The sequence below is a fragment of the Oreochromis niloticus genome, linkage group LG22 (genome assembly GCF_001858045.2).
Source record: "Oreochromis niloticus isolate F11D_XX linkage group LG22, O_niloticus_UMD_NMBU, whole genome shotgun sequence".
Classification (NCBI taxonomy): domain Eukaryota; kingdom Metazoa; phylum Chordata; class Actinopteri; order Cichliformes; family Cichlidae; genus Oreochromis; species Oreochromis niloticus.
Genome location: NC_031985.2, coordinates 29,927,051 through 29,987,191, shown reverse-complemented (window position 1 = coordinate 29,987,191; position 60,141 = coordinate 29,927,051). Strand labels below are relative to the sequence as shown.

Genomic DNA, 60,141 nt, shown 5'->3' with positions numbered 1-60,141 from the left:
TAATTACACCGAGGAGTGTGTTCACGTACACCGAGGTGTGTTAAAGTTTTATAGCGTGAGGTCAGTGATGAGGTGGACTCAGATATGATGGGATGAGGCCTAATAGGGTGTTTTATAGGTACCATGTGTGCGGTTTTGTCTTGTGCGTGTGATGTCTTTGTGAGTGTTTGTGAATAGATATTTCCTATAGATGCCCGCTCGGTGTGTGAGTTTGCCTGCGTCTTCAGCAGTACAGCGGGTTTTTTTTCTCTTCTCTGGCATGCCGTCATGCTTATCAGCTGCCTTCAGATCTCTGCAATTCACTTAAATGTTATGGATGGGAGCCGAGTCCCTGGATCGCACCCTGTCTTTCTGAGGATACAACTCGCATGCACTCTCACACGTACAAACCTCCTGACCCTGCCTGATATGAAGGTTTACCAGGCTCTCTCTCTCAGGTGGAACTCTGAATTCCTGTTACACTCTTTGCTTGATAAGCTTGTGCTTCTTTTACTAGACATCCATCAAGTGCTGTAAAACCCTAACCCCGACATAATCTCTTGTTTTTCACTTCAGTTTGCTTCCAAGGACAGCAGCCAGAGAAGGAAATGTTGTAGCCGTGGCAATAGAGACAGGTACCTCTTCCTGCAGTGAATGTTCAAACAGTGACTTGTCTATCAGACTCTTTTGCTTTGTCGAGTCCACCAATAATCAGTGTAGCAGTATGGAAAAGTGGGTAAAAGAAGCAGAGAAAGTGAGCAATGTTTCCACAGGAGACACTGAACATTCCTTGTGAAAGTAAAACGGAATGCATGTTAAATTAACTGCAAGGGTTTTTTTTCTTCCTAAATGTATATGCTGTGCAACGCACTTGTGTGTAGAGTTGTGGTTTAAAAGCAGGTCTAAGGGGAATGAAATTCCAGCCGGTGAGCTTCATCCCAGGGCTAAATTACACAAGCCAGCCATGATTTCATGCTTCGCTACATTACTTCTCCCTTTTTCGCTGCACTCTCCCCTCCTCGCTCTGTCTCATTTACCTCTGCTTTAACCCCGCATGGATCTTATCTGGTTAAAGAGCAAAAAGAGGTGAACCACACAGCCGTGCGGCATGAATATTTCATCTGTGTTTGGATTACCATTTTCTCCAAAGATTCATTGTTCTATGTATAATACATGGCGCGTCGCACCTCAGCTCCTAGATCATAACCCCTGCCTTTCTAATCACAGGCGAGGCATGCCCTCACCTAGCCAGCCATGCCAACATGTGTGTGTGTGTGTGTGTGTTTGCATCAACATGTCCATGTGTGAATCAGGAGGGTGGTTTATGTGTAGGTGGATAACAGTGCATATACCGACAGGCCTGTATTTTATATATGGACACATTTGTTTTTGTGTGTGTGTGGATGTGAGGAGAGGGGTTACAGCAGGGCTAAGACCGGCTCATCTTTCACACACACGCACACACACACAAACACGCACACTCCTCCACCCTCTGGCTGGATTAGATGATGAGGTGGGAGAGTAAGTGAGATTGGAAGGGAAAGAAAAAGAATGTGTTTGGTAGGAGGGAGAAAAAGAGTGAGTAACAGATTAAGAGTGAATTTGAGTCTTTTGGCTCCTGGCTCGGCTCCAGCTTTAAGTTGCGGCTGTAATATTCTTTCAAATGATCTACCTCCTGTTAGATATGCTGTAGTGTGTGTGATCTTGCCAGCCCACACCATTTGGCTGTCTGACGGCTCGCTTCTCCCTTCATCTCCTCCCATCTTTCCATTGCTAAATGAGCACTGAATAGAGCGGTGGGCGAGGCTGTATAGATTTGAATGGTTCACTCGGTGGGTGTTTGATGGAGAAAATGGGTGCGCGAGCCATTCTGACCTAAAGTGCCCGTATCTCTTCAGAGCCTCAGAAATGGGCTCTTTTAAATGTATAGTTTCTCCAAAATTACCATACAAATAATTCAAAACAGTGAAGCAGTGAATATTTCAAGAATGTGTGACCTAGATATATCTGTAAAATTTAAGAGCATTTAACTTTAGCACATATGCACACATGCATGTGTGCGTGGCAAAAGTGGCGTAATCTCACTCGCTCTGAAAAGTTTGCATGCTAATCAAGAAGACAGTTAATCCTACTTACTTTATAATCGGTTGTCTAAGGTTATTTTGATTTAAATCTAACCTAAATATGACCTCACCCTAACCTCAAACCAAGTCTTTATACTGAAATTTAATGAATCCTGAATCAGACTCTAAGGATTTTACTCTTTGTCCCCTTCAGGAAGTCGTGTCCCCAAGATATGATCATGTAACCAGGTGTAGGTCCCCACAATATCAGTAATACAAGTGCACATACACACACACACAGTATACACTCTCAAAGTGCGATGAGAGTTGTGATCTTGCCATCGCATTTCTACAAACTCTGCAAACATTCAAAAAGCTGCTTACATGATTCCACCTCCTAGTCACACATATGGATTTAATTTGATGTGTTTTATTTGTTTTCATTCATCCAGATATGAATTAAAGCCTCAGAGAGATCATATTTTAACGTATCAAGCAGAACTGTTGTTGATTCATATGTTTAAGCAGCACATTTAAATTTGGAGTTTTTCACCATCCTCAATTAGCACAATTTGTCTATTACATCAACAGACAAAAAACGGATCTGGGAAAAGAAAACTTTCATTATTACTCTGAAAACCAAAGCATTTACCTTTTTGCCCATCAAATGCTGATGAAGGCTCCAGAAGATGAAAGCTAGTGTCGTGGACTACTTTGAATTAGACTCTGTCTTTGAGCTGACTGTTGTTTGTTTGTGATGGCGAAAAGCTCGTAGCATTTGTAATCAAACCCCCCGGGACCACCTGTCTTGGTGTGGCTCTTCAAGCTGCTGTATGCAAAGTATGTGTTTTATACTTTGCTCTTCTTGTTCTTTCCTTTGTGCGTATCGTGAAGAATGGTGGGCTGAGCTTTGACTGCCGTGTTCAGTATCTCTCGGCACGGAGTGGTAGTTTTAGAAACCTGCGACGCACTGAAAGCTGTTATTGTGCAGTTGAAACTAAGTCATAAAAGACAAACAATCCACCTGGGAAATATCCATTTAAAGCTGTAGAATTGTGGCCCTCCAGTGGCCTTGAGCACACCTTCAAGTTTGTTGATCTTCATCTCCCTTTGCTGCAGTCATCTCAAATGTCAGCACAGCAAAATCAATAAAAAAAAGACCGCCATTTAGGAAGGAATATATCCTTTGTTTTGATTGTTCAAAGGATGATTATTTTTAGCCAGATCATACAAAGCTGGTTTTGTAGTACTGGTAATGGCAGTAAAGGAACCGTTAGATTCACTGTGACCGATTGCAGAGACTGGTATCTCATTCTGCCAACTCTTATCCTTCTTCATCATGCCCCTCTTCCTGTCAGACTTTAATGATCCTGTGTTTCCAGGATCATTGAAGTCAAACACATGGAGCCCAAGGCTCTACAGTATATTTTAGAGCATGACCTCATATGTGTCTTCTTCTTTTCTTTTGCTTTCTGGGTGAAAGTCTCACTGTCCTCTTTGTTTAGTCAGTCACAAGTAGAACAGGAACTGAACCATCCATTCTAAGCAGTAGGTGAATTTTCATGAACTACAGTATCCCAGTTATGATTGGGGTTTTGAAGGATCCCATGTTTAGTTTTGCTCATATTACAGTTGGGCAATCTTAATGTTACCCTGTGAGATCCCCAGTAATGACATCATTAGCGCTGGGAGTAAGGTGTGGACATGCCCTCATTGAGGTAGCATTTATTTATTTAACCTCCATAACGCATTCTTTACATAAGATGCGAGGGCATCTCTTTGACATCATTCTTTCCCTAGACTCTCAGCCTAAACTTAACTATAACCTAACTGTAATCGTGACACTAAAAGCACATTTTGAGCATCAAAAGTGCCTTCAACAGGGCATTTTTTCCCCATAAGTGACTGTTGGTCCCCACAAGTATAGTAGCATGCCAATTTTCTGTCCTCACAAAGAAGTCTAAACATGTACACACACAACAACAAACCACACACTAATATTTCTGATGCTGGAGACAGAGATAGAGAGATACTTGGGACTTTTTTTCCAACTTTTGCCATTAAGAGAAAAAACATAGGCTATACCAATGGGAGACACTTGTTCACATACAACAGGTGCAACAGATGAGGAGCTAAAGCAGTATCAAGTCACAAATCACATTTGCCTTCGTCTTTCTCACTTCTTTTGTCATATTTTTTGTTTGCTTTAGGCCTATAGTTCTACTACTTACTCATTCAATCTTTAGTTGTGTGTGTAAAGGGGCCATCCACCTCTCCTCCAATCTACACCAACAAATGCACATATCTTGTGACTAGCAATGTCAGGTAGGAGACAAGCATTTCTGCAAATGTACAGTTTTCATTCTAATCTAAAACCAAACCCTGAGACAGAAAAACTCTCCTGCTGTTTTCCCTTGTTTTGAAATAATGACAAGTCCAAGATTGCAAATGTTATATGCAGTGACGACGACAAGAAACTAAAAGGTTCATTTTATTATCAATCTGATAACAATCTTTATTTACAGAATTAAAGAGTATAAAGTTTTAACTCTTCATCATTCCCAGAGTTGTCCATCAGTACAGACCTGGCATGTACACATTTTATCCTGAGTTCTTTGTTCTGGTTCTCACTGTGGACGTCTATTAAGGCAAGTTTTCAGCATCAGTTTTGTGTCACTTCAATGTTTTGTGGAGCTTTTTGTGTTACTGGATGTCTGATTAAATTGCCAGTTTTTGTTGCAAATAACGTTGGAACCTGTGCTAACAGCACAAAGCAACCAGTAACCACAAAAACTATTATTTGTACAGACACATGAATAACCAGATTTCTCTGTGCTTGATTCAGATGCCTTATTTCAAACATGATCCAAACTGGGATCAACTTCATAACTGGGATAATGCTGCATATCTAAACAGAGATACTATAGATTTTAAAGTTGATGGTTTAAAACCTCCATCCATCCATCCATTCGCTTCCGCTTATCCTTTTCAGGGTTGCGGGGGATGCTGGAGCCTATCCCAGCTGTCATAGGGCGAGAGGCGGGGTACACCCTGGACAGGTCGCCAGTCTGTCGCAGGGCCAACACACAGGGACAGACAACCATTCACACTCACATTCACTCGCACATTCACACCTAGTGACAATTTCGATTATCCAGTTAACCTATCCCCACAAGCTGCATGTCTTTGGACGGTGGGAGGAAGCCGGAGTACCCGGAGGGAACCCACGCAAACACGGGGAGAACATGCAAACTCCACACAGAAAGACCCCGGCCTGATGGTGGAATTGAACTCAGGACCTTCTTGCTGTGCGGCAACAGTGCTAACCACCGTGCCACCAGCAGGTTTTAAACCTGCTGGTGGCAGGTTTTAAAGCAGGTTTTAAACCTGCTGGTGTTATATTTCTAATTCACTCTGTAAAGGGAATTTTTCCAGTCGGTTGCTCTTTTTTTCCCCCCACATAGCAGATACTGGTCTTGCTGATGGGTTAACGATTTTCTACGGCCCTGTTCAGCTCTCCTAGAGTAACTGCCTGTCTCCAGGAATCTCCTCCATGCTCTGGGAGACACTGTTTCATTGCTGTCCCTCTAGTGCACCTGTTTTTAATTTCATTAACACAAAAGCTGTTGAAACCGATTAACAACCTCCTCTGCTACTTACAGCTAGGGTATATCCCAGAAGTTTAATTGACTTGATGCTACATTCTGATTAAAAAGTGTTTCCTTTTTTCCTTTTTTGTTTTATGCAGTGTATTTGGCAGCGTGACTTCTGTTCTGGGACTGCACGCCCCTCCAAGATGCATAGTAGCAACAAGAACCCCAGTGCAGAACAGAGCAGGGATCAAATCACAAGAAACCTTGGAACAACTGCTTCTTTGTTTCATATAACAGTCTATACAAACCATGTGACAGTGGGCCTTGGTTACTTAGATAAGTAATTTTGTTTGCTTTTGTTCTGAGTGTGAGTACGGGCATTTGCAAAATGCCCAATAAAAACTATGAACATTTGTTTTTCTCTTTCTTAGATTTAATATTTACTTCAGTCATAATCTGTCAAAAGAGCTGGCCCAAATCAAGTTCCCTTCTTTGATTGGAAGTGAAGTGAATACACTCAGAACCTGGCATTAATCTCCTAAAGAGAGACACAGAAGCAGAAAATGACTATTAAGCAAGCAGCACCATCGAGGTTGGGTAGAACGAAGCCAACAAATGCAATTATCCCAGTGGCCACTTGAGACTGGCTCCAGAAGCAACTCCCATCTTCAGATGCTAAAATTCAACCATGAAAAGAAGAAGTTTGCATCCGATGTACCAGCTACCAGCTATTGTTTTGCATTTGCATAGCTGACTCAATTATTTGAATTTTATTAAGGGTTAAATTTAGTGATTCAGCTTTTTTGGCCGAGGTGTGCAGGCAGCTGTTGTTCTCTGTGTCTTTTGAACATGCCTTGCTGCAAGGAAAAGCTTGTATGAACTTTGTTTTCCCAGTTTTTGTGACTTAAACTGTATATTGCTAGTCTGCTACGTAATACTGATCAGCAGATATGTGTGTCACTCATCACCCTACCCTTTTGAACGCAGTTTATTAATCAAGCTGATCACACTCCACCCTGTCTTCCAAATATCATCACCTTTAGCTCTAAAAAACCTAGCAACTAAAATATAATATTGACAGTTCAGAATGTGCATGTATGCTGGAGATATACTGCAGTAGTATTAATTTAACCCCCAGAGAGAAACTGAAGACATTTGTTTGCATTTTCATTTAAATACAATAAGACCGACAGGTGATATAGAGTTGGGGTTGAATCAATTCAAGACGTTTGTCGTATCAGAAGGCAGTAATAATCTAGTTAACTCTAAGGTGCAATATCAATTTCACTTTTCACACTTTACAATGTTTGCTTTGAATTAATTAGTTGCTGGATATTTCCAGTTTTAGTCGGCTTTAATGTCACTTTTAGTTAAAAGCATGAGCTCCAGTGTTCATTAAACTAATCTGTCAGTAAATTGTCTTATTCCTATAAATACATTTCAAATTAAAGACTGCAGCTTAAGGGTAACATAAGGGCCTTTCGGATGGGGTTTTACTTTAAGCCTAGCAGGTACTGGAAGATAACTTGAACAAAAATTACTCTCCTTTACAGATGGTCACATATCCATTTATATAATTAGACACATGGAAGGCTTAGCCTCTAATTGCAATTTTATATGCACACCTCCTTCTGTATTTGAACGGTACGTGCTGCATTACATTCATCATAACACGAGCTTACGTCATAAAGTGATTTACCTTTCTGATAATAGTTGTAATATACGTCGGCCCACAACTACGCATATACACACTCACAGCTTTCCCCATTCAATACTTCACCCTGTCAGCCACGACTTGTGTGGCTGCTCTATCAATCAGTGTAAGCTGACAACTATGGCTAATGCTCCCCTTTTATTTAACCATGCTTCATAATTTACCATTAGATTACTGGGTTTAGATCGCATACAGCATGTTGTGCTGTTTGTAGTGGTCTTTAACTGTGACGCATATTTTAAGGCGCCAAATACTCATCATTTTATGACATTCTGAGGCATTTATTAACTACACATACCTTCAGTGCTTTGCATATTTGACATAAACAGTGTCAACATAACACGCTGAACCATGAAAATGCGCTATACGCAATCTAATTATATTGCTGTTTTTAAGAGCGTAACGCTCAATGTTACCTTAGAAGACAAATTTAATACACATGCAGATTCACTCAATATCATTCATTATATATATAATATAACCATTTGCCACAACATCTGTGAAAAGGCATGTTAACAACTTTGACAGTCACACTCCATAATTGGCAGGCCGGGGCTTGCTTAGTTATTCAGTGATAATGAGAATATCTCTTTCCCCCTCTGCATCGCTCGCTCTCTCGCTCTCAGACACACAAAGACACACATACAGTCGTGTTTTCAATGGTTTAGAGGACAAAACAGTGGCTTACATTAGTTTGTTTATTATGCTTGTGCCTATTGTCTTTCAAACATATACAGTTAAAGTGGATTTTGATAGTAAACGGTGTGTTCTTAAGTTGCGGTGCGTTTGACCTTTCAGGGCCACTGTAGAAGGCATTAAAACAGCTTCTTTCACACAGTGAGTGAATTGAGGGGCTGCACAAAAGCCCGGGTTATTTTGAACTATGAATCATGCAAAGCTACTCTCTATAATTATTTACATTATTGAGACCTGCTTTTTGTCCCCGAGGGAAGTTGCTACCCCAAAATGTCACGGTGCTAACAGATTTACTGTGTGTTCACATAACACGAGTAATACACATTCATATAAAATCATGACCTGCAGATGTTAAACAACAGCGGTGACAGTTCTGCCCAATGCGCCGGCTGGATCGTTCCCAGTGTCCGGGTGAGACTTTACCAAACGCCCGTCGAATTGTGTTCATCTTCTGCAGCAGAGTGTGTGACTTGAGGGGAAAGCACATCGCCAGTTTAACTCCAGAGCTGTGAACTTTAAGCGACCTTTCAGCAGGCTCGGATCTATCATCTTAACTGAGGCGATCTGGAGATGACAGCCCTGCACATCCATCATGAGAACTGCTCAGGCCTGACACACACAAAGGCAGAAACAGCACAGAGTCGGACCCAATAGAACAGAAAATAAGTTAAAATCCGAGTCCCACTGTTTCCCATATGACTTTGCTTTGACTTTCACAATCATACAAAACGCATGGAAATATGCCGTCCCTTTGCGGCGCCCTCTGTTAAACTTCACTTTGCATTTTAATACTTCTCTCCATTCTAGCAGGTCTATTTCTTTGTCAAATCCCCTCTGTTCTGGCTGCCGTCTCCCTCTATATAGAAAGGTTAAACACACCTAAGCAGAGGCAGTGTGACTGATGCTGGGGCTGTTTCTAAATGTTAATGACACCCTCCGGGCAGAGCGCCGTACACCGCAGTATCCTACTGTAGAGTTATAGTGTGGCGGTTATGCTATAGTGGCTCCATCTGTGCATGCACACATCAAAATGTGTGTGCGAGTGCAGACACAGACGCACACACACACGCCGGGGACGGACCCATTGTACCGCTGGCACGAAGCCAGGAGTCCTTCCACTGAGTGGTCAGGGAGAGAAATCAATCAAACATGGCTTGTCAGGCCCCTGAATCCATTATGGTAGAGAGAGTGGTGAGGCTTGAGTAAACAGGGATGACAAGAAGAGACAATTAGCAAGAATTCAGGCCGCTGTTAGAGGCAAGCTTGGGGATTTGGTAGTCTTGCATGGCCGTTTGGCCCACCTAGGCTCAGTGCTGACAACAGGCAAGGCTTCACAGCTTTATTGCTGGTAATTCACTAGCTCTCAGTGTTTTATGCCCTCTCTCTTTACAGCCTAAGCAAGCCAAATCCATTTAAATAAACACCGGTGCTGCAGAATGATGGCTGAGGTGTTTAAAAGCACCAATGCAAGACTAGCACATACAGCTGGGGTCATTACACCGTTTCACTCCAACCCAGAGCCCCAAGTATTCAGACACTGGATATTTAACCAAAACTGAGAGCCTCTTTGAATTTATACATTGTGTAGTTGTAGGTTGTACATAACAGCACCATGTCTACTGTTTAACAGTCACCAGTCTCACACCAGATGTTGACTCAAAATGATTAACCTCCAAAATCAGCCACAAGACTTGCCAGAAGATTCAGAAGAAACCTCCATAGAAACGGCGAGCGGATGGCTCACTGTGTCAGAAAGTGTGCGGCCATTACTCATACATAAACTCATTACATTGGTCTAATAGCTCTGTCTCATGACTCTGCCTGCCTATACGAGGAGGACATTAGTGCAGCCTGTGTATGGAACAGAACACTGGAGTTCATTCATTCTTCTCAATGGTATGGATCAGGCAGATAATTAACTGCAGAGACGTGAAGTCATTGTTCAGTTAGAGATATGGACCTGGTCTAATAAGAGCTTGTGCTGTGGAGTTCCAGGGAGAGAAAGGGGTGAGATAAAAGGGAGACCTGCACAGCGGTGCAGTCAAATCTAGGGGCCCCTATTCTTTTGGAATCATTATTTAATATAAGGTCAACCTCTATTTAAAAAAACGCAGCAGGCGGCCGCTCCTCCCTGATCCTGGTTCTACTGGAGGTTTCTTTCTGTCAAAAGGGAGTTTTTCCTCCCTACCGTCGCCAAGTGATCGTACACTTGTATTGTAGATTTCTCTTATTGTAGAGTCTCTACCTCACAATACAAAGCAACTTGAGGTGACTGTTGTTGTGATTTGGCGCATTATAAATGAAACTGAAATTGAATTAAAAATGGTTTTTCTTCATGGTTTCTTCAGTTGGACTGCTTGACAACCATTGTGTCAGCTGTGTATGTGCAAAACTCACTGTGCAATTAATGACGTTTGTGTGCTAAAAGAGAAAAGCTATCAGTTAAATGTAAGATATGTTATACGTCTTTGAGCATGATTTTCATGATCATCACATTTTTTATACATTTTGTAAAAAGTGTGACTGGTGGGGGGAGTTTTCATGTAAACAAACAAACACTTTGCTCGCTGTTTCTCACACAAACGTATCTCTGAGTAGCCTAACAAATATTCTAAATGCATCCTTGATTGTTTACATGTGTTTCCTAGCCTGAGGACTTTTTTTCCTTATACATTTGTTTGTGCATTGATGAGCTTCCTGGCATCAATTGTTTATAAGTGGAATAACATGAATATAATGCAGGAACGCTTCTGTGGCAGAACACTACACATAAATTAATACTTATATTAGCAGATGCATGTATTGAGATATTTTATGACAGAGAAGCAGACTCAGTAATAGCCTTAATGATTTTAATACCACACAAGTGTTACGCTTATTCACGGTCCTGCGTTCGTGTCCATCTTCAGGTACTCAGAAAGAGGGATTATGGGAATTTAACCACCACAGGGACTAGGGGTGCAGTCCTCTAAAAAGTCAGCAGCCTGACACACTATGCTAAGCAAAGTCTTTGTGATTCCAACAGAAAAAAAGTTAATCTAGTTAAGTTGTGGCATCAGAAGCTTGTTGTTATGATGTGTCAGCCAGCTGTTATCACGACTGTGCCAAAGATGATGTAGCATGGAAACAAAACAGCAGCAGCCACAGCCCAAATCCATGCCATGTTACCTCTGTGAGGTCTGCATTCACTGAAGTCGACGTCCTACTCCAGTTATTAGATTGCACAACAAGGATATGAGACTGTTGAAATCTCAGAGTGTGCAGGAGCCTTAAAACAGCAAGTGAAACACAGCAAGTGAAACCCAAAGGATGTAATCATGTTGGGCCTTAAATTTACATTTTAGTTAGTTGTGTTTTTTTCTGTTTGGGTTTTTTTTTTTGGTTTTTGGGGGGGTTTTTTTGCTTTTTTTAGGCCTGTGCAAGTTCTTGCCATAAAGTCACATTTACATCTCCTCCTCAGAATTTGTCTGGATCTCACAAACAAGGCTGGTCTGTGTTTGGTCCAGCCCATAAATCCTGACTTTTTGAATCTTTGAATAGATCTCTGTGCCAGACTTGGGAGCCCCATGTCTGAGGGTCTGTGTAGGGAGGCCCCCAAACTGGAGAACACATCAGGAAAACAACTGTGAAATTTATCACGTCATTCCAAGGGCTGCGGGGGATCCCTCAGACTGCAGGTCACAGAGAGCGGCATCTAATTTTATTTACTATTTAAGGGTATGCACGATGGCACAGGAACTCCATGCTTCAGAGGGCATGGCTACTACAAGCTAATGCATTGTATCAATCTATATATGCATACTGTGTGTGCATGTGGATGCTAGATTATTAATCAAAGGATGCACACCCTAAAAGCCTAACATAAACATAAATGTGCACACTTTGTTCTGCAGACCAAACAGAAGACAGAGGCAGAGCCAGTTGAATGATTATTCAGAATAGCACATAGCTCTCTGTGGGAACTGTGGGTAAAGTGAGTGACAATATCAGAACAAATCATGATGAAATGATTGCATCACCCTTTCTGATAGCCATCTCTATAGCTGGTATCATCGCTTCTCACATGTATGATTCATATAGGAGCGTGGAGGGTTTCTTCAAAGCGCTCACATGTTTATGAGTCCATAACATCTGACGCAGTCATGTTTACGCTCCCAAGCCACATTTGACATTTTCTGGATATGATGAATCATTAATGATGACCTCAATAGGCTTTCACATCTTTGGCCCACAGATCAATAAAGTGGTTAGGGGAGTAGGTCAGAGGCTCTCCAGAGGTGTCTGTCAGTGTGTGAGTCTATGTACGCGTGTGTGTGTCTTTGAGCGCGCCTTCAAGCAGTCGCACCCACCGAGCGGCGGTAAAATGCCGGTGCTAATTGGCGGCCGAGCGAAGGCCCCATCTCCGATGCGGCGCTCCGGGGCTGGCAGAATTGCGGATGGTTTTCCAAGTTTTTTCCAAGCAATCCCTGCCTGTCAGGCTGTGGGAGTTCCATCCATTATTGATCACATCCAAGGATGAAAGGCAGAAACGCTCAGTGGGGACTGAGCATCTTTGGCCCCACGCAGGAAAAAGAAAAAAAAACGGGGGAAAGAAACACAGCCTGGACTGCCAACTCTGTGTGAAAGGAGACGGGGAAACATCTTTTTTAAGTCGTATTGAACTGTGACTGAAAACCAGACAGTCTGAAAAGTAAATACAGTGTTACATCAATAAAATGTGTCGCACGGTGTGAGTCCTCACTCACCCCTAACACTCAGCAGCTCAGTCCTCTCTGAGATTTTTTTTCATTCCCAGATGATGACATCGTGCTATGCGCCGCTTTGCCAGCCTTGGACGCGGCTCAGCTCAGTGCTGTTCAGTGATTCAGCTGTGTAGAACTGACCTCCACCTCACCTTGGCAATACCGTCTAACCAAATGGACGTTTGGCAGCCAGAGCACACACTGGATATACAAGCATGCATGCGCGCCAGTGACAACACACACACACACATGCATACACACATGACGTCTAGAAATAGACACACACACACACTCTCTGGGAAAGGTTACAATGCTGATTGAAACAAAGGGGCAGATGGTTTACAATGATGCAGTGCCAGCGCTGGCAAGGTGGCTAAAATATGCATTTCAGTTTGTGTGTGCGTGCTGAAATATGTCCACATACATCTCTCTGAGGTAGTTTTTACTGGGTTGGTGTCCACCCCCCACCCCAGCCCACCCCCCACACCAACATCAGTCTAAGCGTCTGCCAACAGAATGCAGATCTGTGTGCATTTGTCTTGGCCTGCCAGCGTGTCTCTTCAGTCTTGCGGGAGAGCAAAATGTTTTGCCAGAAGTTGCTGCGAGATACTTTGAAATTTTACAGCGCGCCATAAACTCTACCGCAGTTGGTACTGAATCATCATTTAAGTAGATGGCTGCTATTTTTCAGATGTGAAGGAGTTCTGGGGAAAAAACACAAAGGCACATAAAATGCATAAAAGTGAGATACTCCCTTGTGCTTCCCTCTAATTACATCCCAACGAGTTGTTCACGGAGTGTTTGGGATACAAATATTCATGTTATAACCGATGTGATTTAAGTCTTCCGTGATTTGTCAGTGTCTGTGTTGGCTTTAATACTACAGGCTTAATACTGCAGCATTACTATATAAAACAGTCCTTCAGAGGCTGCTTCTGTAAAGAAATTACAGCAGGAGAAAAACTTCTTTGCCCGTCTACAGAGCAGCCATGGAAATTCAGAGGGTTTTAATAGAGAAACAAGTTAATAATTGCACACAGCATAAGTTACACAACACCCTGCAGCAGCTCTGCAAATGCATTGCATCTCTTGCTCTTAAATAAAGTGACTGTGTGTGTGTGTGTGTGTGTGTGTGTGTGTGTGTGTTTACAGTTCCAGCAGTAGGAAATAATGGTTTAGGGTTAGCAGTAATATAATACAGCTGTGAACTGTGTGTGATTAAACAGCAAACAGTGAAGCTGATAGCACTGATAAAAATGACACTAACTGGGGAACTGTGTGTGTGTGTGTGTGTGTGTGTGTGTGTGTGCTATACTCTCCTAGTTCTTGCTAAAGCTTTCGCAAATAGATGGATTCCTCAAAAAAATATTGCCATGAAAAGTTTTTATGAATAAAGTAACAGCAAGTTCAGAAAACAGAAAAAAACCCCAAATCAAATCAATGTTATATGTGAGCAACTTTTGCTTTTCAAACAGAACAAATTCACTTGGTTGGTTTTCTGTTCCAAGCATCTGCAGGAGTCCTGCTGCTGATGCGTCTCTAACGGTGTCCTCCATCTCTTCATGCAATCCTAGTCTGACTCCATGTCAGTCCAGTTTTCCACCAGCGCATTAGCACATCTGATTACTGATCCAGCTCTGATACAACACTTACTGTCCGCAAATATCAAGCACTGTAACAAATATTACATTAACAGGCTCTGAGGGAAAAGCTAAGAATCTTTTTTTTATGTGCAAGCATAGCAGTTTTATTTGCCATGGTTCCCTTCAGTCTGCATATCCCACCTGTGCCTGTCTCTCCTCTCTCTGTGTGAATAAGTGTGTCAGTGAAGTTAACCACTGTTTTTCAGGAGTGGGCGTGGTCCAATCACTCGAGCACCCAAACCCTGCTCTCACCATCCCCTCTTGCTAGATTGTAGTGGTGTTTCTCGGGCCAGTTACAATTCAGTTCCATGATCTCCTTCCCTGATAGCTTCTGTAAACCACTATTTTTACTTACCTGTTTGTCTCCTCCTCTTCCTCCTGTTGGATCCTGTTTGGTGGGCCTGCTGGACTATCTCCACTTTCCACACCCTCTCTGGAAAATGAACCTCCTTTGAACCACCTAAAGAAAAGAGGACAAAACTGGTGCATGGGGAAAAAAAGACAAACAAAATAACAAGCATTCACCTGAGACACCTGAGATTTTACTTATCGTGGACCGCTAAGAGACATTTTGACAAGACTTGCTTTAGTGACTTACCTGTGTTGAGTATTCAGCTGCTGAAGTATTTTCTGAAGCTTTATCTCTCTGGTGTGAGTCAACCTGCTTTTAGTTGGATCGACTGTGGTTGCAAATATTCATGAGCTCTGATCTAGTGCATATTGTGCTTGAGTCCTGTCAGTGAACCAAACCAAACATCCAAAAATATGAACGTGCTGTTTTTTTCTATTAGTCAAATAACTGACAGTGAGTGAGATAAATAAAAGTGCACCTGCTCACACAGATCGCACGTGGAGAGGTGCTGAAAAGAGACAGGTGAAGTGAAATGATATCAGACTGACAACAGCGTGTTACGTTACTACAAGCGCAGTAACAGCTCGCCAACAAGTGTTACAGCAAAAATAACAGAAGTGAGCGAGCAGGAGAGAAGGTCAGGAAAACCATCGTTGTTGGAACTTCTAAGTCATTTCAGAAGGAATTTGACTTTGTCCATGTGGGCAGCTACAAATTTCAGTCGAGCTTGAAGATGCTGTTTTTAGAGCAGCGGCTTCTTTCTTGGGCATCACCCTTTCAATCCATGGTTGTATAAAACTCCCTGTTGACAGTGACGCCGGTGTTCCAGCAGTTTCCAGTTATGACAGGTTTGAGCCTTGGTGGTTGCTGGGTCGTTCCTGATCATCCTAACCAATTTCCTGCCATCTGAGTGCGACAGTTTGGGTCTTCTTCCAAAGTGGTGACACATCAGGATAACCTGATTTCTGGCAGTTGTTCAGAAATGGCTCCAACAGACATTCCCAACTTGTGTAAATCTACAGTTTTGCTTCTTAGACTTTCCTGCTGTTCTGAGTATTGGTCAGTCCAATGAGAGTCAAACAAATGCTTTTTATACTTCCAAAGAGAAAATCCCAATTGGAGTCAATCATGATCACTAACAAGAAATTAATAGGCCTTTTCTTTGCCAAGTTAAAAGACGCTGTAACCTTAACCTTGTATATTTGAGCTTATATGTATACTTGTGACCACGTGTGGATTGTGTAGAGAAAAACTGTGTGGAGAAAAGTAAATTCAAACTTTTGCACCCAATCCTTTTTTTTCAAACTTCAAAGAAATCATTAAAAGCCCCAAACTACCGTGGAATTCATACCGATGCATGTAAACTGACGACAACTGTATATCCGTGACCTCTTCCAGAACTCACTGGAGATTGTTCTTCAAAAATAGTATTGCATAATTAATAAACCTTTAAAAATCTAGAATACTATAAACACGTGCATAATTGTTTTCTTGCAAATACAGTTTCCCATGTAACACAACTTATTCAGATATAAAGCAGTTTGTATGTTAGAGTGCCACCTTATTTACAAACAGAAACACTGCTTCATATGCTGCATCAGGAAGCAAATCAATTTGTACATGCAATGGCAGAATCCACCACTTCTGCTGAATGTAATCAAATTCAGTTAATGGTTACTGAAATAAGAAGTATGAACAGCAGTGTTTAAAGCTGATGGCAATCTTAAGGGTTGCACTTGCAGATTTGACTGGCTCAGAGCAAAGCCCTCTTCACTCGTCTCCTCTCCCGACTCCTTTCCTCCTTTACACCAATGAGTCCGTCCACTCCATGTCACATTCAATGGCCATCCAGACTAATCCATCCCAGGTCGTTAGCCCTGTCTGCAGGGCTAATCATCATCTCCTCTAGCTCAAGTTAGCCAAAAAGCGAGCATCACCAGAATGAGACAGTTAAATATTCATGCCCCACCGCAGTGTAATATCCTCCTCAATGATGTTTGAACCTTTTGACCCGAGGTAATCAGCAGTAATCACGCGGTCACACCGAACAGCGAGACATTTGATGTGTAGATGGTTGAGTCTGATGAGCTTCTGACACTGCTGAGTGCCTGCATCAGGCAGAAGCTCAAACTTGTGATCGCCACAAGCGCGAGGCGCACAAGTGACACGCGGCGGCGTTCCCAGTGACAGACACTTCATTTCACCCCCAGGCATACCGGTATGACATCACTCGATTAATAATGGAGCAATTAATTATGACCTATTAGACTGATGAATTAGATTAGATAGAAAGGAGGAATGTAGCTGTGTGATAATATTACACTGGGATACATTAATGACTTCTTGGAGAGCGAGGTGTGTTGGGAGGGGCTGAAGGGAAGAATTTATATATGCCAGTTTGGAATGACACGCAGTCAGCGATCTAATTATATCGGTGATAAATGGTGTTATTGATATGATAATGATTCCTTACCCCAACATGCTAACACTCCGCTCTGGAAACACGTGGATCTATACTGCAAGACTTTAATGTCTCGTAGTATGACAGCAGTCACTGTCCTCAATGAAAGCTCCATATTGATGTCACACTTAGCGCCACAGAAGCCACCGGTGAATTCAGGGTACCTTTGAAGCAGCTGTATGGAGGCTATTTAATGACTGAAAATGTTATGCGGCTTTTAAATATGGATGCAATTCTTCCATCAAACCAGCAACACAGAAATAGAGAAATAACAATAAAGACTGAACTTTGCTGTCACACTGATAGAGATTAAAGCTACTCTCGTGTATTTGACCTTTTAACTATTACTTCTTAAACCTTTTCATGAATAATACAGATATAATATGAGGGTGACTTGTTAGTGTGTGTGTAGGGGGGTAGGTGTGATGCAAACACAATTTCGACTAATTAGGAAAGTGTTAAAACATTCACTTCGCATTTTTTTCCCCTACATAAGCTCACTGAAATTACTGCTGCACTCAAAGTCCTAAGTGGAGCATCTGCATAGGATGAGCACATGATATGGTTTTAAATATGTAAGCTGTTATTGCACAGTGTGTGATGAAAGAAAAAAAAACAAAGGAACTTGCACTGATGAACTCATTTGAAGCCCTGAGCTGCATTCCACTGACATCTAGTGTCAGATTCAGGAAGTGAGATATCGTCCTGTGCCCGTGTCTGACCCCGTGCAGGTGTGTGTTTGTGTGTGTCCTGTTGTCCACTTCCCAATACATCAGTGTAGTCCTATTGATCTGTTTGATATGACCTTGAACGATCAGACAAGTGGAAGAGCCGTGTTGGAATGAAACTCATCCATTCCCTCTGTCTGCTATCTGCCGCTGCTGTAATGACTTGAGGGAAGACGGGGAGGCGAAGAAGCCCATTGAGAACGACTCCTGAACCAGTCAGCTCTGCAGCAGCCTTATGTCGTGGCCAGCCTCGCCTCCAGGCACAGTCTGCTTTCTGGGTAACAGGAAGAGAAGTGGGTCAGTCTGTCTGAGGCACGAGTGATGATATGTGGGCTGGTTAATGCTATATATCAAATCATAAAGATAGACAAGGTAGATGGGTAGATAGAGCTCAACCCTTGGAAGGGTTATGTAAGTGGATTTGTTCCCAGGATACAGGATAGCTTTACATATGAATATGGAATACAGTGTATTAAAATGATAATCAGTAGATGAATGATGAAATTTATCCTCATGGGGCAAAAGATGAGGAGAAGCCATGCTTTAGGGCCTTATGGTGGATGGTTTAAGCTGAGCGTGTTTCATCCTCTAACATGTAGAATCTAAGAGTATATGTAAAACATTTCCCCTGCAGCTGAAGCATGATGAAAATTGAATAATCATCATTTTGCCCCAATTTCAAATCACTTACATGACTACAGAAATCAGTTTGTGAAGAGGGAAAAAAATCGCCCAGTGCCCGTTTCCTTCTTTTTTTTTCTTTTTTGCTGGTAGTTAGCTGCGATATAAAGATCTTAAGAGTAACTGAGAATCACTAATATGATAGCAAGTGATGAAATGTACCTGAATGCATTAAATTAAGTGCTGGAGCCTTGAATGGATACAGTGGCCCTGAAGGGTAAAACAGACTGCAACTTAAGAAAAAACCAGCAAATAGAAAAATGCAGAAGACAGAAATGTCGTTGGGGAGACAATAATGTGACGGAACAGCTGCGAAAGTGACAAGCTAACAGTAAACAGCTAATAGCAAACATGTAGCTACAGTATTATGTGAATCATGCAATTAAAACAAACATTACTTGCATCTTTTTCTCCCTCCGTATCATCCTCCATGACTATGGTATGGAACAGATGTGGGCGTGTCCTCATCTCCCAGAGGTGTTGTCAACAAGCAAACCTACATGCACTAAAATCATTTGAAAATGATTTAATAACTTTATGATCTCTGTGAAAATTATTTCCACATCATTTACTGTATATATCTACGGAAGCGTAGAGCTGCCACCCGGGCAAAAGAAAAATAGAAGTATATCACGTTATAACGTGAAAACTTTATTGTTCTAACAAGATACTTTTCATGTTTGTACAATATACTATCATGTTTGTACAATATACTTTTCACGTTTGAACAACATAATATCACGTTATTACAATATACATAATTATCACGTTCGTACAATATAAATATTATATTGTACGAACGTGATAAAGTTTTCACGTTATAACATATCTTTTATTGTTCGAGCATGATATATTGCCATAAAACATAGTGAAGTGGTGACAGTACAGATCAGAGTGCGAGAAAATGGCACGTTTATTGGAATTAATTAAGTTCTATTTTATGCTTGGATTGAGGCATGGGGAGATTTTGCTGTTATTGAGCAGTTTGGACAGTATTGTGATAAGCATGCGGACACTTAGAAGAAACCTAAAACGCATGGGACTGTACAGGAGAAAGAACGAGTCCGATCCGATTGAGGTGGCAGGATTTCTTATTGATCAACTGGAGGGACACGGGAGGCTCCATGGATACAAACTACACCACCTGAACTGCATTCAGGCAGGTTATGTTGTCACGCAGAGTACTGTGAGACATTTACTGAAATATCTTGACCCTTACGGTGTTGAGCAACGACGCAGAAATCGCCTAATGCGACGCACGTATGTAAATCCTGGACCAAATTTCATGTGGCATGTTGACTCCTATGACAAACTCAAGCCTTTTGGAATCTGTATAAATGGAGCTATTGATGGCTTTTCGAGAGTTATGATTTGGCTTCATGCCTATTCAACAAACAATGATCCCAAAGTCATTGCTGGATATTTCATAGCAGAAGTTGAAAAGAGGATGGGAACACCTGCTAGGATTCGCTCTGATTTGGGAACAGAAAATGTCATAATGGCCGAGATGCAACGATTCTTGCGATGGACTATGGATCCGAACGTCAGAAACTGTTTTATTACTGGATCCAGCAATCACAATCAGCGTATTGAAGGCTGGTGGGCCTTTCTGAGACGACATCATGCTCAGCACTGGATAAATCGTCTCCAGGAACTAAAAGACCATGACTGCTTTTCTGGATGTTTTTTGGACAAGCAGCTCATATTGTTTACGTGCCTGAACGTCATCGAGGTATGTAACCATGTTTATATTCTTTTAATGAGTCATTGTGTGTGTGTGTGTGTGTGTGTGTGTGTGTGTGTGTGTGTTAGAGAGAAAGAGAGACACGGAGAGAGAATAAAAAGTTTGCTTTAACACCCATAATGCACCATCCCTATTATCACTGTGTTCAGGATATGAAAAAATGCATATTTCACTGACCAGAAACATAAAATCACACTGTCTAAAACAATTCACGTTTAATAACTTTAAATTTTCCACAGTATCACGTGTCTATCACTGTTATTCTTGTTGAGTATTTTTGATAAACTCTGTTTTTCTGACTGTCACTGTGTGGTGCTTTTGGGTAACATGTTGAGCCAAGAGAAATGTGTTCTTTTACTGATATGAGATTTTTTAATTTTTAATATTTAATAGGAAGAGCTGCAGCAAGTTGCACATATGTGGAACACCCACATAATACGCAGAAGCAGAAATGCAGCTGCTCCAAGTGGACGTCCGATTCTCATGTACACCATCCCTCATCTCTTTGGAGGACAGGATCATCTGAAAGAGGTTTCTCGGGAGGCAGTGGATGCTTGTAAGCAAGAATGCCAACAGAGAGGACCTTATACCTGTGATGAAACCGTTTTCAGCTTGTGTTGCCTTATAATGTCAGAGAACTTCTTACTTCCACCAAGCACAGCAGATGAATCCATTGAACTGTATCTCTTCCTGAGAGCCTATATACTGAAGGACTTATAAACCTTAATATAATTGGGTTTGGGACTTTTTACGCACATATTTTTTGGTACAATGTTTTATTTGTGCAATAAACAATAGAAAAGACAATCATTATTATTTTGTTTGGATTTTTGGTTCAAGATAGTAGCAAGCAAGCATGTCTAAATATATTTAACCAAATCTGTGTACTCCAGTGAAGAATCAAAATTAAAGCAGGTCCTTGTATTAGTATTGCATTTCTTTTTTTAATATTTTGACTGAGACATTTATGCAAAAAACAGGTGTTTGCTTCCCATCTAAAGAAAACATTTGACACCTGTTTATTAATGAGAACATTGAAGTAAATGCTTGAATACGCAAAATGTTTTAAAAATAAATCAGCAGAAAGACGTGCATTGAATAATCTCAACCTTTTGGCATTTCCAATTATTTTTTAACTGAATTTCTATTATATCTGATTTCTGTTTTAAGACTGTTGAAAAAACATTTTTTAAACTGCTGATCCTATACATTCTCATTCATGAAATATTGTTTTCAATTTTACTGAAAACATTGTGCAACTGTTATTCACCCATGAACAGTTTCTTGTAAACTGGCAAATATAAAAATTCTGCATTATGTAATAATTACCAAACACTGTTAGATGTTAACCTCCCTTTTATTTGTGTTCAAGGAGAAGAAAACACGGACTCTTGATAAACACTACAAAACTTAACTTATGTGCCAATTTTCTGTCTTTTATCCCAGTCAACTATTGCATCAAACACACTGCCTTCCAAAGTTATTCCCTTAAAATATGTTCTAAACAAATGACTGGTGGAAAGGTAAAAAAAAAAAAGATACTTGAAAATAATTAATATTAAATCTTTTGAATTATTACTAAACAAAACATCCCCTCTAGCAGACATCTTGTATCCTACAAAACTGTACCACAGACCTGTGGAAAAGGACCTTGACACATGATAAGAACTAATAATAAGCATAGTTCACCTCTTGCTGGTAACCATATGAACTTATTAAACATAATTAGTTAACATTTAAACTAGTAAAACTTTTAAGTATGAAAACTTAAACTGAAATTTACATTTTTCATGGTGGAAACCAATTGATGTTATCCACAATTTTTGAAAATAAATTCAAATATGAAAAAAAAAAGTTTTTTGGGGGGTTACTAATAAAACACTTCCCTGAAATCTAAGCACTTCCCTGAAATCTAAGCTCTTTTTTTTATACAGCTATAAAGTTTGGTTAAACCCACAAACAGGGAACACCCCTGTTTGTGGGTTTAACCAAACTTTATAGCTTCATAGCCCCTCATTGTTATTGCAAACCTTTCATTATTTGGTTTAAACATGATGGACTTTAATCAAGCTATGCTGAACTCATAAGAGCTTTTAGCAGCCAAAACATTGTCCAGTTCATTTCGTAGTTCTGGGTAGGACGTGTATGTCCATGGTAGTTCCAGAAGAGGGCCGCATGTGTGTGCCACAGGTCGTCGTGCCAGTCCATCCACAGGCGTGAACAGTACCTCAACCTTGTCAACACAGATGACATCTGACCCAGTAAGAAACCTGAACATCCTTCTCAGTCCTGTATCGTCAAGTCCTCTGATGTACTGGTGCAGAAATCTGAAGCTCTGCTTCTCTGCTTGAGTGGTGGGAGAGGCAGTAAGCAACTTCAAAAGCTTTCTCGTTGTTGGCTTTTTATCTTCATACATTTGTAGGACATCTTGTGGGCTTTGAAAAGCTTCTTTTAGGAAGTGGCTTGCAACTAAGGACATTTTCTCTGCGGCATATGCTGGTTTTTGGATTAATTGTTTGTGTGCGACTTTCAGAAGAAGGCCTTTTAAGTTCTCTTTGGTTGGAAGCACTGATACATCCAGGCGATCCATGAGATCCAGCACTTCATCCCTGTCTTCATCTGAAAGATCTTCTTTTAGAGCCCTTGTTATCAGATCCCTATCTGATTGACTTAGGTAAAAGAGAAGACTTTCAAACAGCAGATCATCTGATACTTGATTCTCACCGAAGATGAGTGCCACTGTGAAAACAGGAGCAAGGCGACAAGGGAAATATCCATGGTCTTGAAATCCCTTCAGTAAAATTCTACCCATGGATTTCCACTCTTCTTCCTGCCATTTAGGTGACAGTGATGGCACTCTGAACTCCTCTCCTTCAGCTGTGTTGTCCACAAACTCTGACCAAAATGCAGCATACACATCTCTTGATACACTGTCTGCATCAGCTCCTTTTTCATCAATGTAGGTGTATTTTAGAGGGTGTATGAGGAGTGCTGGATCTTTGAACTGGCTGATCATCTCCTCCATAATAGTAACCCTGTGAAGTTTGATGGTAATGCAGACAACATCATATGATCCTGCAGAGCTTATTGCTTCATTGCTTATAGATGTATCTGGACTACTGACTGCTGTGTTTGTTGGAGGAAGTGTAATGGATGTGATGACCAGATCATCTTCCTCAAACTGCAGGAATGGTTCATCTATTACAGTGTCATCAAGTTGACAAGGCAGAGGCTCTCCAAGGTAGGGTCCAATCATTACCTCAGATGTGTCTAATAATACATCTTCATCAGCATTCCTAGATTCTGATGATGAGATCACAACAGTGTGGAAAGCTTCTTCATCTCCTTGATGTGAGTCAGTCAGTTGTGTAACATTGTTTACATGTGTTTTCCCTCTATCATAAACTTCTTCATCATCTTCATCATTGGAAAATCTTCTTGTGCACAAGTAAAATCTCAATATTCCCATTTTAAGTGCTGAGTAGAGTTCTCCAACTGTGACATCTTCATCAAATACAGCCTCTTCCTGATAGTCTAATATGTCATGACTGAACACCTCCCATCTTCCAAATTTGCTTTTTCCACTTGGAAAGAAAAGATCTTTAGCATACTGTAATATGTCAGCTTTTTTGGAGTCTTTGGGCACATCAAAGGTCCTTGTTCCTCCTCCTCTGCGCTTTCTCACTTGCTTACCTTCATGGATCCACCCTAACTCAATTTTTCGAGTCTTTTTCTCAGCCCATCTGTTGTTTTTTGCATATGTTCTTTTTCTCTTAGAAACAAATGCCTCCTCATGATCAGGTTTCTTCTCATTTTCATTGATTCCCATCTTTTCCTTCAATTTCTCGAGCAATGAGTTTTTTCTTGATTCCTTAGTACTTGCACCACTGTTTTCCAAGCAGAACCGTCTGGCAGCTATTCGATCACCATATGTTGGGATGTAACCAGACAGGGTCTTGTCATCCATGAAATCAATCACTGTGGCATCAATCTGTAATAACAGAGATATTTATTACCATACAGAAGTACAAGGTATACCTGCTGCCACACCACATGAGGTACCTCACTAAAAAAATGTATGTACATTTCACATGTGTTTGTGTAATTGTCTGTTATTATTTTAGTGGCAGCCATCAATATTTAGCATTTATTCTTTTTCTCTCTCTATGCCAGCAACATTAATCAGATTCCCTAACATGTCATTAATAGAAATATTACAGTATATACAACATTTGAAAAAGTAAATTAGTATTCACGTATCTTTCATTTGCACAGTGCACAAAGGGTTGAACTCATTGGTTTTTAAAATTGAAGCCAAATATCAATATAAACACAGTTTAATTCATTTGTTTTTAGATAAACAAGGAAACATTGTGCATCACATAATATAGTGATATATTTAAGAAACCTGGAATCTGCAATTAGTAACATTTAATAACTGTGGTCATAACAACGACCCAGTTTTATACAGCGGGTTAATTTGTTTTACATTCTCGATTCCATATAGATCCACACCAATGCAGCCTACCGTTACGTCCTTACGCAGTCAAAGCGAGAGAAGCGAAAACCGCTGTGGTTGCTAACTTAGCAATATGTCACATTTTTAGACGCTGTAACTTCGTAAAAAGCGAGTTTAACAAATTTCCCCCTCAAGAGAGCACTTACGCGTTCTTGTAGCATTCGTAAGAGACAGTCCTCAGGTACACCACGATTCCGAAGAAATCTCAGAAGTGGGCTATCAGTGTTTATGTCCATGTTGAAAGCAGGGCATTGAAAGTTAAGTGCCAGTTCTGAAGAGCATCCACACCTACCATAGATTTGGGTTTCCGAACGCAAGACGTTTTACGTTCTTACAATAAAAAATGTTATTCTAATGGTATTTTTTTTATCTGATAATTATGTATATTGTAATAACGTGATAACTTTATTGTTCGTACAATATAATTATCACGTTCGTACAATATAATATTTATATTGTACGAACGTGATGATTATATTGTACGAACGTGATAATTATGTATATTGTAATAACGTGATATTATGTTGTTCAAACGTGAAAAGTATATTGTACAAACATGATAGTATATTGTACAAACATGAAAAGTATCTTGTTAGAACAATAAAGTTTTCACGTTATACTTCTATTTTTCTTTTGCCCGGGTGGCAGCTCTACGCTTCCGTAATATATCACAGCATTCAAGGCCTTTTTAAGCACAGAGCATACACTGAGAGCTCAAACACACCGCTACTTGGTGGTGGACAGACAAATGCTGCAAAAGCACACAAAATGCAACCAAAGTTTAATAAAACAGAACATAAGTAGGGGGGGAAAAAAACACAACAGAAGTTAAATAAAATACAACGGAAGTATTTAAAAAAAAAGCGCAAAATCTCTCAAAACGCAGAAGTGTTTTTGGGGGAGACAATAATGTGACGGAACAGCTGCAGACGTGACAGAAACCAAAAAAATGAATGTTTCTCACTGAGGCACGATTAAAAGAAACGGAGGATTCATCTGTGTTATGAGGGAGAAAAAGATGCAACTAATGTGCGTTTTAATTGCATAATTCACATTATACTGTAGATACATGTTTGCTATTAGCCGTTTACTGTTAGCTTATCACTTTTGCAGCTGTTCCGTAACATTATTGTCTCCCTCCAAGACATTTCTGTTGTGTTTTTTGAGTCTTTCGTAGTCTTGAAGCATTTTTCTATTTGCTGGTGCTTTCTTAAGTTGCAGTTTTACCCTTAAGGACCACTGTATCCATTCATGGCTCCAGTACTTAATTTAATGCATTCAGATACATTTCATCACTTCCTATCATACTAGCGGTTCTCAGTCACTCTTAAGATCTTTACATCACAGCTAACAATCAGCAAAAAAGAAAAAGAAAAAAGGGTGATTTTTTTCTCTTCACATACTGATTTCAATAGTCACATAAGTGAGCTGGAAAAGTAAAAATAAATGGATGGAGTACTACATAAAATTGCTCTGAATTTTAAAATCTTGCATAGACAATAACAAAGCAATGCACTGTAATGTCGTGCAATGTATTCCATCATAACTGTAATTAGTAGAGATGAATAAAACTGGTGAATAAAGCTAGTATTACTATTATGCATGTAGGATTTGTATTGGAGCACTTTAAAATAAGTAGTGTTCCATTCTCTACCACTTTTTATTTATTAGTAAAAGTAGCTGTCCAAGCCTAGAAAATGTGTGGACTTAAGGTGACAGCTGTATATTTCCCTTATATTTCCTCTTCCACTGTCTGGAAATCTAATTACTGTGAATTCAGCACATGCTCCGCTTACAGTGATTTAAAAAAAAAAAAAAAAAAAAAAAGACAAAAAAAATTCCTCCTTCATGACAAACACCAACAAAGAACATGAAGCTGAAACCTAAAATAAATTTTCTAAATATTTTTTTCTTTAAAGAACCAGGTTTTATAGCCCACATTGAACAGTAATGAGCAGAGCGCCCATGCAGCACATTCACACACACACACAGACACACACACACACAGACATATACACACACACTCCTTTACCTCTTCATCATGGGACGTGACACCTGACGGCCCATTAGTTCCTAAAGTGCTATTCTATTCTATGAATTCCTCTCCTTATAGAATATTTAGACTCTGTGTGGTTTCCCTCCGCTTGTCAACATGGGATGCATTATTCATGTTAATGTGCCATCATCTGACACGCTGCGTGATGTAACGCTGCCATTCCCCGACTCCTGCACCCGCAAACGCATCCGGTGACCTTCTGAACTGTGCACTGCCATCGCCCCCTGCAGAATCGCAGCAGCTTTCCCTCATATAATGCAAAAAAAGAGGAGGAAACTCAGCTTTGACAAGCCTTATTGTGCAATTAAACGAGTGCTTACTAAAAGCACAGCTGCATTGGCAATAACAAAAGATTTGAGGTTTTAGCACACTTTAGGTGCATGCATATCTGTGGGCCTGAATTACCTGCTTTTACAAAAGAGATAAAGAGCAGCAGAGTGACTTTAACCAGCTTTTAATTATGCAATTAAAAAAGGTATGCCTGTATTTGAGATAGAGTAGATGTATCCTCACTGTGTGTCTGAACTCAAGAGAGATATGACACAATGAGTGAAGCGAAAGAATTTGAGTTACCAAGCCTTTAGTGCAATTAAAAGATAAGTCAAAGGCTGCTTTTATTTGAGATGGAATGAGCAAATGATTCAGAGTTTTAGTAAGCCTTTTGTTTAACCACAAACTTTGCATGTGTTTGAGCTGGAGAGAAGAAAAGGAAGCAAGGAAGAGTTTTATTAGCAAGTTGTACAAAGGTAAGCTTAAAAAACATATTCAATTTAAAGCTGTCTACTTTGTTGATTTTAATGGACTGATGGTGCCACTCAAACTTAACATCTCATTCAAAGCAATCCAATCCATGTATATATGTTCCTCCTTGGCAGCTGGCCAGTCTCAACAAAACTTTGGACAAACACCATCACACATACAGCGATTGTGTCTTTCCATTTCTCTTGATTTTTGTATTCATTATCGCTTTGAGGAAGCAAGGTTATGTTCTCTGTCTCCGTTTGTTTACCCATACGTATCTTAATGCTCGACAACAGCATTTTATTGGACTCGGGACTAAAAACCGATTGAAGAACTTGTGTGTGGCTAGCCTTAGCTAGCTAAATGTAGCTTAATATAAAACAGAGTGAAACAGCTAGCCTGCAAAAGTAACTAAATCTAACCAACAGCAGCTCTAAACCTCTGTAATAAATTATATGTTGGCTTAATACAAAAACCAAAGAATAACAACAAAGATTCATTGTTTTACAAGGTAATATATGGCGAGTTTAGCATGCAAAAGTGCCAATTAGCTCTTTTTTCTTTTCCTTTCAAACATTTTGTTCATCATCAACAGAAGTTATCAGCTAATGTGGCATCTGTAAACACTGTATCACAGATACAGATACCTACACTTGTTCTAAGTACCATACCAAAAAAAAAAAAAATGAAACAAAACCTAAAAAAGAATTTTATTTACTAAAATTGGAGCACTGGCTTCTTTGACAGTCTGTTAGCTTAGCTACCCTCAAACCAAACACAGTTTTCTTATTATTATTTAATTGTGTTAAAAAAGGTGCAAACGGGCATCAATGCCACAAACATGGGTTAGATTATCGAGTTCGGTGACCTAAAATTAGCAAAGATGAAGCCTAGCAAACATCGAATGGTTATACCGATGTGTTAGGATATACTTGCCAGTCAAGAAACTATGCGTCCAACTTTGTCTTATTCCTAATACAATTTTTAAAACATAATATATATATTAAATTGGCTTCTACAGTGATTGTTTTTGTGGACCAAAAGTGTCAGTATTTCAATGTGAGAGTTTCAGGTTCAGCTAATGCTTGCTAGCTTTGTTAGCACCAGTATCACAAACATAGTATTACAGTCCAATTGGTCAGAATTAGCAGATTTGAGGCATAGCTACACATACTGGCTATAGCTGCACCTGCTACCTCAGCTGTTACTCAAGAGTAAAAAATTTTACCTCAAAAAGATGAGTTTTAAAGAAAAAATATCAATTGATTTTAAAACTGGTGTTTTGAAACTGGTCTGCGGGGTCAGGCTCAGCTGTGAAAGCGATGACCAATAAAGAAACTTAAGTTGTTGGCATCAGAGGTTTCTGTTGGACCTTAACAGAATGTTTTTAAGTACTTGGTGTGTTAAAGGTGATGGTCCTATTATCAATGTGAATTTACATTATACTAAAAGAAATGCTAAAAAAAAACCTGCCAGCTATGCTTCTTAGAAATTTTCAATCACTAAACTTGTAGCTGCTCCTGTTTGTGGGGTCTGTGAGGTCACGCAGATAACTCGTGTACAGTATCAACAATGTAGGAGAAACTGAGTGTGTAAGACACAAGTTTTAACGATAGTTATTATTTCGTGGATTTACACGCAGAGGGGGCGCAGAAGAAAATGTCTCTGTATCTCAGTTAGCACACTGCTGAACTGCCAACTTGTCAAAAGAGTCTTCCAATGCATGCTGGGACAGCCGCCACCATCACTACCACCCCATAAAGGATTTGACAGGTGGAGAAATGAAATACTGAAACTGCCTCCTCAGTCATCCAACCTAAATATTGTGGCTTTGGAAAACGCTTTGCCCTTTCTGTTTGACGAGCCAATAAATGAAAGGCTTTTCACAACTAATTAACATGATTGCTTGGATATTCTATGACATTGATACTGGCTTTATAGGCTGGTGTGGGTTGATGCACAGGTTATTTTTAAGATACCAAACAAGCATAATGCATAATTTATCACACCAAAGAATAACCCTCCCAAGCTGGTGAATAAAGGAAGTAATAAGGGCAGCAAGGCAGCTGAAATGACTGATAATGCTTTACAACAGCTTCTAAATAAAGGAGATGAAAGAAAAAAAATCCTGTTTGCACATCATCTTAAAGGAAAGTGTAATTATCTGTCAGCCAATCAACACCTAGCAATCACTTCATGTGCCTGACCTTGCTGGACTGGTAACCATGGAAATTTTTTTTCTCTCTCTCTCCGGTTGAACACAGCTTGGTCATATAAAAAAAAAAAAGCCTTTATATGTGCACAGGGATGAACGACAAACAAGAGCGGTTTTCCATGGCTTTTTCTCACCAGGGCACCTTGGAGACAATCTTACCCTGCCTTTTATGGCTCACCGTAGTGCGTCCAAATAACAAATATGCAGGGAGGATGAAGCACAACCCCCCACGCAGACCAGATAAATATGTGAAAATGACAGTATTTGTTTTCTTTTCATTTGGGATCTGTTATGACAGTCTGCATAAATAATGCACCTTCAGGAAATATTTACAGAACACATATTGGTCTATATCTGACTGTGGGCTGTGTGTGTGTGTGAGGCTGTTTCTTTTAACATTATTTCAGCTAGGGCCCGTGCCTTGAAGTGAGCCTGCTTTTAATGAGTACTACCGCTTACAGAGGCATCAATGCTTCTGTAGTTTGCCTTCCCAGAGGCATTATCAGCCATTGACAACTGGTTGAATGCTGCTCTCTATTTAAGCACACTATCCTGTCAGCACTGGCAGTTGATGGACAGAGTTGTACAAAAACTACCTTCCAATATTTATCTCATTGTAAGCGAATAGCTTAAAAGAGACTCAGTGAAAGCGAAGGACACATTGCACAGTAAAGAATGCAAAGGCGCGGACGAATGTCTGCATTTTTCCCCTTGAACCGAAACAAGTCAGTGAGAGCTGAACGAAAGAGTTCTCAGCCTGATTAATTTTGGTATGTGGTGAATTTTGGTATCTTTTTAAAACATTTGTAGTGAAAAAATCAGTTTGTAAGTAGAAGAAAACATTGTGGCATTTCTGTAATATTTCTGGAAGATGTTGTATTTACTTTTATGGTTGATTTAATGGAAGAAAATATATAATTTTATAACAGAAAAAATCAATACGGTAAAGTAGCAGAATGCCTGTAATATCTGCTATTTTTCAAATACACTGTCCAGAATGATTTACAGTATGTGTGGATAGTTTCTCTGTATGCACCCTGAATCTGAGTTTAAGATACATATGAAAAGTATTCTGTGTCATTACAACTACTGTGCAGCTTACAGTGGACCTAATATTCAGCTTAGGCAGATAGTGGGTTATGTGAAAGTCCTCCCCCCACTTTTACTTAATCCATGAAATAAACCTTTTACAAAAACAAAGGCTTCTAAAGTTCTAAAGAAATCATGATGATCTCTTGATCAATAGAAAAAAGTCCCACATCCACCTCTTGGGGTTTGGACAATTCAATGATGTCTCGAATTAAAAATACATTTTCCATTATGGTCCATTAAGGAACACAATACATTTCATTAATGTGAAGAATCATATAACATCCTCTACTGCTCTAATTTCTCTTTCTAACTAGTCAATGTAACCTTTCTCTACAGCTGTCACATGAATAGTGCAATGTTGGCAGACAATTCTAACCTGTCTCCCCCCACATCCCACCATCTATCTAGGTTATCAAAGTCTGTTTTTCTTAGCTTCCAGTAATTCCAGCAGTCAGAAAAAGACTGACGGAAAGGCTCGTCATGAATCAGATTCAGATTAAATTGCCAATGTGAGCAGTGTCGACAGCATGCCAGTAGCGAGATGTCTGAGAGTCCTAAATGATGATCTGAAAACCAACAGGAGATGATACTGCCCTAATCAATTTGCTGTTATGTATCTGATTAACGTAAATCCAATCAAGTCTAGCTGTCCTCACACTACCCTCAGACACACTCACATATGTGCACTGCTTCCTCCAGACATCCAAACGTCCGCAAGATCATTTTCACCAGTAATTGTTGACAGGAGAGAGGCTGAAGGTGGATGAGGCTCCCCATAAGCCGAAGGATGTGTGGTGCAATTACAGTCCCCATCAACCACCGCTACTGAGTTACAGCTGCACTGTCTTCATTTGTTGTTAAATTTATGAAATAGCTAATAGAATCAGTCCTGCTGTTGTGGGCACAAATGTTTATGAACACCCACTGTATACCTCTAATTACAGCCTCTACTACTCCGGTCCTACCCTGCTCTGCTAAATTTGCTCTAATGTACTTGTATTTCACTTAGAAATACTACTCACCCTTCTTTATCACAACCCCTATTTAAGTTTAAACTTCCAACTCTTAAACCTCTCATATTTAATAGAGACAGGAAGACGGTGAAAGCTTTATGAGAGAGACCACCTTCAGTGCTCCAGGCATCTTACTGCACATTTAAAGGATTTTCCTTGTTTCCTCCTGCTCAGTTCAGTCAGTAACCTTTTTGCTTGCTCAGCTGTTTATAGCTGACCACTCTCCTTAAGGTTATAAGATTTTATAGACTGCTCAACCCCGGGGAAAAAATCAGTAACTTTAATGGATTGTCTGCCAAAAGTTCCATCTAGTAATTCGTTGATATCTTATAAGGAATATGACCATTGATTTGGGTCTTTCGTCTTGTCATCCTCAAGCATGAGCTTTTCACCATTTTCAACATTTGAGCAGCCTGCAGCTGTGTTCTGATTTTCAGCCCCACTTGTCACCGCTGTCTGTCCAGTGTCTTGGCTTTCCTCCACATTTTCCTTGTCATTCCTGTCAGACTGTCTATCCTTCACCTCATCAACACATTGCACCATTCCCTCATCAGTTTGTGGGGCACCAGTTGTGACCTCCACCGTTTCCTGCTGCATTACTTGCAGGTTGTTTGTGACCAGTTCACTCAGCCCCTTGTTTCCCTAGATCACTAGGCGTCCGCTATTCGCCAGCAGCATTGGCTACAGCACTCTGTTGTCAACCTGCACTACCAGGGTGAGCATGTTCCTCACCGCAGTTGAGGGCAAGATGAGCGTTGGTGGCCTACAGTAGATCACCACACTCAGAATATTTCATATTACCCAACCTAAGCTGAGTACAGAACCTCCTTCATGCTTTACCTTGAAATAACACTTCCAGTGTCTGTGAAGGATCATTCAAATACATGAAGGTTTTTATGCATAAAGTATGAGTGTGCTGCGAGCGTGTGAGCTCCTTTTTAAGCAACTCATCAGGGATGAAAGGCGTGACACCAGACACAGTGATTCGTGTTGATGGCTTAAATAATGGTGAAACAGCCACAAACAAATTGTCCAGAATTCCTTGCAAAGAAAATCAACCCCTGCCCTTTTTCATCCGAGAGCCATAAGTGGTGTTCTCATGACCTAACTGTTCACCAATGGGATTCAAAGAGGGGAGCTCAAAAAGTAAAACACCCAATTAACTAAACTTAGTTATACACTAAAATAAATAAAATTAAACATTGAGCTACCTTTACAGGGAACGCAACAAATTTACCTACAACCATACATGAACTATCTATATTATTCTGTAGAGTATGTACACATACGTACACATGTGACATACAGGTAAAGTGCTTGCAATGTAACCATCTCAACAATGTACACATGTAACTTGCATGTAATATACATGTAATCCCAATAACATACACATATAATGTATATGTAATGCACACATGAGGTACAGATGATTTTCAACAATGTACACATAAAATGTACATGTACCGTACACATGTCTAAACTTGTAAATGTAACATACATATAATGGATATGTATAAAGTGTGTAATGTATAAGGTACACATAATATTGCCATTGATTTTCATATAAAATGTCCTATCTCTCCGTTCTTCTACCTCCTGACCACACTAAGTTTGTTGCTCATGCTCGCTGACTCATGCTCATGTTCATTTCAAAAGTGCTGAATGGGGTTTAGATGAATCAAATTCTTCTACACCAAAAAGACTAAGATTTTTTATTTTATTTTCTTTAACATATTGTGTCGCAATCGAATTGCTATGTTGAAACAGATGAACACAGAATGCCTTGTGGAAAACGTTTCTTTACTCAGAGGCAGTTTGGCGAGGACAGAGGTTCAAGATGAGGTCAGTCAAGAAAAGTTTGAAGCAATCCTAAAGCACCTGCGGCAAAAAGCCCTTCAGACTAAACAAACGTCAAAAGGATAACATCTAGACAGGTGCAAAATGAGCCGGGGGGGGAAAGATTCAGACAGCTCATCCCAACTGAACTGATAACAGTGCTTAACTTCCACTATGAGAATGGGAAGAATTATATAGAGGGTCTTAATCTGGCTTTCTCTCTTCAGGCAGGTAGTGAATCTGTGGCACCCAGACAAGTTCAGAAAGGATCATGTTTAATCTTTCGCTGTATATGTAGGCATACAGTATTTTCTTTTTCAAAAATGGAGTTCCTTTTAATACTAAAAAAAACCAAAACAAGATAAACTAAGGGATAAAATATTGATTTCAGTAAATTTTACTGAATTTTTTGGATTTAATTTCCTCATGATTTCATGATTTATTTATTTATTTGAAGAAAGTTAAAGGTCCGCAGTCACTCATACTTTAAAGATGAAATCGTGTTATCTAGTTAAAACAGGTGATTCATTATAAGGACAGATGTTTCCATATTTTTATTAGACAAAACAGCGGGGTAAATTCTCAACATCGTTCCCAAAAATGAGAAATCATAGGTTAGCATATGTCATATTTAATTAAGTCTTGTTTTCCCCTCCATCCTCACGCATGCTCAGTGTCTATCCTCGGCTGATTCACATCAACAGTAGCGTTGGAGATCCAGCGGTCCGACAGCACATGGATCCCCAGTGAGAACCTCGAGCTCTCCGGCCAGGAGGGGTAAGACTGAGTCCTTCACTGCTTGTAAAGTCGGTTAGAGCAAAATAAGGAGGCTGTGAGGAAAGAGAAAGATCGCCGTAGATGAAGTGCGATGGAGAAAAAGTGTGAAATGAACTGAGAGGCTCCATGGCCGCGATGACTCACTGGTGTTCAGTGCCGGCGGTTAGTTTGCGTCTGTGAGTTGAAATGACCGCCGTGCCTTATGTTGCTGCTGTTTTGAAGAAATGTTGGCAGCGAGAATGAGTGCGACCTTTTTCCTTTTCCTGTTTCAATGTGAGCTTTCAATGAATTTGAAATCATATTTCCTGCATCGGTGTGCTCCAGTAAATAGCCTGTTGCATTCTTTTTAGCATTATAAGAAATGGTCAGATAAAAAGTGTTAGTTTTTTTTAACTTGTGAGTCTGGAAAGCTGAGACAAACTTACTAGCACCATGGACAGCTCCTTGTTTTAACGACCCTTTTGATTATGTAGGCCATACCATTAAAAACCAACAACAACAGTAGTAAGAACAGTAAGCAAGGTCAATAGTGTTCAATTCTGATTTTAACAATAAGTGTTTAGTTGGGTTAAATCATAAGTAAATAATAAGTTTAATAACAAAAATCTGAAACTAAAGGTGTTTTCTATGGGATGTGTTTATCTCTGGTAAAGTTACTGGTTACTTATAGTGGGAGAGTACATAGGCGGACTGGTAAACAGTTAATAAATAAATATATAGGCTATAAAAACCTCACATACAGAGGCTTGAATATTCCTATCTTAAAGCTTTCGTAGTACTATATCACCCCCATTAAACCAGGCTGTGGGTTTACTGGTGGTTCGAAGGGTATTTAAAAGTAGAATGGGAGGCAGAGCCTTCAGCTTTCAGGCCCCTCTTTAGTGGAACCAGCTCCCAGTTTGGTTTTGGGATCCTCTCTACTTTTAAGATGAAGCTTAAAATTGTCTTTTTTGATAAAGCTTATAGTTAGGGCTGGATCAGGTGATCCTGAAATCTGCCTTAGTTATGCTGCAGTAGGCCTAGGCTGCTGGGGGCTTCCCATGATGCACTGAGTATTTCTTCTTCACCTCTTTTCACTTTTCTCTCGCTGTCATTGTTATTCTCTGGCTCCCTTCCACTGTCTTCCACCCCTCACCTCCAACTGTTCACAGCAGATGGCTGCTCCTCCCTGAGCCTGGTTCTTCCGGAGGTTTCCTCCTGTTCCTCCTGTTTTTTTTCTTCCCACTGCCCCCAAGCACATGCTCATAGGTGTTTAAGTGATTGTTGGGGGGTTTCTCCTTACTGTTGCAGGGATTTTATTTACATTTTATATAAACATAACTGAACTGAATTGAATCTGAGAACTTATAATGAAGAATATCAGTGGGCTTCCATGTACATAGAGGACTGCTTTGTCAGTTTTTGTTAAAAAGTTTTCATTGAATCTTAGGCCTCAGTCAGACAGCACTAGGGACCAGTCAGTGAATCCCTGACAACTGCTCTGAGGAAAAATGTCTATTTCCCAACACGTTGCTGAAGGTTTAGTCACAAATAGGGTGATGAACCAAAAACCTCCTTGTGAGTGCTTTTATCACTAGCACATTGCTGCACCTGCCTGTAGTTTTTATGGAAAATGGCCACTTGTCTCCAAACACTCGCTGATTAACCACCAAGTGGTACTGAAACTTGAAAAAATGCAACAAAAAACGGGGAGCCTTCAAAGTAAAAGTTGGGCCTTAGAACTGAAACTAGTATGTTTTAAAAGGCCTGCACGTGCCATCAACCACCACAACCAGACAATCCTTATACATACATGAAGATTTCTGTTTAACTCTGCTTTCAATGTCTAGTTTTAGTTTAGCCCTTTAACTCTGTTCACTGAGGACTATCTCAGGGGTGCCCTCTTCTCCGCCTCTGGCTTTATTATAGGCAATTTCAGCACAGTGGGATTAATCAGAAGTGGCTCCTGTAGATCTGCTCTGACCTTACTAGTGCTTCAAAGTGTTCCTATTTAAAACTAATAGAGTATCAGTGTATTAAAATATAATTAATCAAAATGAACAAACAGTAAACTTTGAGTTATTAATTGTGTTATGAGTGGCTTTTTTATTTTAAAATAGAGCTGAATTATTGAGCAGTGGTAAATGAACTACTGAGTTCCCTTACATAAATAAAAACACCATTAGCACTGTGAAACTACACCACTACAAGTAAAAGTCCTGCAATCAAAATTTTGCTAATGTAAAATTAAACTTCCCAGCATTCCAAATGTAGCTAAAACTTTGAAAATATAAGCACTCCAATTTTATACACTTGTATATCATTAGATTTTTAATACTGCATCAAGTCAGACATGGTATTTTATAGCATTATATTTAATATTGCAACACGAAAAAGTGGGATAATAATAAATAACCAGTAACTATAGTTGTTATGTGAGTATAGTATGAGATAAAGTGTGCCCTTGTATACAGCCCCACAATGTTTCTGTTTCAATGCTTCTATGCATACACCATGTATATAGTTTACTCACATATATGTATACATATATAGCTTTTTTTCCTTGTTGTATATTGTTTTCTTTACTTTTGCATCTTTGTGGTCCAGCTACCCAATTTCGCTGTGCAAGAAACCGCACAATGACAATAAAAGTTCTAAAGTCTCTACAGTCTAAAGTCTAAAGACGCTGCCACAAATGTGAAGGTTAGTAAATGTATTTCGTTTGTAATCACTGCTCTGCAGGCACATTTAAAAGTAAAGGTGGAAATAAAACTATGTATTTGTTATATTCTGAATTTGTGTTTTAGGGGGTATATACATCTAACTATCTCAACTTTACAATCAATTAAGGGAAAATTGTTCCAGTGAAAAGATAAAACGGGGTATCAAACCATACCTTTACCTTGGCTGGTAAAGTCTTCCCTTATTGAATTGTTTATTTGAAAGAAAATGTAGGCAAATGCTTTGCAAAACCCTTTTTCTCAGTGCTTTACATAGGATAAGATAAAAACATGCTGTACATCATGTTCAGCTCCAGCATGCTTGCTTCCTTTCTTTCTTGGGGACAGTCTCGGTCGTTGTGTCCGGCAGCCTCGCCTCTGTCAGTGCGCCCCAGGGCGGCTGTGGCTACAATGTAGCTTGCCATCACCAGTGTGTGAATGGGTGGATGACTGGATGTGTAAAGTGCTTTGGGGTCCTTAGGGACTAAGTAAAGCGCTATACAAATACAGGCCATTTACCATTCTTTGTGTCTTAGTTTTATTTTTATCATATCAACTTAGAGCTATAAAGACGCCAAACAGAGATGTGGTATATTGGATCACTTTTATTAGTAACTCATTCTTTTCAGCTTAAGCAGCAAAGGAAGGTAATAATCTAATGTTACCTGAACAGGAAGTTCTTTCCGTCATTTGCTCATTGCAAATTTAGTCATCAGGACTGACACTGCAGTCAGATTAGACCGCTGCTGTGTTACAGACTGAGATCTGGCGTTTGTGCACAGCTCAGGGAAACAGTTTGAAGAATGAAATAAATCAACCAAACAGCCTTAGGAGAATAACAACAGAGGGACATGAATACAGTGTACACGCACTTGCATATGTGTGACTCATCCGTGGGTGGTGATAGAGTCACCTCAGGGCCGCGGTGGCCGTCAATCGTTCACATGCGGCAACAATAACTGGGGCAACCTGAAGACACGGGTGAAGGATTTATGACGAGTCTCTGCAGGGAGGGAAGGTTTTTATTGCGGGGAATCCATATTCAGCAGATAAACAATGTCTGTGTTCACAGCCAGGCAGCTGATATGTACACAAATCAGTCTGTCCAGAAGTACGGTTGGCTGTGTATCACCATTCTTATCGTATGAATTTCTGTCTTTATTGTAGGTGTACAAGGAGAGAGATGGCTCTGTGCTCCGAGGCCTGTGCTTCTGGCTCGGGAGGAGAATCCTCCGGCAGTGAGGTGAGCTGCGCTAACACGGGTGATCATTCTGATCTGATTACAGCTGAAGTAATGTTTTTGGAGTTGGCAGATGACAGGAAGCTCTCATAAACAAAATGTTTGCGTGAAAGTCAGTGTAACAATGACAAAGTTGCAGCAAAAATAGTCTGAACATACCCGCTAATTACTTTGGCACTGTGGCTGATTGATTGAGAACTATATCCTGGCAACTAATATACATTAAAATATATACCAAACAAGTTTGCACTTCTCATATACAATAATTTTTAATCCTACAGCTGTTTATAACTTGCATAATTCACATTTCTGTATAGCTGTATATCTCATATTTCTGTATAGTTTTTATTTCATATTTATATCCTGTTCATAGCCTGTACATAGCTTGTACTCACCACAGCCTGTACATACTTATAGTTATAGAATATTCATAACATGCTTCATACCGTGTACATTATAACATACCATAATAGACCCATTTCTGTAATATACTTACATATCTATATTATTGCTAATATATATTGTAATATATCTATATCACGGCTAAAGCACTTCTGGATGGATGCAAACTGCATTTCGTTGCCCTGTACCTGTGACATGTGCAATGACAATAAAGTTGAATTCTATTCTATTCTATTCTATATATTGCCTCAGTATTAGAGTTACTATTGAAATGTAAAAAAACAAACAAACATAAATTTAGCATTGTTCAGAAAGTATTTCCAGATTCTTCAAACACTGTTCTGATAATTGGGATTAAACATATTTTGTCCTTTGCATTTAAAAAAGCTGCATTCCTGGTTGGACTACTGTCTACACGTCTTTTATCCTGCAGCAGGCACAATGTTTTTTTTATGTTTAGAAGAGCAGAAAGTGTTAATTACCTTTAAGTCTTAAGAATGTTAATGTATTTATTAACTCCGCCAAGGAGCTCACGTGATTGGTTGAGTTTGTCTCTTTGTCTGTCTGTATGTTAGTATCACAACTCAAAACGTTCTGGGTGAATCTGCATGAAAATGTTTTACCAACATATTAAATTAAAATAAGAAAGATTGGGAGACACTGTCCTGTTGTTCTTAAAAAAATTATCTTTCAAGAGCAATCCCTTCATAAAGGCTGGCGTGTAGGCTTCAGATTCCACCGGACCGTCATAACGGTGGCACGGTGGTTAGCACTGTTGCCGCACAGCAAGAAGGTCCTGAGTTCAATTCCACCATCAGGCCGGGGTCTTTCTGTGTGGAGTTTGCATGTTCTCCCCGTGTTTGCGTGGGTTCCCTCCGGGTACTCCGGCTTCCTCCCACCGTCCAAAGACATGCAGCTTGTGGGGATAGGTTCATTGGATAATCCAAATTGCCACTAGGTGTGAATGTGAGTGCGAATGGATGTCTGTCCCTGTGTGTTAGCCCTGCGACAGACTGGTGACCTGTCCAGGGCGTACCCCCCCCTCTCGCCCTATGACAGCTGGGATAGGCTCCAGCACCCCCTGCGACCCTGAAAAGGATAAGCAGAAGCGAATGGATGGATGGGATGAAATTGGGAGACACTGTCCTGTTGTTCTTAAAAAAATTACCACAAAATAATCCAGATCCAGATGTCCTGCCTGCTCCACTGGCTTAGTTCATGCATAGTGTAGAAGGAACTTTTAAGGCCTTATGTAGCTATGCAGTGTCACATTGGGTTTTGATAAATAATACTTAGAGTTGAAATAATGATAATAATACATTTTATTTATAGGCACCTTTAAAGACATTGAAGACACCTCACAAGCAATTAGACAACAAAACCACAGCATGGTTAAAATAACAGTAGAGAAACACCATAGAATTAAAAGTCAGTACATCACAAACTAAAATCAAACAGAATAAGCAAGCTTAAAAAAGAAACTATGACCACTTTATTCCTGTTGTAGCTACATCCATCCATCTTCTTCCGCTTATCTGGGGCCGGGTCGCGGGGGCAGCAGCCTAAGCAGAGAAGCCCAGACCTCCCTCTCTCCAGCCACCTCCTCCGGCTTGTCCGGGGGAACATCAAGGCGCTCCCAGGCCAGCTGCGAGATATAATCTCTCGTGTCCTGAGTCTGCCCCGGGGAATCCTCCTGGTGGGACATGCCCGGAACACCTCACCCAGGAGGGGCCCAGGAGGCATCCTTGTCAGATGCCCGAACCACCTCAACTGGCTCCTTTCGATGTGGAGGAGCAGCGGCTCTACTTTGAGCCCATCACAGATGGCTGTATTTCTCATCTTATCTCGAAGGGAGAGGCCAGCCACCCTTCGAAGGAAGCTAATTTCTGTCGCTTGTTTCCGCGATCTCATTCTTTCGGTCACTACCCACAGCTGGTGACCATACGTGAGGGTAGGGACGTAGATCGACCGGTAAATTGAGAGCTTCTTAGAGATAACCTTAGAGATAAGGTAAGAAGTGAGAAGTGGCCCTCTCTTCACCACGACGGACAAGTACAGCGTCCACATCACTGTAGCTGCAACACCGATCCGTCTGTCGATCTCCCGCTTCCTTCTCCCGTCACTCGTGAACAAGACCCCGAGATACTTAAACTCTTCCACTTGGGGCAAGAGCTCGTCCCTGACCCGGAGTGGGCACTCCACCCTTCACCGTCTGAGGACCATGGCCTCAGATTTGGAGGTGCAGATTCTCATTCCCACCGCTTCACACTCGGCCGCGAACCGTTCCAGTGCAAGCTGGAGGCCACCACCCGATGAAGCCAACAGAACCACGTCATCCGTGAAAAGCAGAGATCAGATTCTGAGACCACCCAAGTGAAAGCCTTCTTCACTTGGCTACGCCTAGAAATTCTGTCCATAAAAATTACGATGATTCATGTGTTTATTTCAAATGTGATTTTTTTCTCTCGTTTTGGTCACAACTTCCTTCCAGGCAGGTTCAAGCTGTCTTCAGTTTGGGGTTCGTTCCTATCTGCACCATTTCTATGAAGAGTGCTCCTCCTCCATGTGGGAGAGAGACCCGGAGGATCGGGGGTTCGTCCAGAGCCAGAGGTCAGCCCTGTGGTGGATCTCAGCAGTCTGGAAGGTAAAGCTACTGTTCTCTGTACATACCATGACACGGTTTTCAAATGTTTCCTGCGGCACAATAAAGTGTTACACTTCCTCTTATACGGTGGTACTAAAAATTTTACTAAAATTTTAATTCCAATAATAATATTGATAATATTAACTTGACCTGAGATCATTATAAGACTCCTCACTCACAGCTGCATCAAATAATGCAGTGGATATGTTCTTTTATGAGGCTTTTATGAGGTAAAACATTTTTTAGACGTGGTCCTTTTACAGCTAAATCCATGAAAAGTTAAAAACAATATACATTTTTACTTTATTGGCTTTTCAGTCGAGTTGACTTTTGAGTTCTTCCACATTTTCCCTAAAACTGGACAGCCCTTGTCTTCACACATTGATGCCCTTGTCACTGTCAGCCCCGCGGTGGCCTGACGAGTGAGTGTGTCACCTCTGTGACACATGGTGTCTCTTACTGGCAGTTTGCAGCTGCCAGCAGTGAGCTTCACTGGTGTAATAACTCTGCAAAGTTTCTATATTGTTTATATTTATATATTTATGTATAATTACAGAAATTAAACAGTCATTACATATTTTCAGTGGCCAATGGCTATGTACAGAGGTGCTTTATTTCTGCAATACTAGTTAGTTTCTCGTATAAACTGATGCTTTCGATCTCAGGTGTTAAACTCCAGTCCCCGATGGCCGGTGTCCTGAAACTTTTCCATGTGTCCCTGCTGCAACACACCTAAATAAATTTACTAGGTCATTAGCAAGACTCTATAGAACGTGACTGCATGCTGAGGTGGTAATTCAGCTATTTGATTCATGTTACAGCAGCTCGTGAGTGAATGAACATGGTGCAATAAAAGTACTTTTAGGAGTACATTTTTCCAAACACTTGCATTTACGTACATATATTTAAATTTACTTAAGTAGGGTTAGGGGTTGCCAGGGACACATTTAAAAGTTTCAGGACACGGGTCCTCGAGGACTGGAGTTTGACACCCCTGCTTTAGATCCTTCCATAACATTTCTGGTGGGCTAAGGTCATTACTTTGACTCCTTCTTTTAAAAGCAAATTATTTATTTATCATTTATTCTTTTATTCAGGTATCAGATAAATGTCTGGACATTTTCAATTACAACATGCTAGTATACTTCATAAAACTGATTGTTCCATTGATAACAAGCTGTCAGACTTAGCATAATGAGCCCAAATCATAACACTACCTCCACCATGTTTCATAGATGGTATAAGGTTGTCATGTTGTAATCTTGTGTTTTCTTTTCTCATGAGCCTTCCTATTTAAACCAGGAGGTTCTATTTTGGTCTGATGTGTCCCATAAAATATTTTTTCCAACAGCCTTCTGGCTTGTCCAGGTGACCTGTAGTATTATTGTTGAATGTTATTCTGATGGTGGACTGATAAAAAAGATTAGCTAGTGTTTAAAAAGGCCTTTAGCTGTTTAGCTGTTACCCTGGGCTCCTTTGTGACTTTCTGTTGATCTCGATCTTGTTGGTTCGTATACATACAGAGAAAAACCCAACAATCATATGACCCCCTATGGGCAAGCACTTTGGCGACAGTGGGAAGGAAAAACTCCCTTTTAACAGGAAGAAACCTCCAGCAGAACCAGGCTCAGGGAGGGGCGGGGCCATCTGATGGCTCGGTGGAGTCTTTATAAGTCTTTATAAACACTTTGAATGTGTTGTTACCTCAACCAAGGAGGTAATGTAGCGCTTGCATGCTTCATTCTGTCTGTAAACACAATAGCTCAAAAAGTTTTGAATGAATTCTCATAAAACTTTGTTTCTATTAAATCTATTAAAATTTGGCTTACATCCACGAGGGTCTTCAAAGTCAACCTAATGATTTTGAAAACTAACAAAAAAATATGATATTTTTTTGGTATGTTTTGTCAAAATATAGAAAGTTTGTTTCAGTTTGTTATTGTTTCAGATTTAATGTCATATTTGAACTCTGACCTTTCCTTCAAGGTCAGTTGGCCGATCTGAAGGTCAAAAAGATAATAATGATATAAAGAACTATTTAAAATTATGTCTCTTACTGCCATTGTTTGTATGGACGACATATAGACTTACAGGGGGTGAAATACGGGGATTCTTAATATCATGACACATTGGACCTCTGATGTCACTTTTTCTTTCAGGTTCACCCCAAAATATGTTACATCTTCAAAGAAAGTATTGTCAAGAGAAAGAGAATGAGCTGCCTATGTACTTAGAAATCAACTGTAGAATCATATTATCTGATAAGCTGAAGTCATGTCCATTTATTTATCTATTAGTTTTCTTCATTACCTACTCCTACATAATGTTTGTGTAATTAAAGTATACATCCATCATGCTGTCTTTGTCTAATTTTTAGTGCACTGCAAACATCTTAAAGCACAAAGGAAAGAAAACATAATACTATTCCCTTAAAAGTAAATGTTGCCCAGAGAGTAAGCTGCCTTGGCAGAGGTTTGTGCTCTCAGGCTTGTATAATTTTGCATCATTTTCCCAAATACATGAACGGCCAAATATTATACTTTTTTAATCATTGTTTTTCTTCTACTTTAAGGTGAAATTCCGCTGATGTTTTAGGTAGAAAATGCAGAAACTTCTCCCTGCGACTTTACTCATATAATGTAGTGCATACAGTGCATTTTTAAACTGTCTCTTCATGATGAACAGCAGTCATGTGCTGGTATTTGTAAAGCAGCGGGATTCCAGGTCAGCACGTGTGGCAATTGGGATTTTTCTGCATTACAAACAACAAAATGACCTTTCTTAACAAGTAGTGAAGAGCACTGAGCAAACAGGGCCACCTATACAAAAATGAAATAGCCATATCTGCAAAAATGACCACCTCAACTTCCATTCTTTACCCTGTCTACCCTTAGGTGTCCTTGGCCCTGGGTGTCCTCATCTTGACTGCAGGTATTGCCACACTGTCGGTCGGCTACTCCACTCCTCCCAAAATCGAGTCGTTCGGAGAGGGAGATCTGTTCTTCGTGGACACGCAGGCCATCAGCTTTAACAAGGGGCTGCATCTCAGCGCCGCAGCCGGGATTGGGCTCTCCTGCCTCGGCTCTGCCCTGGCTGCAATGGGGGTTGTTGTTTGGATCCTCCCCAAGGCCAACTTGAAAGAGAGGCTGTCCCACAGACCAGGGGGAGTGGAAGGGAGAAGAGAGTGTGGGTCAAAGTCGAGGGGCTTTAAGGATGTTAGGGATGTGGTCACTAAGCCACCTGGTTCAGAGGAGGGGAAGGTGCCCTTTACCCTGTCGAAGGTGGAAAATGTGCAGCCCGCTTCTTAGAAAAAGATCACGGCTGAGCTATAAGGCTTTTGTTCTAGTCCTGGGGCCTTTTTTTTTTTTGCATGGTCTTAACTTCTTGTCTTACCTCTGTCAACGGAAATGTGTTATTTCAACATGCAGATTGTTCAGATGGAGGCTGTTTTGTCACCTCAGTATTACAGTCAGATCCCTGCTGTTTGATTGGATTGGACTGGATGGATTGACTAGCCTCTCTGTAGTTCTAGGGATGTGATTTTGATTACAAGCACCAGTCAAGAAAACCCACATATATTATGATTTAGTGAAAAAAACACATAAGTACATTAGAGGATGTTGAAAAAACTAAAAAAAACAACAACTCAGATTTACATTAAAAACCTACTTTTTTTAAAGATAGAAACTGAAATATCTATTTGATTAGTCTCTTCATGGAAAGACGAGCCAAATCCTTTCCCCTCCCCCGCGGCAAGGGGCGAAGCCTTGCATGAAGCATGAAGAGAGTTTTGAGGGTCTGGCCAGACCGGCCTTTTCCCTCCGAGTGGCTCTGATCTTACAAATATGTCATTCAACTCGGTGCCAACAGTGTTTTGGGAACATTTAACACTCTTTTCCAACCGTCTTTTGTTATCTGCACCAAGGCTGCCAAACCAACAAATCATTGTTTATTTAGAGCTGATGAATAAAACATTTTCAATCAGCTTCATGATTGGGCTTTTTGCACATGAAATTATTCAGTGTCATTTTGTCGTTCAGAATGATGCCCAGGTACCTGTAATGGCTCACTATCTAGGCGTAGCTGTGGATTTGATGAAAGTGGGTGCAGAGACAGAAAGATTTGAGAGAAAGCTCCTCTTTTGTTCCTGAGTGAGTATATGTCATCGCACAAGCTGACAGATTATCTGAAGCTGGACCACGGTTCACTTCATGGTTTGAAAGAGGCTGATAATCACCAAATCTTCAACCAACGATACCAACGCTGGTGTTGTTGCTGGATCGATACTAGAATGATAGGACCGATAATGTGTTTGTATTGCACAGCACTGCTATGAACCTCAGTCCAAACGTTAATAGTCGTTGGTGTGGAGCAAAAATAACAAAGTGAACAAGACACACCCGTGTGGTGATCCTGTTGAACCGTAGACATGTTAAAAGATGGACGTCCATACCGTGACCTCACCAAGCCTCTAGATGAGCACTTTTGGCATCTTGGTGTTTTCAAACTGGATGTGCCCACTGATTGATAGCTCTGACCAGGAAACTGCACGCTTACAAGCCATTAGCCAATACTTTATAATATTTTCTGAAACTTAAAATGATCATAATTTACTAAATGAACTTAATGCTCTTTTCAATATGACTAAAAAAACAAGTGATTGAACCAATGAGCTCACAGCTATCACCTCCTTGTAGTGAAAAGATTGCAGGTTCAAGGCCTTTCCAGCACTGACTATGCTGATCTTTAGGGTTGTCATCAGGGCTTCAGACAAGGTGTCATGTGACCTCATTTTCAGTAATCTAACATATAGTACATTTGCGGTATTTCAGAAAGCCTGTGTGTTTAATATGAGGCTGGATGCTGTCAAAAAAATGAAAAGAAGTCATAAGCATGAACATAAGTGTGTCTTCTTGACCACCTACCAGATCCAGAAATGTGGTGTGGCATCTACCGCCTCCATCTTTACTTCTCTTTGTTTAATATGTTCAAAAGCTTTCAGAGAAGATAAGCTGTAGAGGTATTTTTAGGCCCCAAGACTTGAACCATGAGGCACGTAGTTATCTTAAACACCTCGTAGTGCAGCGTAGAGACATAGCTGTTGACCGGGTAGACTGTGTTTGTCCACTAGCATTAAGAAAATACACTCAGTTCTTAGAAATGTATGTTTTTATTCCTCCTATTTCATGTTGTTTTTGCCTTGTATTTTGTATTTTTTTAAATAGTGGTACTGGCTTTCAAAGTACTTAGTGATTATGGTGATGATGTTGTATGAACCACACGTGAAACCTGGCTTTCCGCTCATAAAGAGAATCATTAACAATTATGTACCTGCAGCTACACACATCTACACATACGCTCAGCCTGCTGTGTTGAACACAGTCACACGCACTCTCACCCACACACACACAGATGCGCAGTAATTTGTGCTCCATTGACAGTATCACCTCCCTTCTCCACACTGTAATCTGGCTGCGTAATTGCCTGCAATCTGTGTCTCCAGGCAACAGTTGGGCTTCAAGTGCTCTATTTTGAACTCCGAACAAAGACCCTTTTCTGATTGGTCCCTCACGTCCCTTCTCTTTATTTTTACTCCAATCAGATTTTTTGTTTACAGGCGGACACAGTAGCAGCGAGTGAGTGGTGAAGGGCTGAGGTGAGAGGAATTTGCACTGGCACCTTAGAAGCCCCCTGTCTGATTAGGTCCTCAAATTTCAGAAAATAGAGTACAACCTAGAAAAAAAGTATTTAAAAAAAAAAGAGCAACCCCGATGTCCTGATATAATGGGAGTAATTTCACTGAGTGTTACTATTGCTGTTTCATTGTTTTGTTGTGTTACTGGTTATGGTGAAGATAATGGAGTAAAATGGGGTTTCGTGTCACTGGTGCAAAGAAAATCACCAAAATAAACTTGTGATCTGCATACCGAATTTTTAAAGTGTTTGGATCCATTTAATAAATCTGTGCCACAACGACACATATGCAAAGCTATCTTTCAACTGGAATAATTCATATTTTCTTGTCTCTCTATTATGTCTGACTGTATTACAGCAGTTACACCATCTATGCTTAAACCCCTTATTCACTTGTTGTATGTGTATGCCTAGTCGGAAGCAGGCATAGAGATATGACCTAAGTGGTTTCTATGGAGCTTGTAACAATAGAGGAAATGTGTCCACTGTGTCTCATGTTTACAAGAAGGAGAGTCTTGGAGAGGTGGGGCAGAAGCAATCCACAGGATGTACAATCATGATCTGAACAAGAGATTTTGATTCAGTGTGACATACTTGTTTAACCTTACATACGTCAATCAAACCAGTAAGCATCAAGAATTAGACTGCTGTATGCTGATGTCTTCTGAAGAAGAATCCCACTGGTTTGACGTTCTTTGGCTTGCCCAGGATGTCTTTCCAGTTTTTTCTTCACATTGATTTCTGAAGGAAAGCTCCCTGAATCAGAACAATGATTTATTTCCTCTTCAGCTCCTTCTTTTTGTTTGTTATGAACTTAAGCTGCTCGGCAGTCGGTGGTCTTGTGCTGACTGCACGACTCTATTGATGTTCTAATTTTATTATTTCAATGTGGGTGAAAGTGCCTTTTCTTTGGAATGCTCTTTCATAATTGCCACAGTCTGTGAAGGGCAAATTAGCAAGATAGCGCATGCTGCTAGGCAACAAATACAACCAAGAGTGCACTCGTGTGTGTTTTTTAAGCCCAGGTGTAATAAATCATAAAAAAGGAAAATAAAAACAGTTAGATTAGGTTTGTGAAACCAAAGTCAAGTCTAATAATTAGTCTGGATTGCTATTTTTTAAACTCATAAAATTATGGATCTTTTCTACACACTTTTACTAAGGAGAAGTTTTTTTCTTTTCTTTTTTTGATGGGTATTAAATGTTGAACAGCTTATTGTTACTTTTAACCCATTTTAACTAATTATTTTATTTATTTTTAAACAAAGCAAATATTCTGTTTTTAGCCTCTTTTAGGAAATTGTTTTGGTTCTCCAAGTGATAGACTGAGCCGAGCTCCAACTAGAGCTGAACATTACACTGACAAGCAGCAGCCTGCTTCCCTTTAACACCTCTAACAGCACACTGTCTGTCTGCAACAAGCAGATACAGCACAACTTTGTTCACTTTGTCACTTGCCCCTTTGGTTCTGTCAGCAGTGCTGCATGATACTGCAAATTTTGGTATTAATCCAATAACAAATAAATATGAGGTCACTGTTGCCAATACCAATATAGATACTCGTGCTTTTAACCTGTAAAGGCAAATTATGTAGAGGAGATCAGAGTGTGGTGATTTATGAGATGAGTCATCACACATTTTAATGGCCACTAAATCACTTTGATTTTACTTTCCACAATTATTAGTTAGCACAGTAATACACAAATGCTAAAATGCCTAAAAAAAAAATCTGAAAAAAAAAAGAGTTTTTCATGTATTTTGAAAGTGGATTTTTTTAGAGACCTGGAATGTAAGTGTGCGTGTCTCTGAAGCACTTTGGGTCGACTTCTGTTGCTTAAATGTTTAAACATGCTATAGGCCATAAACAAAATAGACGTGACAGTCAACACTAAAAGGTTCAGACATTTTTCATAGTCCATGTTTGAGGCATATTTGAACTTACAGGATAGAAACAATGTATCGTATCGCATTAGTATCAATCCAATACCAATACCAGCAGTGGTATTGATACTATTAATATTGATACTCCCACCTCTTGTTAAGCTGATGAATTGGTGATTGTCAGCCACTTCCAAACCATGAGGTGGACATGATGTTTGACATTACAATTATTTAGAAGCTATTTACATTAGTTTCCTACAGTCAGCACACATCTCATGGAAAAACTACGATACAATATAGTGACAATAAAATAAACCCCACTAACCTGCTCCTGCAAAGGGTCCATTGCAGTTTGGCTGATATACACTGGATTGTGTTGCAGCTTTTTAAAATGTATTTTATTTTATTTATTTATTTTTATTGAGGATGCTCAGTACACTGCTTAGAAAGGCTTCCTCACCTATTCTCCATTTTCATATGTCGAAATATAGCATCTGGCTCCAAAAAGTGATATTGGCATGTTTTGTATGGCCAGCAGGCAATGACTCCTCTGGATGCCAAAAAAGAAAAGATGGGAAAAACAACCCTAGGGCTCAGTTGATCTGTGACCTCAGTAAATGCTTCTATAATTTATGCATCGATAGTTCTACAAACCAGGTTATACTTAGCCTAGCTTTTGTAAGTCACTACCATTTGAGCAGGCAGTGCTTCCCAGTTTATCATGTATCTAAAATACTACAATGATGATGATCAAGTTAAGTCCAAGACTTCAAGATCTACAGAGAGTCTCATAGTCGAGGTCTGCCAGTTACAACCACCTGCATTTTGACAAGCATCTGCTGTTGTAGTATGCTTATCTGCCAAACCACTGGTACTTCCATAGAAGTAAAAAAAAACTGATGCAAATGGAAGTCTGAAACCGCTATGTCCATGCATAAAGGAAAATGTTGGAAAAGTAGAATGTGGATGGTGACAAAGTTAACATAATGCAAATATGTAACTTTTATATCCAGGGTGTCCAAACATTTTTCCAAGAGTAACATATTCATTAATGGAAAATCCCCCAGGGGCCAACAGTCCTTCTTGCCTTTTTTTTTTTTTTTTTTTTTTTAAACATAAACATTATGGTGCTGCCACCATGAGATGAAAAGAGAAATTACACTTTTTTAACATGAGATAAATAATACATTTTAAGGTAGGGTATAGGGGCCATATAAAATCTGATCTAGGGCCACGATTGGCCCCCGGGCCAGACTTTGAACATTCCTGTTCTATATGGTCTGGGCTGCTGGGTGGAATCTGGTGGTTTAGATTCACCTAACAAGCAACAGATCCCAGTTCAGTCCAGAGAGGAGACACAAATGCCTCAGGGTTTGCTTCATGAAGGGCATCCAGTGTAAAAATCTGTCAGTATCAAACACAGATCGACCTGCTTTGCTGACCCCTTTGTGAGTGCAGCCAAAATTAACGTTTTGTCTCACTAGTTTTAGGTACATGGAAGTGTTCAATGTAAAAGCCTTTATTAATGTGATTACATATAAATCAGGTTTTTTTTAGCTTTTTATTTTGGCAAGTGCCAAAACTTTACCTTTCAAAAATTTTGGCATTAATTTGTGGAGATTGTTTTCCTGAACAACATGAAACCGATCTTACAGAACTCAGAGCTTATTTTCTGAAATAATCCAAACGCCTATGAGAAAAACCCACCAGTGTTTGGTTGAGGGAACCAGGGCTATGCTAACAAACTGTAGCACTTCATACACTTCCTACTTTGACTGGTTTTGCTAGGTTCTGCTTACAGATCTACTGTAAATACTCACAGAAGAATAATCAGAGAAAGCTTACCTGCTAATAAAATTTCTACAGTATTTACAACATTCAGTATAGCATATTATAATGTTAAAATGTATTAATTAGCATTAAATATGGTTTATAGTTGAGGGGAATGGTATTGCAAAAAGAAAAGACATAATCATGAAAGTGAGGCCTTCATGCCCAGATACTTCCTCCAGCTCTTCTGGGGCAATGCAAACGTGTTCCCAAGGCAACAGGGAGACCTAACTTCCAGTGTGTCCAGGGTCTGCCCTGGGGTCTCATCCCAATTGAACCTGGCTCGAGGCGCTAAGGAGGCACGCTAGTCAGAGGCCCAAACCAACATAACTGGTTCCTTTTGATGTTGGAGAGTAGCAGCTCTACTCTGAGCCCCTCCCAGACAGTAAAGCTCTTCACTCTGTGCAAGACACCCTACAAAGGAAGTTCATTTCTGCTACGTGATCCAGTAACATTTTGTGATTTTTACAGAAAGGCGAGCAGAGCCTATTCTATATGTAAAGACCACGTAACTACATCTACTTCTTGATTTTTTTTAACAATATAATAGCACGTGACATAGCTAACTGTCAATATCTACAGGGGTGATTCAAAGTAATAATGAAAAATGAAGGTGGAGTGTTGGCAAAACAACTTGTAAAACATATCTGATTTATTTAATAGACGTCTCATAGGCGTCTGTCTCCTCTCCGTCGTCATCACAGCTTTTCTTGCTAATGTTCTAAAGGAGTTATTAAAAACTTTTTCACACTCCATCTTCTCTACATCACATATGTTAGCCAAGGCTGTTAGCAAGATGCTACTCATCTGTTATGATGCTAAATAACTGAGGCTCGTCCACTTGCTAATGCTAGCTGTGTTTCCATACGAAGCTCAGATTGTAACTCTCGGAGCAGTGAAAACAGGGCCGCTCTCCTATCAGCTTACTATCAAACACCCGTGGTTTATCCACAATGCGCATGCGCAAACCAGAAACAAGCTGCTGGTCTCTCAGTTTGCCCAGTTCAAGTGATTGTTAACGGGAGGCCGATAGAAGCTTTGTTACAATAAAGAAATAGTCAAACAATTACAAATCTTCTTGCTTTTTGTGATAAGTTTATATGTTGATGATGATGGTACCTTAGGATCATCAACCATAAAGTAAGTATATAGTAAATTTTATCAATTGATTAGTAGAAAGAGTTAGGGAATATACATAAATATATTCATCTGCTATAATCATTACAGTAGGATATGAAATGAGATTAACATTTGGTGAAAAAGGCCAAGATTGTTGTGTAATACGCTGGATGTCAAAGTAACATTTTGAGTCACTTATGTCGTCAATGCTTTGCTTAGACATGAAGAACTCAAAATCACCTGAACTAGAAGAGGCTCACATCTTTAGTTAAATGCACATTGCAAAAAGTGTTTATATAATCTTATTATAAGATGCTGTATTGAGGTAGCTGTGAGTATGTGCAGGAGTGTGTGTGATAGTGAGAGTTGTGTTTATGCCCGTATGAGTACATCGTGTTACTTTGGTGAGATGAATCACAGCTGTGAGTGTGACTCATCTCGTCTCCCAAGTCACACAGCAACATGAAAGATACCTAATGTTCTCCGATCGAGACAGTACACACACACAGTGCACATTCATTGTTGGTCACAAGTTGTTCTTGTTTGTTTTGATCACATTTGGCTTTTAGTTCAGTTATTGTCTGATGTTTGATTTTTTTTTGCATTTTATTGTCGGACTGACACACTCATCATCCAACAATCTGCTCATGATAAAATATTACATTTTGTTTTGTTTGTTTGTTTTGTTTTGGTGGCTCTGTTATAATGGTTACATTGACCACTGCACTACAATACCTCTTGTATTCTAAGTTATAACCATAAATGAACTTTTTTTCTTTTTTAAAAAAATAAAAGCAACTACAGGAACTGCATATTGTGTGTTATGTTTGAAGAATATCTCCCTTTCTTCCTTTCTTCCTGTGGCAAAATCATTAACACATCATGCCTGCATATAACATCCGTGCCATCACAGGGACTATTTTCTCCCCCAGTTGTCAACATGCTCCTTACACCTTGAGCTCATGTTTGAGTGGCTGATTTGAGCAGCTAGATTTATTAGCAAGTGCATGTATGTGCATAATGGGATAGAAAAGTGTGAGCTGCGCCAGCGTTTCCTGTGAAGATGGTAGGCTGATACGCTCCACTGGCGGCGGAGCTCAGAGTGTGAGTCACACTGTTGTTACAGAGAGAACCATACAACCGAGGACTGGGTTGCAGGCCCATCCATCCCTCATGTGTGTGCGCTGTATCGCTTGATACTCTTGAGTCTACAGATTTGATATGATAGTGTAGCATCTTATCTGCTGTGGAGTACAAAGCTGGAATTTCTTTTAAATAGGGTGTTGGCAGTGCTCAAAGCAGCTTGCTTGGCATGAGAAGTAAATTTAAATCAATTCTAATTTTATATTTCATCATAATTCTCCACAAATAATTGTAAAAAATGTTCAGTATAAAAACAAATAAAGTAACCACTATACAGAATAGTTCTTTTCAGAATCATAAATATTATATTACCAGATCACAATTATTGGTTCATTAATGTGTCTCATCACTTAGATGATGCAGATGGAGATCGTTTTAGTTACATGCTGCTCGGCAGCACATCTGTAATAACAATGCATATTATAGTAGTAGAATTATATTTTAAACCCAGAAAATCAGAAAGCTGTTTTTTTTTTACATAAATCATTTTAGATATATTTTTAAATGGGTCTAAAACATGTTCAGTGCCTGACAAGGAAATAAAAACCAGGCTAGTTGCTCTGCAAGCCACTTACAAGCACAGAATAATGCTATTACTCTATACGTGGCATAATAGCATGTGGATGTTATTATGATAGCATCCACATGCTACATTAACATAGATATAATATTACCATGCTGATATTTTCAGGCATGGACATTTTAGCACCTTGAATTAGTGTGTTAAAATTCGCCCAGCTTTGCTAATTGTTCTGTTGATTATCAACTAAAATACGCTGAATTTTAAATGTGCTAAACAAAAACTTAAGAAATCCCTGGGGCGTAACAGTTAAAAAAGTAACAGTTTGCCCTGGGGCGATGATGCGTGTGTGCATCGTGTTTTGTGGGTGTCCTTTAAGAAATTAGTGAGGCACAAAAGTAAACATGGGGCTAGATTTGAAAGGTTTTCTTTAAAGGTCCAGTCAATCATATTTTGAGGGTGTTTAAGAGAAAAAAGAATATTTTACTTAATTAGACACAGAATAGTGTGTTATTATTTCTTACAATTCTCATGAAATTCGTATTAATCTATTAAAAATCTACACGAGCAGGCACCGGGTAGTGGAATATGTGGCTAGAGACCAGCCACATGTATAGCACACTAAAGGCAGAGAAGAGAAGTGGTAGGCATTCACGTGTTGTGGACGGACATTTAAATTCGTGCTTGCACCTCCAGACTCAAGACGTGAAGGATGATACCTGTTTTATCATCAGAGAAGGGGTTCCCTGCACCAAAGAAATGAAGACACAAAGGAAAGAGACAATGCCACCAGCATCTTAATAACATTTAATCCTCTCCCTCCTTACCTCAAAAGCCTGATCTGCTAAACTGAAGTCGGGGTTATAACAGAAAAAAAACACATGCATAAACATGCTCATTATTCCTGATATTGTCACAACTGGATCCTGGAGTGCCTAGAACTGTACAAATTCAGAGCCTTCATCAGGAACCCAATGGGGATTTGGCAAACAGCACTAGAGGCCAACTTCAAACCTATAGCACAAATCATCATGGAGTGTGGGATCTACCAAGGAAATGCTCTGTCCCCACTGCTATTCTGCATCGGTCTGAACCCCCTCAGTGAGATCATTGACAAGACTGTCTGTGGAATGGAGCAATCATCAGCCACCTCCTCTACATGGACGACATCAAGCTGTATGACAAGAGTGAACGAGACATCGATTCACAAGAAGCTGGAGACGTACCAAGGCCTGAGAGAAGAACTCGAGAAGAAGTGGAGGGTGAAGGTAACAGTGGGCACTCAGTGCAGTGACCCCCGAGCTAGGTGAGCGACTCCAGCAGATCCCAGAACAAATAAATCTGAGAACTCTGTCCAGAAGAGCACAGTCCTAGTCGTAGAGGACACAGGGTTGAAGGACAGACTGCCCTCAGGGGTGAGAGACCATCAGTGCAGTGAATATAGAAAAGCATGGCCTTGCCTCACCATTACCTATACAGCACTGACCTTGCAGACAGACTCCAGAAAAATGTGACCTATGTGAAAAACATAGAGCTGAGGGTGGGGAATGGCATTCATGTGAATTTCAGCAGAGGTGGAAAAGACAGCAATGCAGCAGCAGATAGAGTCTCTCTTCCACTTTCATTTGTCATTACATGCCCTCAGGCTGAAATTAACATTTGCTTCTAAAAGTACCAAACATACACAGGGCTCCATTACAATTGAAGCAACAGCAGGCAATCACATTGCCAATGAACCCATCAAAATTTTCGAAATGGTTACGGTTGACCACGCTCATGTCTCACCCATCAGGACATAAAGAGATGTTATTTCCCTCCGCAACCAAAACTCAATCTAAGCATTTGCAGTGGCCACATTCTTATTTGAGCAGCGCAATATACAACCCATCATCACCATGAAATATTCAGCTGCAGCCCACTGTGTGCTGCATTCGTGCAGGAAGCTGACAGATTGCCCAGTATTATGAAGAAAGTCATGTCAGTCAAATGTTTCTCTTCACTTCATTTCACTATTTTAGTGAAAGGAAAGTTTTGCTTTCTGGCAATATAGTACAGTGTGTACCAGTTTAGACAGAACTAGCCCTCACATGCACTCTCTGTTCGAGATGTCCTCTACCACCCCCAACCACTCGACCTCAGCTGAACTGATTTTAGAGGCTCTGAAGATGCAACGAGGTCTGCCGGGCAGTCCAACACCCCATTTCATCAGCTCAAAGTCTTCATTACCAGAGGCCGACCTCCTGCAAAAGAAAATCCGCAGAGAATATAAGGCAAAGGAAAGAAAACAAAGATGAGTAGAGGTATATTCTCCAATTAGACACTTCATTTACAAGATTCTGAGTGGAAATTGCAACAATTAAATCACAGAATACTGAATCGGCTCAGAGCAAATGAACAAAAAAAAACAGTGCTTAATAAGAAACCTGATAATTTCAATGAAAACAACCAAATTTAGAGTACATTAATGATCATTTGTCACATTGAGAGGTCTTAGGCTAACCCTAATCATCACTGTGGTTATTTTTGAAGTGATGTTGCTATGGTGCTGAGGTAATTAAGTTTCCTTATTAGAAACGCTTGAGGTAGTATTGACAAGAAAAGAGAATGAGACGTTCTTATATTTATAAAGTTAACTGATGAATCTGAATAATTGAAGCTCAGTCAATCATTTTCTGAAACACTTCAATGTTTTCTCTTCAGAAAAACTAAAGAATGTTTTTCTGAACAATTTCAGTTGATCACATGTGCTATTAAAAAAAATAAGTATTTTTAGGGAAAGCACAATTTGTCTGGTTAAAGACTTAATTGTTCATTATTGCAGTAATGCCAAAAACACATGAGCTTCTTATATTTTAATTACTCTCATGTTTGGCTAATCTTGCTTTATTATTAAAGATTGCTCGCAGTCTTACATCACAGCCTTTTGAACACTTTGAAACAACTTTGAGTGCTGGCAGGAGGTTAACAGGAGCTTCTGCTGGAAGAGAGCTAAACTTTGAACTACAAAGTTTTATCAAGACTAGTTTTCAGTTTTCAGTTGAGGCAGCGGGGATGTGAAATTCCAAACCAGTCAACCAGGAATTCTTTGCTGCTGAGTTTAGACACTTTGAAAGAGTTTGAAAACATGGCTTGAGGCTACTATTGTAACTGTTGTGCAAGTAGGCGCTTAGCAAGAGCTAACTCAAACTTCAGTTTACACATAGGTTTATAGTTCACACACTAATTCTGAACAAAGTTTGCAGTCAGAATGACTACACTAGAACATCCTGACCACCTGCACACAGAGCCTTTGAGCCTTGTAAGTTGGAAGGTGGGGCCTCCATGGATCCATCTTTTTTGTTCAGCACATCCCACAGAGGCTCGATTGGGTTAAGAGATAGAGGAAAAAATAAAAACAGCAAACAGATCAGTGCAGGACCGTGACAATTCGGAATTTCATTGTTTCATTGTCTCTGGCCTTTAGCAGTACTAGAATTCTATTCAATTCAATTCAGGTTTATTTATACAGCACCAAATCATAACAACAGGCACTTTAAGGTGCTTTATATTGTAATAATACACACTGAGAAAATCCAACAATCATATGACCTTATGAGCAAGCATTCCTTCCCACTGTTTCTTTGGCAACAGTGGGAAGGAAAAACTCCCTTTTAGCAGGAAGAAACCTTCAGCAGAACCATGCTGGAGGTTTCTAGTAATACACAAATAATACAGAAAACAACTCTGAGCACCATGTAAGGGTTAAGAGGCTTTTGCTGTGTTTGTTCACAGATTTTCTGTAGAGCTTAAGGTTTCACACCCGGTAATAAGAATCCCCGAAACAGACAATTTATACAAAAGTAACAGTTTCCACAGACACGAGGTGTTTACTACTTTCATTTTAACAGAACTCATAAGACCGCAGAGGCACCGGAACAGAAAAAAATATGTACAAATCAAAAGCTTGTGGTCTTAAAAACACCCAAACGTCACATGAAATCTTATATTTATAATGTTGTAATATTAATACACCTGCACGCCCACTTTGATTGGAGCAACTACTCACTGCTTCCCCGGTGGCTGCTGCAAGTCCTTCATGCAAAAGCAGGAAATAACTGAGTGAATAACGAGGACTGCAGAGCAGACAAGCTGAGGGGAGCAAAAAAAAAAAAAAATTAAAGCACTTCATCACAGGATAACTTCAGGAATACATTAAACATTAGATATTGGTGATATATAACTGTGTTAGGTGATTTTGGGCTGAATTTTAATTTCAGTTTTAATAACTTGCGAGAAAGAAAGAAAAAAAGTCTATCTTTCTTGCCCAACAATTTCATTTACCGTGTTGATCCATCTTGGTTAAGTATTTATGAGGGGAGGGTGATAATAAGGTGGCTGAATTCAAAGCTGCAGGTGTGCAAAGGCGGATCTTAATAAAGAGGTAAGTAGCATGTTGAATTATTATACTATCTTAAGAATAATGTGCTGTGAAATAAGTGGGAATGTGTGGCGCACGCTGTCATAACAGCGCATCTCAATGAGAATTAAATCTGAGTTTAAATGTAAATGTGTATGTTTAAAGGAGGGGGCAGCATATAAGATTACCCGACTTAGTGAGGCAACTGTCATAGCTGATAAGAGTGATGAATGGCAAATAAGGATTTTTGTGTTTAGAAGGTATCGTGGTTGGACAGTGTTTTCTTAAAGATTATCTCTTTTTCTTCCTTCCCTACAATGTCAATTTAAAGTCAATTGACAGGAGAGTCCAAACGCGTCGCTCGAGCTAATCAAAAGTTTGCATTGTGAAAAAGTTACCCCCGCCCTCCCTCACACACACACACACAGACCCCCTCCTTTGTCTGAAACCCATCAGGAGATTTGGCACAGTCAAACACCTCTGCGTATTTGCAGTCACCACTGGTTTGTTGAGCATTAAAAATGTTAATTGGAATTTTTTTTTAAAAAGGAAAGAAAGAAAGAAATATATCGCATTGCCATCCCACCTCCTCCAGTCACAGGCTGTCAAAATGCAATATTCCAAATTAGATTGTATTTGGATAATCTTTTGAACTGTAATAGGTTTCCAGCCTGCAGGCATATTACTATTGGCACATCATTATTAAACAAAAGTGACACCGAACCATCACTTTGCAGGCGGCGCCAGATAAACGCTCGACACCATGCAAATAATATTAGTTCTGCTTCCAGAGTCACTGGCTTATCTCTGGGATGCTATATTGGGTTCATATCCCTGTCGGCTGGCGAGGGCCTTCTGACGGAAGTGTCTAAATTTATGAGTAGCCCGTATGTGTGAGGTGCATGTATGAATAGGCTGCTGTGTGCGTGCGTGCCCGTTTGTGTAACGTGTGTATCCCACATTAAGGCTTTTATATGTAAATACTGTGTTTGTGTGTGTCAGTGTGTGTGTGTGTGTGTGTGTGTGTGCTTGCTTGTGGGCGTGTGTGCAAAAAGCAGCTCCATTCATATGTAAATAGGCAGTGTATGCGTGCCTGTATGTGCAGCGGCGACCCATATCATGGCGTAATGAGATCCGCCACTGTTGGTTACCCTCAGACAGCGGTAATTATGGCTGCAGTGAAAAGGAGTGATGCTGAAGGCAGGATGGACGCTTACACACTAACAGATTGAACCACACACAGGGCCTCGGTTCACACACTGACAGACCGGCTCCAGGCAAAATGACGACCCGTCCCGTTTGGCACCGGGATGGCAATATGACTCGGTTAACCACGTATGATAAATTAGACGTGCATCTGCTTTCTAATCAGCTTTCCAAAAGCTGCATACCTGGTCGAATATTCAATTCCAGCAAGACAGAGGACATTCGCAGACATGTCGTGTCAGTAAGGAGTGGATAAGAGGAGACAGCGTGACGCAATGAGCTGCCAATAAAAGACAAACAAGCAATACAAAAAAGAGAAAAGGCATTTGTCTTTTCATTCAGCCATATCATGGAACTCGTTCAGTCTGAAAGTGCGTCCAGGAACGCCAAATTGAACATTACACCTTCCTAACGGCGAGTGAAGTGCTCTATAGGTTTGGTGAAATGGGCCAAAAAAGCACATTCTTTACTGAAATGGGCAAAAACCTGGCTTGTAAAACAATGAGCGGTGCATTCCACAAAAAACATCATCGTTTCCATGGAGCTATTATATTCTACAATAAATTGTTAAAAATAATAACAGCAAGAGAGTGCAAACCTCCGAGCAGCTCACTCTCTGGGCAGCATTTACTTTTAACAGCATCGTATTTTGAATATATTCATGTTGGTTTCTTTGACATCATGACAGACGTTTACTTTGATTACACAAACATTATGTAGAA

The 60,141-nt window shown here is 40.0% G+C and overlaps 3 protein-coding genes across 4 annotated transcripts; 2 read left to right on the top strand and 1 right to left on the bottom strand.

Moving 5' to 3' along the window:
- The first annotated feature begins 19,520 nt into the window (after positions 1-19,520).
- On the top strand, positions 19,521-21,116 carry LOC109196343 (uncharacterized). The gene is made up of 2 exons (XM_025902179.1): positions 19,521-20,384; positions 20,790-21,116. Exons 1-2 carry the CDS (start codon positions 19,557-19,559, stop codon positions 21,114-21,116), a joined length of 1,155 nt encoding a protein of 384 aa, XP_025757964.1. The 5' UTR covers positions 19,521-19,556.
- Positions 21,117-22,381: 1,265 nt separating this feature from the next.
- LOC112843482 (uncharacterized) lies at positions 22,382-25,165 on the bottom strand. Its single transcript, XM_025902205.1, has 2 exons — positions 25,062-25,165; positions 22,382-24,387 (listed from the first exon to the last, which is right to left on the bottom strand). Exons 1-2 carry the CDS (start codon positions 25,149-25,151, stop codon positions 22,462-22,464), a joined length of 2,016 nt encoding a protein of 671 aa, XP_025757990.1. The 5' UTR covers positions 25,152-25,165; the 3' UTR covers positions 22,382-22,461.
- A 9,386-nt stretch (positions 25,166-34,551) lies between these two features.
- On the top strand, positions 34,552-47,622 carry nrsn1l (neurensin 1-like). 2 transcript variants are annotated; one of them, XM_003443816.5, is made up of 4 exons: positions 34,552-34,645; positions 38,512-38,587; positions 41,478-41,630; positions 44,525-47,622. In XM_003443816.5, the coding sequence occupies exons 2-4, from the start codon at positions 38,528-38,530 to the stop codon at positions 44,936-44,938; spliced, it is 627 nt and encodes a 208-aa protein (XP_003443864.1). In that variant the 5' UTR covers positions 34,552-34,645; positions 38,512-38,527; the 3' UTR covers positions 44,939-47,622. The 2 variants fall into 2 exon arrangements, with proteins under 2 accessions (XP_003443864.1, XP_025757991.1); XM_025902206.1 differs by lacking the exon at positions 34,552-34,645 and adding an exon at positions 34,696-34,821.
- Positions 47,623-60,141: the final 12,519 nt, after the last annotated feature.

What these genes read in the sequence shown, in the direction of transcription:
- LOC112843482 (XM_025902205.1), bottom strand. Translation starts at nt 25,151, where the DNA reads ATGGACATAAACACTGATAGCCCACTTCTGAGATTTCTTCGGAATCGT. An exon ending in TACGAATGCTACAAGAACGC is followed by an intron (nt 24,388 to 25,061) that starts GTAAGTGCTCTC and finishes CTGTTATTACAG; the next exon opens with ATTGATGCCACAGTGATTGA.
- LOC109196343 (XM_025902179.1), top strand. Translation starts at nt 19,557, where the DNA reads ATGGCACGTTTATTGGAATTAATTAAGTTCTATTTTATGCTTGGATTG. An exon ending in CGTGCCTGAACGTCATCGAG is followed by an intron (nt 20,385 to 20,789) that starts GTATGTAACCAT and finishes AATATTTAATAG; the next exon opens with GAAGAGCTGCAGCAAGTTGC.
- nrsn1l (XM_025902206.1), top strand. Translation starts at nt 34,772, where the DNA reads ATGGCCGCGATGACTCACTGGTGTTCAGTGCCGGCGGTTAGTTTGCGT. An exon ending in GAGAATCCTCCGGCAGTGAG is followed by an intron (nt 38,588 to 41,477) that starts GTGAGCTGCGCT and finishes ACTTCCTTCCAG; the next exon opens with GCAGGTTCAAGCTGTCTTCA. An exon ending in GGATCTCAGCAGTCTGGAAG is followed by an intron (nt 41,631 to 44,524) that starts GTAAAGCTACTG and finishes GTCTACCCTTAG; the next exon opens with GTGTCCTTGGCCCTGGGTGT.